General features: G+C 36.8%; 2 protein-coding genes and 2 pseudogenes across 2 annotated transcripts in view; 3 read left to right on the plus strand and 1 right to left on the minus strand.

The window, feature by feature from the left end:
• The first annotated feature begins 13000 nt into the window (after nt 1-13000).
• On the plus strand, nt 13001-33507 carry LOC132666488 (protein LEG1 homolog). The gene is made up of 6 exons (XM_060614533.3): nt 13001-13298; nt 15278-15364; nt 16876-17060; nt 17985-18085; nt 24168-24406; nt 33222-33507. Exons 1-6 carry the CDS (start codon nt 13001-13003, stop codon nt 33347-33349), a joined length of 1038 nt encoding a protein of 345 aa, XP_060470516.2. The 3' UTR covers nt 33350-33507.
• On the plus strand, nt 29532-29996 carry LOC132666489 (ORM1-like protein 1 pseudogene; annotated as a pseudogene).
• A 2754-nt stretch (nt 33508-36261) lies between the features above and the next one.
• LOC132668015 (proteasome assembly chaperone 2 pseudogene) lies at nt 36262-40573 on the plus strand (annotated as a pseudogene).
• A 28917-nt stretch (nt 40574-69490) lies between these two features.
• LOC144616272 (protein LEG1 homolog) overlaps nt 69491-72089 on the minus strand; it is a 12535-nt gene continuing 9936 nt past the window's right edge. The window contains exon 6 of the mRNA XM_078446444.1: nt 69491-69591. Coding sequence (XP_078302570.1) covers nt 69491-69591 — 101 coding nt within the window. The remainder of the gene's footprint in view (nt 69592-72089) is intronic.

Consider the following 72089-nt stretch of genomic DNA (forward strand, 5'->3'; position numbering starts at 1 on the left):
AAAGAGATCTTGAAAAAGGAAACCAAAGCAGGAGGCTTCACAATCCCAGACTTCAAGACGTACCACAAAGCTGTAATCATCAAGACAGTATGGTACTGGCACAAGAACAGACACTCAGATCAATGGAATAGAATAGAGAACCCAGAAATGGACCCACAAATGTATGGCCAACTAATCTTTGACCAGGCAGGAAAGAATATCCAATGGAATAAAGACAGTCTCTTCAGCAAGTGGTGCTGGGAAAACTGGACAGCAACATGCAGAAGAATGAAACTGGGCCACTTTCTTACACCATACACAAAAATAAACTCAAAATGGATGAAAGACCTAAATATAAGATAGGAAGCCTTCAAAATCCTCGAGGAGAAAGCAGGCAAAAACCTCTTTGATCTTGGCCACAACAACTTCTTACTCAACACGTCTCCGGAGGCAAGGGAAACAAAATCAAAAATGAACTACTGCCACATCATCAAAATAAAAATCTTCTGCACAGTGAAGGAAACAATCAGCAAACCTAAAAGGCAACCGAAAGAATGGGAGAAGATATTTGCAAACGACATATCAGATAAAGGGTTAATATTCAAAATCTATAAACAATTTCTCAAACTCAACACCCAAAAAACAAACAATCCAGTGAAGAAACGGGCAAAAGACATGAATAGACACTTCTCCAAAGAAGACATCCAGATGGCCAACCGACACATGAAAAAATGCTCAACATCACTCATAGTCAGGGAAATACAAATCAAAACCACAATGAAATACCACCTGACACCGGTCAGAATGGCTAACATGAACAACTCAGGCAACAACAGATGTTGGCAAGGATGTGGAGAAAGATGATCTCTTTTGCATTGCTGGTGCAGCCACTCTGGAAAACAGTATGGAGATTCCTCCAAAAACTAAAAATAGAACTACCCTACAATCCAGCAATTGCACTACTAGGCATTTATCCAAGGGATACAGGTGTGCTGTTTCGAAGGGACACATGCACCCCCATGTTTATAGCAGCACTATCAACAATAGCCAAAGTATGGAAAGAGCCCAAATGTCCATCGATGGATGAATGGGTAAAGAAGATGTGGTATGTGTGTGTGTGTGTATATATATAATATATATATATATATATATATATATATATATTATATATATACAATGGGGTATTACATATATATATATATATATATATATATATATATATATATACACACACAATGGAGTATTACTCAGCAATCCAAAAGAATGAAATCTTGCCATTTGCAACTACGTGGATGGAACTGGAAGATATTAGGCTAAGTGACATCAGTCAGTCAGAGAAAGACAAAAATCATATGACTTCCCTCATATGAGGACTTTAAGAGACAAAACAGATGAGCATAAGGGAAGGGAAACAAAAATAATATAAAAATAGGGAGGGGGACAAAACAGAAGAGACTCATAAATATAGACAACAAACTGAAGGTTACTGGAGGGGTTGTGGGACGGGGGATGGGCTAAATGGGTAAGGGCATTAAGGAATCTACTCTTGAAATCATTGTTGCACTATAAGCTAATTTGGATATAAATTTTAAAAAATAAAACATAAAACAAGTTAAAAAAAAGAAATTAAAATAAAAGAGAAGAGTAGCAACAGGAAGTCATATGCTGTAATTGTTTTTTCCCCTAACTTTTATGTTTTTGAGATTTGTAAAAACATTTGGATATATCTGAACAACCAAAGAACATCAGAGAGATGTTTTCCTAGCACACTAGGAAAACTCACTGCAGTTCTGGAGGAAATCTTCTAAGGGAGCATTCTGACATGGTATGGAGAGAGGCTAGCAAGACAGGTCTGAGGTGGCACTCTTCCTTCCTACTGGAAAGGCACAGAAATAAGTCATCCATAGCATGAAACTGCATAACTCATAAAGGTCAGGCTGTTACTTGGCAATCACTGATACTGAGAGGAAGGTTTGCTAGCAGAACCTGTAACTATCCCTAGGCAAGCAGGAAGGTGATGAATCCTACTTCTTCCAAGAAAGAAAAGTTTAAACTCAAGTAGTTGGTAACAGTTTATTTCTCTATAAAATAATTTATTTTCTAATTCTTATAGGTGAGTATAGCAATCTCCAAAAATATTTCATGGCTGTAATAATTATAAAATAACTGCATTCTGAGGCTTTATGCACTAAAGAGGCAATTCAGGCAGGATTAGCTGATCTAAGTACAAGATGCAGATGGAGTGATTTGATACTCTGGAGATCTTGGATAATTTGGAACAAATGATACACTATTTTATTGATAAAGAAACTTCCAAAATAATCTTATGTACCTTTCCAGACCTTTACTGGCCACATATGATATTCAGCCATTAAAAATGAGAAAATATACCACAGATTGCAGATGACCTGTTGAACAGAAACAAAGATGGCTCTCTTTTTTTTGCAGATTATCTGTGTGAAACTAAAGCCCTTGAAGTTGAAGAACAAGTGGGGTGAATTAAGAAAAAAAGTCAACACATAAAGGAACAAACATAGAAAAGTATATTTTAAAATGATAGCTTCAATATCAAAGCTGTACTGTCAGCTTATAGTAGAAGTGCTAAGGACATAGTAAATAAGTGAGAAACACAGTACAGCATGTGAAGACACTGATAATCAGAGGTGATGGAGCATGGAGCTCTGAGCATACACGAAGGATGAGGACCTAGACTAACGCAGAGCATCCCTATGTGACCAGCAAAAGACCCAAAAAGTTCATTGCTTAAACAATACTGGTCTGAAAATGAGCTATCCACTGCCTCATGCTTGTGGCATCAGTAAAAGAGCAGAATATATTGCTCTACATAGAATAGTGCCTCATATCAACAGGATATTTCAGGCAGTGAAGGTTATGAAAACAGGAACCGTACCACAGACCATGGAGGCATTTTTCTGTATCACAATGACAAGCCAAGGCAAAATAAACACAATGGAGTTCTATTGCTGGACTGTAAGATGATTGCCAAGTGATGGAACATAATAATGTAAGGTAAAGTTACAATAAATTTAAGCAAGAGAAAAAAACCTACTGTCAACTTGAAGGTCAAGCAGAGAATATTCCCAGTGGACCAACTCATACATATTGCTAAATATGCCCATAGAAAAAGTGGGCAAAAGATGGGATGAGAAAAGGTAATAATAAAGAAATACAAATTGCTAATAAATTTACAAAAACATTTATCATCACAAGAATAACAAATGATTAAAACTTTTTTGATTTATCAGATCAGGAGGAGACATGTAGAGACTATCAGACCAATGCTGGATCTAGAGGGAGAAAATAGACACTATCATTAGCAGCTATATGACACATTACTGCAGATTTTTTCATAGCAATTTGAGTGTATATATCAAAAGCCTTAAAAATGTTCATGTCCTTGGATCCAGAAATTCCAATTATAGGAATTTATTTAAGGGACACAACTGAACCTGAGTGATGATACAGAGTGGCATGTAGGGAAATTGGAGAAAGTTCTAACTAGATTTCAGTTTTGTTTCCTCTACCCACCAAAATGCTGAATTGGGATAATTCCTGTCTCCCTCCTTTAAGATTAATCCATAGATATAAAAAAAAAATCAAGAAAAAAATGGAAGAACATAGAAATCCCTGGGGAGACTGATGGTGGTGGTGGCTTTCACTTGGAGCGGGAAGCAGCGAAGCAGAGAGAAAAAGAACCTACTTCACTTCCTGCTGCTTACTAAGGAAGAAATCAGGGCAGTATACAAGACTCCTGCTTAGGAGTAGCTAAGGAAAACAGGAGGAAACAGATTGACTTCTGGAAATCACATCTTTACATTTCTTCAAGCTACCAGGATTGGTCTACTGTAATCTAAAGAGAACCTCTTCCATAGTCTGCCTCCCTTTATGGAACAAAGAATAAAATCCTCACCTGAAGACTTGTTTCATTGGGTAAGATGTGATTGACTGGGGTTTTCTGTTGGGGTTGGAGTTTTTTACTTAAAGCTGATCTACTTCTCACCTACTGATCTCACTGGGACAAATGCAGTCGACACAATGCAACAAAAAGAGTTAAACTTCCAGGGGACTTTGAGCCTACAAGACAAAATACAATGGGCAGAGATATTTAATTTTTTTTTCTTTTTACAAGCAAAATTTAAAAAAAATTTAATATAATTTATTGTCAAATTGTTTTCCATACAACACCCAGTGCTCATCCCAACAAGTGCCCTCCTCAATGCCCATCACCCATTTTCCCTGAGCCTGTAGCAGGATTCTCACACAGAGAGTCATGACACTGAGGCTTTTCTTTCCAGGAAGCAACTTAATTTGTGCTGACATGGGCTCAGAGGGTTTGTATCCAAAAAACTGAGCTCCAGGCACCACATGGTGTAGCCTTTTATGCATTTTCTACTTCTTCCTCTCCCATATATGGGCAACGTGTAGACATATAGCCTGATTGGGTGGTCTCATGTTACAGGGTTGTGAGGGATGTCACATACACATGTAGCCAGGTTGTCTTCCCTTATATTGAGGTCTTTTGTCACCACATTCCTTAGGGAGGAGACTCTGCGGCAAGCTGAAGTCCAACGTTCAACCAACTGAGCCACCCAAGCGCCCCCAGAATGGATACTCTTGAGGAACAATTTTATGAAATTGGAAACCAGATGACGAAACTCAGTGATGAAAAAAAAAAACAAAGAAAGAAAATGTCAAAATGAAAGCTAAGAAATATGGAGAGACCTAATATCCACAGAGAAATGGGACAGAGAGAGGAAATATTTTAAGATATTTTGATAAAAATGTACATTCCCCAGAATTTTAAAAATTATGAAAAAACAATGTAAAGTGGAAAAGAGGAGGGGGTGAAAAGTGAAACTCACACTTAGATATGTAATAAAAATTTAAGAATATAAAAAATCATGATACACTCTAAGAACTTGCAGAGAAATATCAAGTTACAGGTAATAATCAAACATCTTAGATATTTCACCAGTAACTGCATGCAAAGGGACAATGGAGTAGTGTTTCCATAATACTGAAAGAAAACCCTTAGGTCCTAGGGTTTTATAGCTAATCAAACGGTCAATTAATTTGCCGGACATAACTAAATATTTTTTCCTGAAATCTAAGGCGCTCAAAATTTTGCACAAAGACCAGCATTGAGTGAGTTTTGGATCAAGTATTTTAAACAAGAGAAAGATAAACCCAAGAGATGTTGCAAGAGATCTATGAAGTTCATGTGGTCAGATGAATAAAATTAATCAAACACCTTGGTAAAGTTTCTTAAAAAATTTTGTCTTAGGGGTGCCTGGGTGGCGCAGTCGGTTAAGCGTCCGACTTCAGCCAGGTCACGATCTCGCGGTCCGTGAGTTCGAGTCCCGCGTCAGGCTCTGGGCTGATGGCTCGGAGCCTGGTGCCTGTTTCCGATTCTGTGTCTCCCTCTCTCTCTGCCCCTCCCCCGTTCATGCTCTGTCTCTCTCTGTCCCAAAAATAAAAAAAAAAAAAAAAAAAAAATTTTGTCTTAGAAAAATGTCAAAGATAAATGATGAAAGTATTATGTGTATAATGTATATCATAAATATATAAATATACATATGCACATATTTTATATACCATATACTTATATATAAACATTACTTAAAAATATATATATCCAAAATGAAAATGGTAGAGAGTATCAACATGATGGGGGCTGGAGGGGTTGGAAAATAAGTTTATATATGATTGAGGGAGGCTATATTTTTAAAGTAGAGAGAAGTCTAAAATCCTGGTAAAAGGTGACAAAAATTAAATAAAAAATTAAGATGAGAGAAATAGATAAACAGGAGTGCTCCTATATCTATAATATCAGATAGAATAATCTCTATAGCATAAATTATTGTTAAGATAGAAGACAGTCATTACATTTATATTCAATTAAACTGGACAACTTGATAAAATAGATAAATTCATAGAAAAACACTTACCAGAACTTACTTAAGATGCAGTGTATTTTCAAATTTAAAAAGTAGATAAACATAAGAAACAGATTGTAAAGGCAGGTTTTACAAAAATTTTAAGAAGCATGTAATTCTGACTTTATTTGTGATCTACCATGGGTAATGGAATAAGTGAGAATACTATCAGTTAGAGCTGTGTTTTCCGATACAGTAAGCATTAACCATATGTGACTATTTAGAGTCAAACAAAATTCAAATTCCTTTCCCTAGTTATACCAATCACATTTTTAACTTTTTATTTATTATTTTTAAAAGAGTTATTACTTTTTTTTTTTAATTTGGAAAAGAGAGAGTAAGAAGCAGAGAAGAGGGGTAGAGGGACAGAGAGAGAACCCCAAGCAGTCTTCCTGCTCAGTGGGGCCCAATTCCACCACCCTGGGATCATGAATCAGATGCTCAGCTGACTGAGACACCCAGATGCCTCACCAGTCACATTTTTAAATTGTTAGCTCAATAACTACCTGTGATTACTGGCTATCATACTGGACATCACAGATAACAGAACTTTTCCATCATTACAGAAAGCTCTATCTGGGCAATGCTGTTTTAGAGAGCAGAACCCTAATAACAAAAACAAAAAGAGCCATCATGAGAAAGCAAAATAAAAAACCCATTTTACATATGAATATAGATGCAAATATCCTAAAGAAAACATTATCACATTGAGTCAAATAGGAGTTAAAAAGAGATAAAACACTGTTTTTCTGCCTGTCGCTGTCCAGTTTTCCCAGTACCACTTGTTGAAGAGACTGTCTTTATTCCATTGGATATTCTTTCCTGCTTTGTCAAAGATTAGCTGGCCATACGTTTGTGGGTCCATTTCTGGGTTCTCTATTCTGTTCCATTGATCTGAGTGTTCTTGTGCCAGTACCATACCGTCTTGATGAATTCAGCTTTGTGGTACGTCTTGAAGTCTGGGATTGTGATGCTTCCTGTTTTGGTTTTCTTTTTCCAGATTGCTTTGGCTATTCAAGATCTTTTCTGGTTCCACACAAATTTTAGGATTGTTTGTTTTAGCTCTGTGAAGAATGCTGGTGTTATTTTGATGGGTATTGCATTGAATATGTAGATTGCTTTGGGTAGTATTGACATTTTAACAATATTTGTTCTTCCTATCCAGGAGCATGGAATATTTTCCCATTTTTGGGGGGTTCTTCTTCAGTTTCTTTCATAAGATTTCTATAGTTTTTGGTGTATAGATTTTTCACCTCTTTGGTTAGATTTACTCCTAGGTATTTTATGGTTTTTGGTGCAACTGTAAATGGGATCAATTCCTTGATTTGTCTTTCTCTCACTTCATTATTGGTGTATAGGAATGCAACTGATTTCTGTGCATTGATTTTACATCCTGCCACTTTGCTGCACTCATGGATCAGTTCTAGCTGTTTTTTTGTAGAATCTTTTGGGTTTTCTCAAAAGTATCATGTCATCTGCAAAGAGTGAAAGTTTGATTTCCTCCTGGCCAATTTGGATGCCTTGTGTGTGTGTGTGTGTGTGTGTGTGTGTGTGTGTGTGTGTGTTGTCTGATTGCTGAGGCTAAGACTTCCAATACTATGTTGAATAACAGTGATGAGAGTGGACATCCCTGTCTTTTCCTGACCTTAGGGGGAAAGCTCTCAATTTTTCCCCATTGACGATGATATTAGCGGTGGGTCGTTCATATATGGCTTTTATGATCTCGAGGTATTCTCCTTCTATCCCTACTTTCTTGAGGGTTTTAATCAAGAAAAGATGCTGTGTTTTGTCAAATGCCTTCTCTGCATCTATTGAGAGGATCATATGGTTCTTGTCCTTTCTTTTATTGATGTGATGAATCACATTGATTGTTTTGCAGATATTGAATCAGCCCTGCATCCCACGTATCAATCCCACTTGGTAGTGGTGAATAATTCTTACACCATACACAAAAATAAACTCAAAATGGATGAAAGACCTAAATATAAGATAGGAAGGCTTTGAAATCCTGGAGGAGAAAGCAAGCAAAAACCTCTTTGATCTTGGCCGCAGCAACTTCTTACTCAACACGTCTCCGGAGGCAAGGGAAACAAAATCAAAAATGAACTACTGCCACATCATCAAAATAAAAATCTTCTGCACAGTGAAGGAAACAATCAGCAAACCTAAAAGGCAACCGAAAGAATGGGAGAAGATATTTGCAAACGACATATCAGATAAAGGGTTAATATTCAAAATCTATAAACAATTTCTCAAACTCAACACCCAAAAAACAAACAATCCAGTGAAGAAACGGGCAAAAGACATGAATAGACACTTCTCCAAAGAAGACATCCAGATGGCCAACCGACACATGAAAAAATGCTCAACATCACTCATCATCAGGGAAATACAAATCAAGACCACAATGAGATACCACCTCACACCTGTCAGAATGGCTAATATTAACAACTCAGGCAACAACAGATGTTGGCGAGGATGCAGAGAAAGAGGAGGTCTTTTGCACTGCTGGTGGGAATGCAAGCTGGTGCAGCCACTCTGGGAAACAGTATGTAGGTTCTTCAGAAAATTAAAAATAGAACTACCCTACAACCCAGCAATTGCACTGCTGGTATTTATTCAATGGATATAGGTATGCTGTTTCAAAGGGATACATGCACCCCAATGTTTAGTCAAAGTATGGAAAGAGCCCAAATGTCCATTGCTGGATGAATGGATAAAGAAGATGTGGTATACACACACACACACACACACACACACACACACAATGGCGTATTACTTGGTAATCAAAAAGAATGAAATCTTGCCATTTGCAACTACGTGGATGGAAGTAGAGGGTATTATGCTAAGTGGAATTAGTCAGCAAAAGACAAATATCATATGACTTCACTCATATGAGGACCTTAAGGAACAGAACAGGTGAACATAAAGGAAGGGAAACAATAATAATATAAAAACAGGGAGGGGAACAAAACATAAGAGACTCTTAAACATGGAGAACACACAGAGGGTTACTAAAGGGGTTGTGAGAGGTGGGGGTGGGTTAAATGGGTAAGGTGTATTAAGGAATCTATTCCCAAAATCATTGTTGCACTATATGATAACTAACTTAAATGTAAATTAAAAAAAATAAATTAAATTTCAAAAATAAAAAAACAAAGAAAAAAGAGACAAAACACAACTCAGGTGTAACTAAAAATGCAAGGATTAATTAATATTAGAAAATTTCACACCTGCAATTTATCATAATAATAGATTAAATGAAATGTAGTTATCCAAAGAAAGGCACAAATAAGATATGATAAAATTCAACATCTATTCATGATTAAAAGAAAAATTCATGCTTAGTAACTGAGAATATAAAGGCACTACTTTTAACACTGATAAAATGCATCAACTAAAGTTTAAACACTATCATCTATCCGTGTTAGAAAAATTGGTACTGGATTTCTCTTCTCTTTGTAAACAACTGAAAAACTAAACAAAATAAACAGCAAACATGGTTTGGGACACAGTACCGGGAAACACAGGATTGCTATCCCTGAGAAAAGCAGAATATACAGGGTGAGCTCTCAAGGTGCCTAGGCTTCCTGCAAGGAGGCACTTTCCTGACCACAGGGTAGATAAGAGGAACCCAGGCAGAGCATGGCGATCAAGTTGAGTGCAGGAGGTGGAGAACAGTTTAGGGAGGCCAGGCAGCTGGCACTTGCACCAGAGAGAATCAGAGAGGACTCCAGAAATCTGCATAGAGTCCTCTGGAGACTACGCTCTGATACAACCGAGGCAAGCATAAAATGAAGAGACATCAAAAGGCTAGACAATAACAGCTCCAGAAGGCTGATGCTTAATAATACCCAAGAAGAAAGGGCGCTGGATATGGCATTCATGCAGAAAATATGGAAGACATTTTTCCTCATTAAAAAAACCTTAAAAGTATAAGTGACTGTTTAAAGTAAAAATAATAATTAGCTGGTAGGCATGGTTTATAACACATGTAGAAATAAAATGCATGACCAAAGTAGTACAAAGGCTTGGTGAGGATGGGCCTCTCCTGCCAGGGTCCCAGTCTTGCCATGGCTGGGTAGGAAGGAGGCACAGATCCAACCCATGACCTGAAGTTTAGGGCATGCTGGGACTAGGAGGCTCATTTGTTTCCCTAGCTCCACACATGACCTGAAGTCTCTACTTCCCTGCATATCATGCATGGAGCAGGTGCAGAGGGAGGGGGAAGACATGACCAAGTTAGTATAAGAGAGGTCAATGCTTCTCAGCAAGTAGCAAGCCATAGACAGTCCTTTGTGTTGAATTGAGAAAGTTCTGGTTACTGTGAACCATGGATAAATTAGCCAAGCTGAACTGTCCAGTATATATCAGTATTTTCATGCCTTAAAAATTAAGACATTATTTATCTCTCTTCAGCACAAAGAGGCCTTCAACTTCAATTGTACCTCAAATTACTACTCATTATACACTTCATTCTCAGTATAAAGATAAGCGATGGACAATGAACATGGAGAGGTTTGTAGAAGTGCATGTAGTATTATAATAAAAGCCTTACAGCCTCTGCAGCTGTTCCTCTAAAGCATTGGCTACTAAGCATGAAAAGGACATCTGCATGTGTCTAGCAGAGAAAACTGCTCAGCAGAACTCAAACCTTCTCAGGAGCTTGCCTTGATTCATGTGTTTTTAAAGAACTGTTCCCAGACCAGAAGGAAAAAGGGACTCAACATTTCTATAACAAGAAGACAGATTTGGTATCTTAACAGAGAAATACAGAATTCCTAGGCCATATCTCCCAGGTCTTTCAATGAATAATCATGGCATTGTTTTTACACTTGGGACATTTAGTGAGCTGGGTGGAGGAACAAACAGAAGTTCTTAGCATTAAGGTACACGTGGTTATGCTGCTGCTGAGGTACTTTTCAGTGCACTCGGCACTGAAGGAACATACGTTCTTTTCAAGTGCCATTGAAGTATTCTCTGAGATAGACCATATGGTCATCAAAAAAAAAAATCAAGTCTTGATATATAGAAGGACTTAAAGTATGTAATATATTTTATTTACAATAACTCATTCAGGGGCTACAGAACTAAATTAAAAATCAATGAAAAAAGATACCTGGAATATCGTCCCAAATATTAAAAAATTTAAAACACGCTTTTGAATATCTCATGAGCTAAAGAAGCAAGCATAATGTAAATTAGAAAGGATTTTTATTCAATGAAAATAAGCATAACACATCAAGATTGCAAGTAAATCAACGCTTAGAAGGAAGTATATACACTTAAATAAAAATTCCTAAAAGTTTTTACTTAAAAATTAAAAAAAAAATTAAAAGTTAGGGTTCCTGGGTGCTCAGTCAGTTAAGCGTCCGACTTTTGAACTCAGCTCAGGTCATGATCTCACACTTTGGTTTGTGAGATTATGGACTTGCATTATCAAAGGAGGGAGAATGTCAAAGCTATTAAGGAAAATATTCCTGTTTCTACTGGAGTACTTAATTCTGAGTTTTGATTCTATTAACATAGTGAATAATTCTAAGAATGAATTGGTGTTTCATTCTAATAAAAATGGCTTTGTGATTTTGTTTTTCATGGTTTTATACTCATTCTTTTTGTCTGTGTCTTCTCATCTAAGTTTCCCAATGACTGTGCAGAAACAGAGAATGGTTTTATTATTCTTGTTTTGCAGAAAAAAAATTAGATTAAGAGTCTCCGAGTTCACACTGCTAGTGCAAGGTTGAAATGAGGATACATGTCTTCTGGCTTTAATTTTCTGGCAGTTTTCACAACCATTTGTCATTTAACACTTTCTTTTCTTTAAATTTTTAAAAACTATTTTTATTTATTTTTGAGAGAGAGAGACAGAATATGAGTGGGGAAGGCGCAGAAAGAGGGAGACACAGAGTCTGAAGCAGGCTCCAGGCTCTGAGCGGTCAGTACAGAGCTGAACGCAGGGCTCGAACTCGTGAACCACAAGATCATGACCGGAGCCAAAGTCAGACACTTAACCGATCAAGCCATCTGGGCACCCCTCTACCTTCGATCAGCATTATAGGCAAAGAATCCTGACAAATGCCTTGACATGAATAAAATGCTGAGTTGTTTAAACACAATCTCTTTCCTAAATAAATACTTTTTTTTTCTATAATACTATTTGCATTATTATTTTGTGGCATGGTATAGCATAGCCTACAAAATCCTTGGCTTTAACCTCAGGCACACCTGGGATCAGGTTTTTCCATCTGCATCCCGTGACTTTGGGTCAGTGCCTTGAACCTGATCAGCCTCGGTGTCCATATTATAAATTAGGATGTTAGCACTCATCTCATATTGATCTTTTGGAATTTGTATTATTGCATGTATGCATGTGCCTCAAACACAAACATACACTGAATTGCTTTAGTGTTTGTGCTTCAAATTCAAATACAAAATTTCTTCTCAATAATCTTATCCAAATTTTCTCTTACACAAACTGCAAACAACTCGAAACAGTGATAATTAGTGGATTTAGGAGTATGTAACACTATTTCTACAGTACTGTTAAGGAAGGAAAATGAGGAAGAGAGATACCAAAAGACATAATTAGAGTGTCAGTTCAGATTAGGTTCTCCAGGTAGCAACAAATCCTGCCAAAAAAGAATTGTCTTGTAGAAGATAAAATTCCATTTTTACTTTAGCAAAAGTAGTCAGAAAGTAGGTAGTCTAGAGCTCTGTGAATGTCAGAGACCTAGGTTCTTCTATGTTATTGTTCTGCCACCCTTCTTGCTACTTCATAATCTAAGAGGGTTTGTCAGCATCAAGTTATCCCAGCCAGCAGAAGGAAGAAAGAACAAATAAGAAAGGACAAACTGTCATTTAAGTAGGTTTCCTGAAAGTTGCAACATCACATTTTGGCTTCCTATCAATTGGACAGAACTTAGTCACACAGCATACCTTGCCATAAATGAGAGAGAATAACATAGCTTTTATTCCAGGAAGACTGTCCTGCACTAAAAAAAAAAATCATTCCTCCATTTCCCTATAAAAGTCTTGCCACAATCTCAATCTGCAGCTTTGGAGCAATGGCTTTCCTTCCTCCTTGGGCCGGGGTACTAGTTTATTTCTTTTGTGTTTCTTTAGCAGGATCTGACTTCTCAGATCTGTATCCCCCCCTGTGGTTGAAGAGTCCTGGTCAGTTCAGTGACTACAGGGTAGAGAATGGAAAGTACATTATCGATCCCTGGGTATACTCTGAGAGAATGGGGATGTATAAAATCCTAGTGAACAAGACAGCCAGTTATTTTGAAAACTTTGTACCAGACAATGAACAAAATATTTTATGGGGATTACCTCTCCAGAATGGCTGGCAATTTAGAACAGGTAAGAATGACTCTTGTTTTCATCCTAATGATCTACCAATATAACCATGTGGGAAATAGGACTCCGTATATACCATACCATGTTTTTGAAAATTGATTCTTTTCTCTTTCCTCTGTCCCCCTCATAATCATATTTCTCTACTTCTTCTTCTCCATAAATCCTTCTTTTATGTGTTTTCTGTTTTGACTAGAAACCACAGTGAAGAATAAGGTATAGTTGCAGATTAAAAAAAAAAAAGACTTCATATCAAATCTATTGAATATTCTACAAGTATTTATTGAAATTCCACGAGGTGCCAGATACCATCCTAAGCACGTAGATGAACAAAGCAGCCAAAAGGCTATACATTAAAAACAGAAGGCGAGATAAAAAAAAAAAAAAAAAAAAGGGGGTTGGATAAAAAAATAAAAAAAAAACAAAACAGAAGGCGAGGTCAAATTAACTTGCATTTTTTAAAGTTCCAATTGTGATTACCTCTACATGAAGAAAGGACATATAGACAGGGTGTGATGTCTCATTCATGAGGATATTTCTCTGCAAATTATTGATTCCTCCTGAAGATACATTCTCGTGTTTAATTAGGAGATATGTTGTGGGCCAAGGGTTCACAAATTAAAAAGACATTTTTGTTGTGGCTGAAAGAAGAAGCTCATAAAAGAGAGTGGTGTCTCCTGCCTGCTCCATACAGTTAACAGCACCAATAAAGAAATTTGTTTTATTCCGATGGGAAAAAATACAGGGAGATAACAGTTTACCTTAGGTCTTAGCAGTGGTCATATTCAGGAGTCACTGAGGTTGGTAAATCATCCATTTTTGTCAGGAAATGTCCTGAGACCCAAAGCTACTCCTGTTCATCTAGCTTTCCTTGGGGTCAAAGCAACCCTGGCCCAGGAGACATCACTAAAATAACGTCTACTATGGGAGGCAGGCCAGCCTCAGGGGAGAAAAGTCTAAACGGGCTGGTAGTTTAATGCCCTTTTTATTCTTTCAGTGCATTCGCACCTCAGGACCAAGCCTGACTAAACTCATCCATTGATGAGTTTGTAAGTATCCAGTATTTGCTACAACGGTGGGAAGGTGGGGTGTGAATAAGTACTTTCAGACAATTCACAACACAACTGAAACAGGAAAAGATAGTAGAAATTAAATGGAAAACAATGAACAACAGCTTTTGTTCTCAATATTTAAGAGTCTCTTATGGTTTGCCTCTTTCCCTCTCTGTAATTTTTTTTCCCTCCTTCCCCTCCCCCATGGTCTTCTGTTAGGTTTCTCAGGATCCACATATGAGTGAAAACGTATGGTATCTGTCTTTCTCTGCCTGACTTATTTCACTTAGCATAATACCCTTCGGTTCCATCCACGTTGCTACAAATGGCCAGATTTCATTCTTTCTCATTGCCAAATAGTATTCCATTATATATATAAACCACATTTTCTTTATCCATTTGTCAGTTGATGGACACTTAGGCTCTTTCCATAATGAACAACAGCTTTTGGATAAAAGTTAAAAGTGCAAAACAAGGGGCATTGTGGAGTCAGCTGGAGTAATCAGGAAAAAATGAATTTAAACAGACTTGAAATCTGGATGAAATTTTACTGCAGAAATAGAAATGAAATCTACTAGGAAATAAAAGAATGAGCTAATGAAGTGTTTCTCAGGCTTGGTTGCATATTGAAAATAAATGCCCAGTTAAAAAAAATTCCAATGTTTAGTTAGGTCCATTCTATTCTAATATTAAGCCAAAGGACAGACCTGGAAACAGCTTGGTGTAGGAACATGTGATTGAGTGTAGGGTGTGTGTGTGTGTGTGTGTGTTTAAGAAAGGGACAGGAAAAGGAAAGGAATGTGGGAGTGAGCAGGAGAGAGTCGTTGAAGATCAATGAAAAAGAAAGAGACAAAATGAAAGCAAAATATTTATTGATATTCAAGAATTAACACTAGCATATAATAAATAATCCCTGCACCCTCTCTTTTCTAGGAAGATTAGCTGATCCTAGACGAAGGAAAGACTGTGGCTATGAATCTGGAGATCTTCTGTGTATCTCTGTGGACAGTTGGTGGGCTGGTAGGTTCATTTAAATGGCAAAACAGGTAATAACCTTCCCCCAAGGAAAGTATTCAACCTAAAATCTTAGGGACAGAGACCAAACAATACTATTCTTTTGTAAGAAGGAATCTATTTCATCATGTACCTTGTGGCCCTTAGGCCACATTCTAGAATTTAACAGCCATAATGTCAATAATGATTCCTTAAGACATGTTCACCTTTAATAGAAGGACTAAAACAAGGATCTGCAAAGGACCACAGCTCCTGAAAGTCCAGCACTGGCAAGTGAGGTGGGAGATCCCATGAGTGAGAGGGAGTCTCCAGAATGAGGAAGGATGAGAAATGAGGGAAGAAGGAAATAAGGCTTTTTCTCATTTTGCTCAAACCAAATGTGTTTAACTTTTAAACCATAAACATGTCAGAGTGATCTACCACAAATCAATTTATCAAATGAGAAATCTAAGGCTTCAACCAGATAATTATTTATTTATTATGAATATAATTCCAACCAGATATTTAATAGTAAAATAATTAGAAGGTATTTTCTAATTCTTTCATTCTATTTTATGCTTTAGTAATACAATTAATTTATACACAATTCCTTAGATGTATTTCCCAATAACTAGAAACAAGAATATATTAAGTTTCACTTTCTTAGAGTGACACACATCACATACACCTTTACATATTTTTCTAATACAGCACCGACTTGTTCTTTGCAAAGACACACAAGTAGTTGTGGCCCCAGCACTAGATTTCAGGCTTCTTTATTCTTAGATTGATTTAGTAGTTTGGAGTATCAGCTGCTCCACTGGGGCAGAGAACTACATTCATTAATGAGTGTCTATGATAAAAAATGTTCTGCATCACCAGTGAGAATCAGTGTAAGCTTTATAGCCATCCAAATTATAATGTCTGAATCTGCTGGAGTAGGTTACATTTAGAAAGAAATAAAAAAAAACCTCCATTCATTTGTCAATTTAATTATCCAAAGATTCATTGTCAACACTTATCCAAGATGTTTGCTTTAAGACCTAAAAACAAAGACTTTGTGATACCATGGTTGCACATTAAACTTGGCTAAATACAAAGCAAAAAATGTCAACACTATACTCACATTAAAATGTTTTAGAAAAAAATTACATTTTATGATAAAACCTCAGTTAGAGGTGTATCATTCTGTGCACAAGTAGATAACTTTCTTCCTTTTTTTACCTAATGTTTTGAAAAAAGAGAATATTGAATAGTATTAAATTAATATTAAATATTAAGATTAATTTTATTTAAAATATTAAAGGCAACTGCATGAGTCTCTGTTTATTTATGATTGTAGGGTTATTAACAAAAACATGTTTAATTATGTAGGTGATCCTTAGGGGGATTTTCAATTTTTTTTCTTTTTGCTAGTGATTAACTTTTAGCTTTCTGGATCTGTGAAGTTTTGCTTATTCGTTTGCAGATTACTTAAAAATATTGTCTATCACCTTTTGTTAGTGCTTGTGGTAATAATAAGTATTTTGCTCCTATAGATATGAATTATTTTCTATGTGCATTACCCTTCCTTGCTGCGGTTGATTCTGGCATAATGGGGATATCATCAGACGAAGTCATCCTTTTGCCACCACCCAAGGATCAGACAAATTTCTGTCTTAATGTTTCTAGTTGTCAGTCATCCTTTCCTGAAATAATGAGCAAGTGGAATGCCTTTTACCAGGTTGCTGTTTTAAATTTTATAATTTCTTTTCTTAGGAGGTGGTAAGAGAATGTCCTTTTTTGTATAATGCTTTTTGTCTAGGTTTATTTGTGTGCATTATATAATATTTTCTTAGGTATAAAAATGTAAATTATTATGCAAGTTATATTATAATATTGCAACAGGGCACTACAGGTCATTAATACCCTCCGAACCAATACAGTATTAACACAAAGTCTATCCACACGTTTCAAATAAATTATACATAAATGTGAGAGCACAAAAGATATCCTACTGAATGAAAAGATGATTCTGGTTAACTGAAACTTCATGTCAATCAAGGGTTAACCCTTGGGAGAAATACAATTATGGAGTTGGTTTTCAGAGCCGTCAATTAACTTATTTCAACGGAATTAACAAATGATCATATATTGGTAGAACTAAGTAATTATGTGGCAATCAAAACCAAATATTCAATGAGCAAAATACAAACCGATTAAACATAGATGTAGGCTTAGATCCACAATGAAAAGATAAATTTACTAGTTCTATAGATTATTAGTTCACCTTTTTAGATATGATTGAATTAAATATTCTAATAAAAATTTCCCCTTTTTCTTAATCTTAAAATTTTGTGGTAATTTCTACTGTGATAGCAGAAAAACAAATAACAACCCAAAAACAAAATCCTCTTGACCAGTATAAAATACTGACTCTCAGGAAAATTGTTGTAGTTCATTTCTTATAGATGCATTCAATATTACTATTTGTAATAGATATTTATTATACTCTATGGAGTATTAGTCACTGAAATCTTCCAAAATTCTTAGAAACAAAATTCCTCATGTAGAATATTTCTAAGTTATATATGGGAGTAAGATGAAATTGTAGGGAGAAGAATTGTTATATTTTCTTAAATACGAAAAAGTTTCTCCTCTGCTACAGCATTTACAGTATCCTTCTAGTAGCTTCGAAGACCTATTGAAGTACTTGTGGGCTGCACATGCCTCAACCCTGGAAAATGCTGGCAAAATATTTGAAGATAGGTAAGAATGGATCCCAAATCATTTCTATTTAATATGGCGAATGATTTTTTGCTTTATGCCTTTTTACTCTTCTAAAGTGGTTGTCAATCTTCTTATTAAACAATTTTAGCCATTGGGTACTTTAATGATGAGGCCTAAATATTTTAGAGTGATTAGACTAAAAAATGTTTTATGAAGAAAGGGGCAAAATTTTGAGAAAAAAAATCTTGCACTAATCAACCAATAACTAATGAAACAACTAGCCAATTAAACAAAATAAAACATACAACCAATTTCTCTACATAAAAAAAGAAAATAAATTATCTTCATTATTTTGACCACAGACACATAATATGGTAGGTACATAATTAGGGAACAAGATCAACTACCATCAGGGTTAGCGCACAAGATAGCTTAAAAGATTATTAAGCCACTGCACATATACATCTAGAAGTTATTATACACCTAGATGTGAAAGTGTAAGAATGATTTCTGTTTACTTGTGAATGATTCCCAGTTCAAGTTCAAAGATTGACAGCGGCTATAGAACCAGAAGGAGCCTATGTTCCCCTTTAAAGGCCATCAGCCAGAAGAATTCTCTTTTACTCTAGGGAAGGTCAATGTTTTGTTCTATTCATGCCTTCAGCTGATTGGATGAGGCCTATTCACATTATGAAGGGAAATATGTTTTACTTTGTCAACTGATTTCAAAATGGAAGTTTCAAAAACACTTTCACAGAAACACCCCAAAGTGGACACTATCTGGGAGTGAAATCAACCACTTTGAGTGAGATAGCGGGGAGAAATCTGGATATGGTAAAAAACAGGAACAAAAAAATCAGGGTCCTTGGTATTGTGTAAGTAGACTGGTTAATCCAGGAAGGAATGTGTGAGGACCTCTTATTTCATGGTTGTCTCTCCCACTGATTCCATCAGGCAGTAAAGGTAAATGAATCACCTAAGTAGCAGATTTCGTCCTTTACCTATTGGTATGGCTTCAAAAACTGGGTATTAAATTGGGCAGTGGGATTTTCTCCCTTGGCATTATCAGTGATAGGATTTCAGGCTGCAGCCACCACAAAAGTTGTAACTCAACTGCTTTTCTATTCTGATGACAGGAAATAGGAATGAGATGATCAGACAAGGATTTCAGGCGGGGATTGCCAACCTCAAGATGTGACTGATAGCAAAAGTCATCTTTCTAGATTACTTTTTAAATTTATAGATGTTTCAGTTCATATACAAGGATAAATCACTATAGAATGCAACTTTGTGCCTATTGAAACATAAAAGGACTTTAGTTAAAATTCAAGATCATAGGAATTTTTTTCTTATAGGTATATTTCCTGTCTCTTGTGGTCTCAGACATTTTAACTTATTGTATTTATTGCTGTTTACGTAATGGAGCTACATTTGAAAGAATATCATATTTTTAACAGGCCAACTTTATTTAAAAGCTGCTTCAAGATCATAGATCATATGAATTTTTTGGTGAATAATTTGAATAACTTTAAATATTTATATGAGTATTTTGATCACAAGCATATTACCTGAATTTTTTTGGATAGTGTTAGAAGCACTTTCCTCATTAATTATACTAAGAAAATTGTTTTCATTAACTCTTTTTATTCTCTAAAATTCTCTCCTTCTTACTTGACCTTCTATTTAGATGTCAACAAATGACTCTCTTAAATCAATTTTTTTAGTAGTTACTATTTCTCAAGTACAATAAGTAAAAGAAATTTCACTAAGTATCTTAACATAATATCTCACTTCAAAATAGCTCCTTTTTCTGGATCATGAGTATATGGTTGAGCTGTTTAGTAACTTGCTTAAAATCTTACAGCTAGTGAATGGCAGAGCTAGTATTTAAATTTCTTGTGACTCCATAGCTCATCCTCTTATGTGTAAACTATACTGCCTGCAACGTATGTGGCCTAGTTTTACAAGATCAGTAACTACCAAAGTGCTTCTTCCCTTCTGAAAAGATATTAAAAGCTATTAAACAAGAAAAAATATGCTTCCACCTTTTCAATGTATAATGAAGCAGAAATAAAATATAATATTTACTTCTTTTATGAAGAATCTTTAAATCCTTGGGAGACATGAGTCATACAGGGGAACAACTAAGTGAACAAAATATCATTCATGCCTTTTCTCCATTCCTCTTAGGTAGGTTAGCAGGAAGGTGTGTATGATCAGCACCTCCCTATCCTAGGAGTTAGAGCAGTGGATAATCCTTAGAGTTTTCCTGCAGCTGCTGCTAAGGTTACTTCTGGAATTTGTCAGACATTCTCTCTCCCTCCCTCCCTCCCTCCCTTCCTCCCTTCCTTCCTTCCTTCCTTCCTTCCTTCCTTCCTTCCTTCCTTCTTTCCTTCCTTCCTTCCTTCCTTCCTTCCTTCCTTCTTTATTTTATATATTGAATTCAGCTGTTCTTATTTTTTGTTTTGGATTATTTTTAGTTTGTATATTATCCACTTCTTATATGTCAATGATTTAAGGAGTCAATTGGTTTTATGAAGTTTTGTCATCTTGCCCACCAAAAATACATACAGAAATGAAACAGCTGTATCTAGGGAGAATACCACCATAACCACTGGTTACTTTGGTATTTGGTACTATATTTCTAAAAATGAAAAGTTCTAAAACATTTCCTGATTTGAAGATTTAGGTATTATCCTTTTACTCATGACCATAGAAAATTACCACCTCATTCCCCTTACCCTCACTCCACAAAAATTCTTCCTACTTCTCACTTTCTCTGTACAATTGTTTAGTGATTTGGGTTAGGTCTGTGTTCGATGGTTACATTATTTTGACTATTAATTACTATTCACATCACATGTACTTAACTGATAGTATTTATTTTTTCTTGTTATCTTATTCCCTTTAGAGTTGATCCTTTTTTCTATTGTACCCAACACTAATTACTTCAAATTGCCAAACCAAGGAAATTTCTTCTCAAAATGTTCAAAAGCATCCAGGATTATATCAATTTCTTCTTCTTGAAGAGGTTTCCTTCAGAACTGTTGACTTGCTCTACTCTGCCTAGGTGGTCAGATATGATTCTTAGGTCTCTGATAACTGTACTGGATTCCTTTTATCTCGTGTGTGTGTGTGTGTGTGTGTGTGTGTGTGTGTGTTGAATCACCCATTTCCAGTTTCCCACATCTATTTCCTGGATTACTTTGTTAGGACTTATACACCAATCAATTCAGAACTGTTGTTGTATGAGAAATGATTTGCATTCTTAAAATACTCTTATTCTATCATGAGTTTTGACTGAGGCTTAGGGCAATTACAGAGATCTAGGCTGGTAATACTTAAGATTTTTGAAAACATATCTCCATTAAATTTTAGCTTCACTTTTGCTGTTGAAAGTCTACAGTTTACTAGGTGTGTTGTCCTATATTTCGTTTAGTTTTTTTCTACAAGAATGTAGCACAGTTGATAACTATTAAACCTCAATGTCATATAGCAGTGTTTATTCTTCACATGTTTGAGATTCAGCTGGCAGGTCTGCTGACTTTTTCTGGGCTCAAATCATATTATTAGATTTTGATCAGCATCACAGGGATGAATGGAGAAGCTCTGCTCTGCTCCACGTGTCTCTCGTTCTCCAGCAGGCAAACTTGAGTGTTTCCCATAGTGATGGCAGAATGGCAAAAGAGAGAAACCAAATTGCGAAAACATATTGCAAAACTTATACTGTCAAGTTGATTAATATCTTATTGGCCAAATCAAATCCTTTGACTGAGCTGGAGTCAGAGAGTGATGCTTCTTTCCTTCCCACCTCCTCCCAATGTAGCAGAGAAGGAGCACTGGAAAAATATACCAAAAAACAGAGATGAAGAGTTTTGAAAAATTGGGGCCATGTTCACAATCTATTATACACTGGGGCACTTCCTTCAAATCTCATGTGTTACTTTTTTAGGCAAAAGAATATATTAGGGTTTTTATATACATGAAAGAATACTGACCTCTGTATTGTCTACATATACTCAAAACTCTGTGGTCTTGAATCCTAAGATTGGCTGGTGCGTGCATATCTGTATTTTAAATGAAAATGGGCCTTTTAAGGTGTATTTTAATTTTTTTACTTCACTACATCTTAACTGACTTCTTAGATAAATTGTCCAATAACACATTCAATTATATCATTTGAAAGGCTTCCACTTAATTTCACTTCTGCTTATATGCCTCTGTGTCTTGAATTGGTACCCTCACCTCCTTCCTAGTGTTTCTGACTCCTGTGCAGTTTATTTAATCCACTGTTCCTAGGGCCTTGTGGCCACTGCTCAAAATCCTTATGAATTTACACTTGTTTTTATCCTTATTTCACAGTCAGGTATCATGTGAGTAAAAGTAGTCACCTGCAAATCCAAACCAAGATCTTCTTTCACCAAGGATGCACTGAACCCACTCTTCTACTTTTGGGTGTTGGAGACAGAGAGGAGCCCATGAGCATGGGAGCCACATACAGGAAGTTTTCTCCTCTGGGTTATGTTATGGTTTACTGAACATTGACAAACATAATGCAAGCATTATCTATTTAATGATCCTTACATATGTGCTGTGGAAACAGAGAAATTAGAAAATAGTTTAATGGGAAAATAGCTTTCAAATAAATGAATGAAATGGTGCTTTGGGACTACACAGGAGGAGGAAACTTTGTGAAGGAGGTGAAATCTAATGTGATTTGAAAGAGAATGTAGGTGTAGACAGGTGTAGACAACAAAGCAAGGAATAGACAGGGGGAATGATTCTGTTAAAAGAACAAAGTTCAAGTTGTTCACTATACTTAGACAGCTATTGAGGACGGGAGACTTGAGTTAAAACTATTTACTACCCTCTTAACTTTTCTACTGTAATAATGTGTTCCCCAATTAGGTGAGAGCTTTTGGCTTCCTAGCATACTTTCTCCAGTAGGAGAAAAATCCATGTATTTAGAAAATCAGACGTCACCTTTTCTAGGATGCTCAATGTTTCAGGGGCCTCCTCATTTCAGGAAATCAATAGTGTTGCAAAAGAATCTCAGTCTAGCAAACTTTTTATTTTTATCTGCACATTTCTAAAGAGTATTACTTAGTCATGATCTAACATCTATCTGATCATTATATGGTATTCAATTATAAGTGTAAAGTGTGGTTAAAAGAGATAAAAATTCCAAATAAAATATAAACAATTGATGAAATGGTCCTTTGCAAGTTCAAAATTTTAATTACCTATATTCATATCTTCAAAGGTAGCAGCTCAAAACATCACATTCTAAATTTTTTATGTTTATTTATATGAGAGAGAGAGAGAGAGAGAGAGAGAGAGAGAGAAAACGAGCAGGGGAGGGGCAGAGAGAGACAGAGACAGACTCTGAAGCAGGCTCCAGGCTTTGAGCTGTCAGTACAGAGTCTGATGTGGGGCTCGAACTCACAAGCCGTGAGATCATGACCTGAACTGAAGTTGGATGCTTAACTAACTGAGCCACCCAGGTGCCCCAAGTCATCACATTCTAAAACTAAGAACTACATTATCAGTTTATTGGCAGAAGATGATCTTTAGTCAAATTATGGAAAGAGCACTGACTGATTAATGGATAAAGAAGATGTGGCATGCACACACACACACATACAATGGAATATTAGTCATAAAAAAGAATGAAATCTTGCCACTTACAAAAACACGGATGGAGCTACAACATATTATGCTAAACAAAATAAGTCAGTCAAAGAAAGACAAATACCATATGATTTCACTCATGTGTGGAGTTTAAGAAACAAAACAGGTGAACATAGGGGAAGGGGAAAAAAAGAGAGGGAAGCAAACCATAAGAGACTCCTAAGTATGGAGAACAAACTGAGGGTTGCTGGAGAAGAGGTGGGTGGGAGCTGGGCTAAATGGATGATGGGTATTAAGGGCGGCACTTGTGATGAGCACTGGGTGTTATATGTGAGTGATGAATCACTAAATTCTACTCCTGAAACCAATATTACACTATATGTTAACTAATCAGAATTTAGATAAAAACTTAAAACCAGAAAAAAAAACAATGAAGCTGAAATTCTGAGTGGACTAATTATAATTGTACATGTTTCCACTTGTCTCTTAGGCTGGAGTATTATTCTAAACCAGAAGCAGACTTTGGCAGAAATTGGTGTGTGGCTGTGGAATACTTGGCCGCATCCCTCTTTCCTACAACTTTGATTATTACACATGAATTCCAGAAAGGCCTGCCACCACGGATGCTTGTTAACGGGGATAGAGCCCCTTTCATCAGCGACTTTACTGACTTTCAAAACGCTGTCCTGCTTGTTCTAAGTTTTCTTCCCAGATTGGATAACTCTTCAGGTAAGGCCCTTAAAAACAAAAGCTTGAAGAAAACTACTATTTTCATTGAATAAAGGAAGATATAATGATTTTATCAGATATAAAGGTCGTTATAACACATACTCTTAAAGAAAGTCACGATTACCTATGGGTGTCCATTCCACACTTTTTGGTCCTTCCAATCAAGGACTGTCTTTTCTTACGCATCTTTATTGACTCATAAGGCCACCAGGCTACTTCAAGTCCACTTTTCATCTACAAACCGAGATACATTCCTTTGCTGCTGTTGTGATAGTATTCCCTTTTTAAAACCCTTATATGTTGGTCTTTTTTATTTTTATTTTTAATTTTTTTAATGTTCATTTATTTTTGAGAGAGAGAGACAGAGAGACAGAGCACGAGCCGGGGGGGGGGGGCACAAAGAGAGGGAGACACAGAATATGAAGCAGACTCTAGGCTCTGAGCTGTCAGCACAGAGCCTGTCACGGGGCTCGAACTCACAAGCCATGAGATCATGACTTGAGTCATGTCCTAAGTCGGACACTTAACCGACTGAGCCAAGTCGGATGCTTAACCAATTTAGTCACCCAGGCGCCCCTGGTCTTTTCTTTCTTTCTTTCTTTCTTCCTTCCTTCCTTCCTTCCTTCCTTTCTTTCTTTTGAAATATTTTTAAAAGTTTATTTATTTTACTTTTGAGAGAGAGAGAGAGAGAGAGAACGAGAACAAACGGGGGAGGGACAAGGAGAGAGGGAGACACAGAATGCGAAGCAGGCTCCAGGCTCTGAGCTGTCAGCACAGAGCCCAATGCAGGGCTGCAACCCACCAGCCATGAGATCATGACCTGAGCTGAAGTCAGACTCCCAACCCACTGAGCCACCCAGGTGCCTCTGTTGCTCTTAAATTCAGAAAAATAAACAAATCTCAAAAGAAAATCTTCAATGATTTAATGGGGAAAACTAGCAAATTGACTTATGTGAGCTCTCTTCATCTGGCCTTACCAGTCACGGATGAGGTATTCTGCTGCAGCTCCTCAGCTATAGGGTCTCCTATCAAAGCAAAAAATAGAAAGAATCCATAATTACACATTTGAATAACCACATCATCTCAATTTTCCAGATATGCTCTTATGCAGTGAACCAAGCTTAAAACATAATTAAAATATTACTAGCTTTAAATCCCTTCAATGAATCTGAAAGATATAAAAGCAGAGTAAACATAAATACATGAAATGTATGTTTTTGAAAACTTACTTGCATTAGAGTAAAAAATAAACCCAAACATTTAAGGAAGGCCTTCATGCAATTGCAGTTTCTTCTTGCTGCAGTAATGTTTCCTGCAATATTCTCAGCAATGGTAGTTTCCCTTTACACAATCAGTAGAGGACTAAGGCTCCTTCCATCTGTGGTTGTTCCAATCCCCGCCTTCTATGTTATTTACACCCCACCAGTAGCAACATGCTATAGTGTTTGGAGAAGCAAGTGGGATAGGGAATTAAACTGTTGTCCAAGAACTAAGCACCATGAAAGGAGGAGCATGAATTTTGGTAGTCACTTGCCCATCTCTGCGAAAGTATCAGACGGTAAAATTGCATTGTAGACCTGGGTTGTATAAACTGGATCTCTCCTCTTAAGATGTACAAGGCAAAGAACTGAGTGGGGGAGTTGGTAGTTATTTAATTTAAAGCTTGAAAGTACCACACTACAAGATTTTATTCCAAGATTCGGTTTTACTGAAATTTGGCTTTGGATAGATCAGGCAGTTTTGAATTGCTTTCACAAGAAAGAAATGTTAAAAACTACTGGTGAAAAATTGGTGAGCCTTCATAGTATAATTGCATAGATGTTGTATAACAAGGCATTCACTATCATCTAGTTGTCCTTCTTGCTCTCCATGCTCCCAGTGACCCTCAGAATTCAATCACAGTATCAAAGGTCTTGGAGTTTTCAAATAAGCAGAGGATGGGGAAAGCAGATGTACTGAAAACAAAGCATTAGTGAAAAACAAATTCAACAATAAGCATTTTAAATTCATCTTCAATAGAAATATATGTATACATTTGCAATAAAGTTTCAAAGTGTCATTTAGCTACTTTTTAGTCTCCAGAAGTGTTTGCTACAGGAAACCTTAGCTAAATTCATTAATATTTTTTAAGTTTATTTATTTATTTTGAGAAAGACAGAGTGCGCGCATAGGCATGTCTGCGCATGCACATGAGCTGGGGAGTGACAGAGACAGAGAGGGAGACAGAGAACCCCAAGCAGGCTCTGCACTGTCGCAGCAGAGTCAGACATGGGACTTGATCTCACAAACTGAACGATGAGATCGTGACCTGAGCTGAAATTAAGAGCCAGATGCTTAACTGACTAAACCACCCAGGTCGCCTCATTAAATTTAATCTACAAAATAAAATTAACCTTTTCAGACTTCAATTTAGCTATTTTTAACACTTTTGCTCATGGTAAGAATTGGCATGGAGTTTTTCATTTTTAATTATGTAAAACTCTGAACCATCTCTTCGTCTATAGTGGCATAAGTTTTAATCCTTGACTATACATATTCTAAGAGTAAAGCTCATATTAAAGTTGAAAATATTATTAGGTATAAATTAGTAAGAAAAAAAAGCTTGCCTAGATTTTATTACTTTTCCCCCATGGGTGATGTTTAAAATAAGGAATGAAGACTGAATGAAGATTCAAAACTGTCAAACGCTGATGATTCATGTTAATATAATTTAAAATGTTTTAAAAACTTATTAAATTTTAAGATTCAAGGCTGAGGCCAGCCACCCCTTTGGCTGCCTCCAACCTGACCAAGAAGGTCGTTACTCCCCACTCTTCTGCTGCAGTGGTCACTACCTCCTGCTTTCTTCAAATGAGGACAATTGGTGGCTGAAGTATGATGTACAAAGAGGGGAAAGAAATGAGCTTGGGCATCTCTGAAGCTTCAGTGCAGATGATGACATAGGAGGCTCCTGAACTTACCTCCTGTCATGGATACACCCAATCTACAACTACATACAGAACAATTCACCTGACAGAAATCCAGAAGCTAGCTAAGTGACTCTTACCCTTTGAAAAAATGAGAGAAAAATCCACAATGAAGCAAGAGAGGCTGAGACACAATTTTGCCATGAACCCCAGCCTTGGTGAGGTGACACACAATCGGGAGGGATCTCACAACTCCCAGCTTCTCCTTAAGGAGTGCTGGGTTTGGAATCCCACATCTAGCACATCAATGTCTAAGACTTCCATGTGAGAGAGATGGGTGCCCAAAGCATCTAGCTTTGAAAGCCAACAGGGCTTGTATCCACAAGACCCAGGAGGCTATAGCCAAGTAAGAGACAGTTCTTAAAGGGCTTGTGCAGACTCACTGTGGCAAATTCCCAAGGGTGCAGAGCAGATGAAGAAAACTGAAACATATCCAATCTTTTCATGAAAGAGGCCCATTTATTCATTTTAATAGCTATGAACTGAGGGGCAGTCTTCTAATTTAATACTACAATACTCTCTAGAAACCGAGGGCATGGTAGGTGCACTGTTGTCACTCTCTCTCTGTCTCATTTCAAGGTGGAGATATCTCCTGGAAAGAAATTGTGCACACCTATGGTGTCATGTTTTCTTCAGTTGTCCTCCAGAGGGTACCCCTTGATGTGTGGCTCTGATGGCCGATAGGGCTTAAATTCATGGGTTCTGTAGGACTGTAACAAACAAAAGCTGCTACCTGAGGATCTAGTTTAAAATCATCTGGCATCTAGGTGCTGACTGAGTTCTGCCTCTTTGGGACACTGACAGGTCTTGGCACACCTTCAACTACTAGGGACCATTGAGAACAAAGAAAGCTGTTTGGACAATCACAAAGGATTGAGAGACAACCAAGAGTGAGGGCAGAGTTGAATAAGATTTATCTTTTACACAGAGTCCACTTTTTCAAAACTGGAAGAGGTGACTATTTTATCTAATCCACAGAAACCATCACAGAAAGGCAAGGAAAATGAAGAAACAGAGGAGTATGTTCCAAACAAAATAACAACATAAAACTTCATAACGAGACTTTAATAAAATGGAGATAAGTGATTTTCCTGGTAAAGAGTTCAAAATAATGGTCATAAAGATGCTCTCTGGTGTCAGGAAAAGAATTCATGAACAAAATAAAAATTTCAACAAGGAAATATAAAATATAAGAAAGTACCAAACTGACATCATTGACCTGGAAAATATAATAACAGAGCTAAAAAATTAATAGAGAGATTCAACTGCAGTCTGGATGAACTGGAAGACAGAATCAGGAACTTGAGTACAAGGCAGTGGATTTTATCCAATGAGAAGAGCAAAAAGAAAGAAGAATGAAAAGTGATGAAGATAGCTTAAAGATATTTATGGCACAACATCAAGTTGACCAATCTTTGTGTTACAAGGTCTGAGAAAATAGAAGATAGAGAGAAAGGGAAGAAAACTTATCTGCATAGCCAAAGCAATCTTGTAAAAGAAGAATAAACGTGAAGGCATATCCCGTACAGAATTCAAGCTATATTATAAAGCTGTAGTTAGCAAAACAGAAGAGTACTGGTATAAAGACCGACATATAGATCAATGGAGCAGAATAGAGAGCCCAGAAATAAACCCATACATATATGATCAGTTAATTTACAACAAAGGAGCCAAGAATATGTAATAGTGAAAGGACATTCTCTTAAACAAATGGCTGAGAAAACTGGACAGCCACCTGCAAAAGAATGAAATTGGACAATTATCTTACACCATATGCAAATGAATGAAAAATTAATTATGTTGTACACCCACAACTAATACAATGTTATATGCCAATTATATCTCAATTTTAAAAACTTACTAAACTTCAAATCTGATAATCTATTGCATTAAACTAAAAGTACACAATGGGTGTGATATAAAGTTAAGAGGTTAACATGTAGAAAGGAACTCCTATGTATTAAATACCCACCATGTGCCTGAAATTGTGTCAGGTGTTTTTTTTTATTACCATATATAAATATCACTACAATACTTTCACAAAAATATTGTTGCCAAGACTGGGGTTGAGCACTGGCATTCGTCCTTGAAGAGACCCTGTTGCTATGGACCTGGTCCTGCTCCCAGCCAGCGGCCCAGAGTGGAGCAGAGGGACAAACATGAATGTTGGAGTTGCCCACAGTGAGGTGGATGCAAGTACCCGTATAATGAACAGCCAGGGCATGTGGCCGACTTACGCATCGGGAGCTGGCTTGCTTCACATTGTCGTCCTCAGTATTCCCTTCTTCATTGTTTCTGTTGTTTGCACCTTAACAAATATTATACATACTCTCAGGATGTATGGGTTTTTTGGATGCAGTAAAAAGAGTGCCTTTTGAAACTCCCGACAAAGGTAAAAGCAAGGTGTTTCCTGATTCGTTGGAAACACCTGGACTGTGGAGTGCAATTTAAACCTTCACAGAAGTTTCGCACAGTTTTTTCAATAATTCTATATTATCTGGCAAGTCTCTGTCAATGTATGATCCAACTCACTTCATCCTAAACACAGCCTCTCTCCTGAGTTGCTGATTCCAAGAATGCCAAAGTTACACGGTGTTTGGATCTTTGGAATTAATGAGTATTGAAAAGTTTTGAAACAGAACAAAAATTTTTAGAGCTACTGAGTTTTCTGTAAGGAAGGAATGGTTAGTAAATTGCACTGTTTCTGTGATAATGTGAAATCGAAGATTTTTATATTGTAGGGCTGGTTGGTGTTCTTTCGTGTACTGTTATAAAGTGCAGATTTTTACTGGAAGAGGCCTCTGTTTAATCCATCTGGGATCTTTCTGAAGAGAAGCTTTATAGTCAGGCTGGGCAGGCCCAGCTTATAAATTAAATGGCTATAAAGTGAGGGTGTACTAGATAAATTCAAGGAAATGTGAGATTTATAAGAAACTAAGACCAACTTAGTTTATAATGAATGGGATTATGTTAGAAGAAGAAAATTTCCAATCATTTACACATGGGCAATTTAGGTAAGCTTACATGTAAACCAGAATCATCCTTTTACAAGTTTATTATAGATTGATTTCATTACCATACATATTCCCCTTTTAGTATCTAAGAGGAAATGTATTCCCTTGTTTTATGCAATCCCTACCTTTGTTGGTTTTGCTGGCTCAACATTGTATTGATAGAGGAGGTCATTTTTACATTTATTAAGTTACCGAGTTCATGAAGATCACTTCCGTGACTGGCATTAGAAGACACCAGGCATCTTATGAACAGCCTCCAAAACCACCTTCTAATTTTGGAGCAAAGTGGATTTTGCTGCTTTTCCAGACACAAGGTTGATAACCAGGTAGGAAAACAATTTATTTCATTCAGTTAAAGTATATGGTAATTTAAAGGCCTCTGCTTATTTGGTTGATCAATTGAATTGTTAAAGTCTGCCATTTTTTTAGAAAAGGAAATAAAATGAACAACTATGTAGCAGACTGTGGTCTGGCAGAAACCATTGCTTCAGAAACAGCACCAAAGTAAATAATTGGAGTCTTTTATAGCAGGTCCCCAGTAAAAGAAAACATCTCTTCTTAGTCCTTCCTGCTTTCAACCCCTGTATTTTTCCTATTATTTGCCGTTCCCCATATGGGTCTTGGTGTAGGTAAGCCAAAGTGGTAATCTTTCCAAAAGCTGCAATCATATTGTAGCTGCAATCATATTGAATTCTTCACTTAGAGAAGCTTCTCATAGTCGTTGACATTAACTCTAAGAAATAACTACATATTTTGACAAGTAAATATTTATTTACTTAGAGAAGTAAATATGTCAAAAAAACAAATTCTGATCTGAGATGAAACGGAAAAACCTAGTAACATTTGTAAACAAACACCGAAGAGAGTTTATAGACCAACTTAAAAATCTGTTTCAATAGGCTGACTTTTGGGGGTAATCATCATTGTTTGGTATTTCAAAAGTATTGAGTTTAGAAACCAGTTGTATGATAATGCCTTTGTATCTTTGTCTTTCCCATGCATTTTTAAGTAACTGGAATCTATATTTTAACAACATTTTTCTGTGGTGCCAAAAAACGTTATTGCCAATATTTTGCCAGTAAAGAAACAGAGGTTTTGTAAGTTTAAATAATTCACTAGCTGGTAAAGGAGACAGTAAATTTGCATTCTGGCACATTATTTTAAAGCCTGTGCTTTCTCCTTAATACATCATCCTCCTATATACTGAAATCTATACTCTAGATAAGTCTGAAATCTAGCGTCAGCCCTTTGCTTTCTTGTTGGGTGTGTTGACTGACTCAATATTAATCAACACTGAAGATTTCAAAGTAGCCCAATTTCCTCACTAGTTTAAATAGAAAAAAAAAGAAAAAAGCTATCCCTGGGTCTTGAGACTTTATAATAGGTTAGCTCTAGCCAGCTGAGAAACATGAACCAAATGCTCTCACCCACCAATCAAGTAACATGCTCCATCTCCGTGGAAACGAGAAAAAGATGTTTCTGAGAATAGCTCTTCACGGAAATTAAGCATTATCCTCCCTCCCATCCCCAAAGAGTGTAGGAAGAAAATAGAGGTAGACCTGGGACCAAGTACTCGGAACACTTTCAAACTACTACCTCTCATATGTTAACAGATATAAGTTGAAATATTTCTTCTCTTCAAAAATTGTGTTTAAAATGCTAACTTATTTTTTCTCTATTTAAAAAGCATTTTAATTGCTGTGACTTTTACTAATTTATTTTAAAGTATGTACAATATATTTAAACTTAAAAAGTCTAAGTGTATCAACACATTAAATAAAAATAAAAGTCATCTTTTTCACCACTTCATTTATATCTCTTGGCCCTTTGCCCAATTTTCAGAGGTGGTGCAAATTTCTGGAATTCATTTATATATAAAACAATATGAATAAATAAAACTTGTGTTGTTTGCACAAATGAAATCAAACTGCTCTGCCCTACCCTTTTTTTTTTTAAGTTTTTTAAGAGACAGAGAGAGAGAGTGGGAAAGGCAGCAAAAGAGGGGGAGGGAGAGGGAGGGAGGGAGAGAGAGAGAGAGAGAGAGAGAGAGAGAGAGAGAATCCCAAGCAGGCTCCTCGCTGTCTGTACAGAGCCCCATGAGGGGCTCGAACTCAAGAGCCCTGAGATTATGACCTGAGCCAAAATCAAGGGTCGGAAGCTTAACTGAATGAGCCACCCAGGTGCCCCTGCACTATATTTTTTTACTTAAAAATTTTCTTGAAGCTCTTTTGATATCAGGACATATTGATCCAAACATTCTGTTTAAATGATATGTAATGTTTCATTTAATTAATTAACTATAATTCTAGGCTTTATTTTCTGTTATAAGCTATTGACAATAAGGCAACCATGGCATGATACGTATATTTTTCTTGGTATAATTTATGATTTTACCAATAAATTTGTAGAGAGAAAATGAACTAAAATCAATGAGTCATATATTGTTCAGTGGCACTTAAAATAATTTTCAGGAGTTTACATTTTTGTCACAAAACTGAATAACATTTCTTGTTTTCTCTAACCCATTGTCTTATAGCAATTTCTATAACTTATGTTAGCTTGTTATGTAGAAAATGCTACTTCACTGTTGCAAAGTTCAACTCTTAACATGTTTGTGTACTTTTCCTACTTTTCTGATTATTTACATTTCTTATTGATTTTTATATGAAGAGTTGGTCAATAAATTATAAATTTGAAAACTTCATGTGTGTGTTTATCATATAATGAGCATATAATTTTTATATGAAAAAATACATAGAATTTTCCTTAAAATAAACATTTCAATAATTGGGCATAAACTTAAATTTACAAGTAATAATTTTATATATTTTCCAGGTTTGTTGTCATTGACTGGATGGAAATTTTTAATGAAGACACAGGATGCAAGAAAGGAAGTTCTAGAGCTTTTTGAAATAATTCTTGAAATCTTTAATCGAAAATTTCGGTATATTCCTAATATTTAATTAATGAACTAAAAATGAACAATTCTAATTTGTTGAGAAACAGTAATTTCAAAATTTTAATGTGATCATAACCATACAGTTTTCTTATTTCTGATATTTTTGATTTGTGCTCTTTTGTTAGGATTTTATCTATGAATTCTAATTTTAAATGTAAATTAATGCAGGGCACTTGGGTAGCTCAGTCGGTTAAGCGTCTGACTTCGGCTCAGGTCATGATCTCACGGTCTGTGAGTTCGAGCCCCGCGTCGGGCTTTGTGCTGACAGCTCAGAGCCTGGAGCCTGTTTCAGATTCTGTCTCCCTCTCTCTCTGCCACTCCCCCACTTGCGCTCTGTCTCCCTCTGTCTCAAAAATAAATCAACATTAAAAATAAATAAAATAATTTAAATTAATGCTATGACGATTGTGCTCAATTAATAATTCTTGATTTTTAAATTTATCAATACTTAAAATATTTTGGCTGTAAAGAAAATTATATTAAGGAATCATAAATCACTGTGAATCAATAAACAGACATTAAATTTATATGCCTCTTTTGTTTTTATCCTATGTAACCCAATTTCATGAAATTTAGAGCAATATGTCTTGCTGATTTATGACCAAAATCCAGAATATTTTAAAATTAAATACCGACAGTCAGCTAAAATTTTTAAAACTCATTAAACGGAACTGGCAGAATATGTACCCGGTTTGTCATTTTTGTGTGTGTGTTTTCACTTACTACAATTTCATGGCAATTACACATTAAGTTTCCCCTCCTTTGATCCTCACTTGATAATGATTGCTTAAGGGTCAAGTTTGTCCCTGTTGCTCTCTTCTAGGAGAGACACTACTCTGGTCGGGAGGCGGTGACTTCCGGTGGCTTCCAGGGCTATACGGAAGCTTGCATGTGCAGGTTTCCTAGGGCCTCATCCACACACTAAATCCACCCTCTGCGGCAAATAGAAACGCTTATTACCTTTGCTCTCTTTCTGATGTAAGTAATGTCCACATCATGACTGGAGGGATCTTTTCCATTATAAGTCAGATCATGTTTCTCCTCTGCTCAAGCTTGAAATTGCTTGCTGCCTCTCCCAGAGCAAAACCCACATGTGGCTCACACAGCCCAGCCGGCAGGATCTGGATTCCTCACTCCCTCTGCTCAGCTCTCCTTCCACTCTCCCTTTTCATACCTGCCTCCTTGCTCTTCCTCAGACGCTACAAGCACACCCATGACTTATGATTTTTGGAGCATTGTTTCCCTTCTGTAAAGAACGTTCTTCCCCCAAATCACTGCCTGCTTCACCTCTACACTTCCTGCTGGTCTTTTTCCGATGTTAGAATAGTCTCAGACTTCTTTGTATAAATTTATGCCCACTCAACAATCTCTATTTTTTTTTAATCCTGCTTAATTTTTTTCTTCCTATCACTCATCTCCACCCATCAAATGTTGTATTAGTTTCTTTGTTTCTTGTCTGCCTTCCTATGCTGGTGTGGGAGCTCCATGATAGTAGAGCTTTATTTTCTATACTGCTGCATCCCTGGGACCCAGGAGAGCAGTTTTAGTAAGCACTCAAATATAGTCTGATTTGGATGAATAAATGAAAAAAAAATAATGGTTTAAAAAATAAGAAGGAATTGGTGGAGGTTTCAAGTGCCAAAACAGAGTTTTGTTTTAATATGAAAGCCACAGGCGTATACTATGGATACTTGAAGGAAAGGGTAGAAATTACCTGACAGTCAAAGAGCATAATAAATTTCAGGAAGACAAAATCAGAATAAGCCAGGAACTGCTGCTATCCAATCTGATCACTGGGACGTAGTTTAGGAAAATAGTTATGAAAATAAAGAAAAAGTAGTAAAACCAAATGTGACAAAAAGTAAATTGGCTGCATTAACATGGGTGGAGGAACGTAGCATTTCATAGACACTCTTAATACTGTGATCTTTTGAGAAGTAGAAGGCATTGCGGCCATTCCCACAGAGGGAGAAGTTAGGAAGTCAAGCTTTTTTGCATTAAGTGACACTGCTGTTTGGGGGGGGGGGTGTGTGTGGGGAGGGTCATGTCTCCAGGGTAAGCAGGGTTGCGATATTCTTGGATTGGGGACACCAGGGGAAACCTGCAGACCTGCAATAGCCCCCACAATAGGTGAATGAATAGAAAATTTTTCAGTAATAAAAAAGTGTCCTTTCCAAACCATGTTTTTATTTTTTATGTTCTATATTGTTCCTACACATATCAACTAGCTGTAATTTGATCTGTATACTGATAAGTAAAGGAATGATTCCATACTGTTCCAAATTAGCTTAGGGTATGTTTCTTCTGTGTCTAAAGGTGGCATAAAACTAATAAATGAGTCCCCAGTTTCTGTCTGGCCCTATGCCCCAGTCATGTCCCCATTTTAGGATTCTGCTTTGATAGGCAACACATTGGTATAGTGAAATCTCAAGATCCTACATTATGTCCATTGAGACAAAAGAAGGAGGGAGAGAGGGAGAACCACAGGAAGAGATCTTCTGAATTGGGTTATTGCTCTAGGATTTCGTACTAGAACCAAGGGTCCTGAAATCCCTTTAGTCTTGAATTTCTGAGTGTACATATCTGGGCAATGTTATGTTTAATTAATTGGTGTTCAGGGATTGAATCAGGACCTTTATAAATTAATAAAGTGAAGTCATACCACTCACCTAATGTCTAAAACTAATGAAATTACAGGTGGCAGAATATTTGGAGTGCTTAGCCTTGCAGGTTTAGGAATGAAATGACACACCCATTTGTAAAGTGCTTGGCATTTCTGGGGGTCGTGTATCCCTTCAACGATCAAACTCGTCCTAACGAACCATAAGCTTTGACCATATTAAGTCCTTGTTTTATCTTCTGGGTTGTCTTTTGCTATTACACCCACATACTGTGAGGATTAAACCCGAACAGATTATGGGGTAACGACTTAAACTTCTTGGCTACGCTTAGGACAGAACGAGTGACCATCTGGATTAGTAAGGATTCCTTTGGTTAAAGTGACAAAATTCCAAATCAAACAAGCCGGGGCAAAAAGCGAGCTTCGTGGAGGGACACCTTGTTGTCAAATGTGATTAAAGAAATGTTGTTAATCAATTCTTGGGACAGAAACACTGCCAGGACTCCCTGTCCTAGCCTCTTGTTTCTTCTTCTCTGTTTTTCAGTTTCATTTTTTGTTTCCGATTAGAGACTCTGGCTTCTTGCTCTGCTTGCTGTTGCTGCCCCTTCTCCCAGGAGGTGCTGGCTGGCTTTTCCTAATTCTAATTTGAAAAAAAGCCCAAGGAAGGACACTGAGTTACTCTTTTTAGGTCATGGGCCTACCCTTGGTGTATTCAGCCAAGGCAAAGAGGCCACCATACTATGACTGACCCAGCCTGAGGCTGGAGCCTAATCCTGAATGAGTTAATATCACAGGAAGTGGGGGGGGGGGGCTTGGGGATCGGATGTGAAATAACATAACCACTCCCATTCAAACCATGTGGCCTAATTGGAAAGGGAGGCAGCTCTATCAAGGAGGAGAATGTTGACAATAAAGTGCTGGCAAATGAACTATGTGACTACAGCCTGTATGTGGAGACATTTCAAGGAAAATGAGAAGGCCTTACTCTTTCTCTAAAATTGATGTCCTTCCTATATGTTTGGCTTTTTGAGATTCCATACTAGGGATCCATGTATTTCTTTGATTAAAGGCAGTGTCCATATTAAAAACAAACAAACAAACAAACAAACAACTATTCTTGGAGGAATGTGCAGCTACTCATAGTGTCCTGCCTAAGAGTTATCCTCTTCCACCCATTTTCCTCACAGACAGAACTGGCCTCTCTCCATAGGAACTGAAGACGTCCCTGAATCTATCACCATTTTGGTACATGGTAGGCACTTAATAAATGTGAATGGAGACTGAATGCATAAAGAGCCCCAGCACAGCACACTGAGAAGCTGTGGACCTGGAGGTTAATGTCATGCAGATAGTAGTTCAAGTCTCGGTTCTGATCTTGGGAAAGTTAAAATGTAGAAAATATACACATATACTCACATTTTATATATAAGTATCTGGTAGAGTGTCTGGAAAATAATAATAACTAACCTACAAAGTGTCAAGCACTTTTCTAAATGCTGACATCTATTTGCTCACCTAAACATAGCAACAACTCTTCTGAGCTAGGTAGGTACACTAATTATTTGCATTTCACAGATGAGAAAACTGAGGACAGGGAGGGTAAGTGACTTGTCTAAGGTCACTCAGCTAATAGGACACCATTTGACCAGTGTTTATGGAAGTGATTAAATAAATATTGATTTGACTTGAAATCATTAAGATGCCATTTGTACAGAACCTAAAACAGTGAACAGAAAAAAAGAGAGAGAATATATTATATTAAGGTTATATTGTGCCATCTAGTAATAATCAAGAGAATGTTATTGTACATATTTCATCCTATGTAATAACTAAGGATGTTTTATTTTGCTTCATGCAGTCTTTAAACAGGCCTCATAAATTGGCAATATATTTATAATTACAAATTTACATATTTTATGGGACCGGTAAGAAAATAGCCCACATTTAAAGGGTCATTCCAATTAATATTGAAAAAACCAGGTTTTCAGTGCTGATGTTGATAATAACTTTAAAATTTAACAAATACTGGTACACATTCTCTTGCAGAAAATAGGCATTCTATTCTCAGATGCAGTATAAAATGAGCCAGATTTCAAGGTCTGCAACAGTTTTGTTGGTCTGTGAGCCTTCTTTCTGGGAAATAAATAGTTGCTACTAAGGATAAAGTAAAAAGAAGATAAGTGGTTGGTGCCCTTCCCGAGGATGTGCCCACATATCCCACAGCACACTAGAACTGCTCTGCAGTTTGCATGCAGCTAGATTAAGAGAGAGGGAGCTAGAGGGCACAGAGCTGGCCAGTCAACCTGGTTCTGAATCCATCTGTCCACTCTGGTCCCACCAAACATTTGGTGCGGCCCTACTGTTCTCTTTTGTAATTGTGTAATTTCTAACAGCAGGATAATAGCATTTATCATTTCTACACAGTGCAGCACAATTTTAATGTGATATCAGACAGCTTCATATAAAAAATGTTTGATTTGAGTATTTTTATTTATTTGTTTATTTATTTTATTTTTTATTTTTTTTAATTTACATCCAAATTAGTTAGCATATAGTGCAACAATGATTTCAGGAGTAGATTCCTTAGTGCCCCTTACCCATTTAACCCACCTGCCCTCCCACAACCCCTCCAGTAACGCTCAGTTTGTTCCCCATATTTGTGAGTCTCTTCTGTTTTGTCCCCCTCCCTGTTTTTATATTATTTTTGTTTCCCTTCCCTTATGTTCATCTGTTTTGTCTCTTAAAGTCCTCATATGAGGGAAGTCATATGATTTTTGTCTTTCTCTGACTGACTAATTTCACTTAGAATAATACCCTCCACTTCCATCCACGTAGTTGCAAACGGCAAGATTTCATTCTTTTTGATTGCTGAGTAATACTCCATTGTGTATATATATATACCACATCTTCTTTATCCATTCATCCATCAATGGGCATTTGGGCTCTTTCCATACTTTGGCTATTGTTGATAGTGCTGCTATAAACATGGGGATGCATGTGTCCCTTCAAAACAGCACACCTGTATCCCTTGGATAAATGCCTAGTAGTGCAATTGCTGGGTCATAGGGTAGTTCTATTTTTAGTTTTTTGAGGAACCTCCATACTGTTTTCCAGAGTGGCTGCACCAGTTTGCATTCCCATGACTTGAGTATTTTTAAACATTATATCTAGCTCAACACCGTAGGATGATTTTTAGTAGCAACTTACATTTATATTGCAGAAATAATATTTCATAATGTATGTGATCAATAAATTTGTCCCTGGAGCCATAGACATTTTCCCAGAGCTTTTACATCTAGAGAATTCATCATACCATGCTGCAGAAGCCTGGAATCTATCTAATATTCATACATTTCCAGTTATTTGATGAGGTCTTTCAAATCTTGATATTGTTAGTAGGGAGAAAAAGAAAACATGAGAAAGCCAATGCCTTGTACATAATGTTCTTTCTCCTTGAGATAATGATACTTTATGATATGTGGACATATAATTTTATCCTGCCACAGGTGAAAAAGAGGTGCTACTAGCTTGTTCAAAGTAGTCTAATTATCAATTTCTGTATTAAATACCTGCACAGGTAAACTAAGAGCTAATGAATGCAACTGATTGAGTGGCAACATTTAAAAGTTGAGACATTTTGAATATCAATCTCATTTTTGTCCAAGGAAAGTTGAGTTTTTTTGCAAAGAGGCTTTAAAGTTCTGGGGCCTTGGGACAGAGCCGCCCTCTTTCTCCCCATCAGCCCTTCCACTTACTTCAGTGCGACCATGTTTTGCTGTAGAGAGTCGGTCTCTGACCCCGGGGGGTTTCACCATCCTAATGCCAGCAGTGCCTGTTGGAAATGTTGGCCAGCTTGTAATAGATTGGATTATTTCTACGCTGCATATGTGTAAGATTGGTTACTTCTACACCACTTCTCTTGGGCAGATGGTTGGAAACTGTCCATATGCAACTGCAGAAGTAAATTCAATAGAACTCAGTACAGATGCTGAAGTATATTCATTGCCTTCAAAAAAGCTAGTGGCTCTTCAGTTAAGATCCATTTTTATTAAGTACAAATTAAAGCCATTCTGTGAAAAAGCTGCTTTCCTGGGTGAAAAGTAGTAACTGTGCCAAAGTTATTGTTCTTTCAAGCAGTCATTCATATCACTGTAATGATCTACATTTCACATTGGCAAGACTCCCTTCTGATACCTGCTTACATCTTTGGTGCAAAAAAACTGTTCAAAAAAAAATAGAGAGCCTTAACTGGGAAGAAATGGAAAAAAGCCCATGCATTCCTGAAATAGATGATTTTGAGTTTTGTATCTATATTCCTGGAGGAAGTATCACAAAAAACTCTATACTGAAGGTTGTTTTAAAGAAATCCCAGATGCGGTTCTGTTGAAATTTGTTTCAGAAGAAGACAATATCCTAGATGCATTAATTCTTCAGTGTCTTAGTGAATGGCTTCACATAATCAAACCACGTTTAGAGTGTGATGACCCTGCAGCATCTATCCTGTGGTGGAAAATGCCAAGTTCGTGGAGATTTCTCTTTAGAAGTGGTCTTCACCCTAGCTTTTCTGATCTGTTTTCAATTGTATACCTACTGTTCCAAGACACTTAATATCAACACAACACAACATATAGTTACACAACTATATAGAAAGTTATATTCTCGAAGGATGTGTTAGGAAGTAAATCTTTACTTTTCACAGAAACTCTCAAAGAAAATGGATTAACAAAAGGTTGTTTTGCCATGCCCCTATATACAACAAATGTAAGTTTTTGTACAATAAAATATTTCCTAAGTAAGAAAAAGGAGGGGGCCTTAAAATAGAAAATATATACATGTATGACCGATATGTTTTTGACTTGATATAATGTGTGGATGATAATGTCTTTTATTAAATAAATCTGTAATATCGCAGAATCACCCGGTATACTTGTGGTTGCTTAAAAATGTACCATCTTTTTTTTTTTAGAAAGAGAGAGAACGTGAGTGGAGAAGAAGGGTAGAGGGAGAGAGAAACAGAGAAAGAGACAGACAGAGAGAGAGAAAGAAAGAATCTTTTTTTTTTTTTTTTTCAACGTTTTTTATTTATTTTTTTTGGGACAGAGAGAGACAGAGCATGAACGGGGGAGGGGCAGAGAGAGAGGGAGACACAGAATCGGAAACAGGCTCCAGGCTCCGAGCCATCAGCCCAGAGCCTGACGCGGGGCTCGAACTCACGGACCGCGAGATCGTGACCTGGCTGAAGTCGGACGCTTAACCGACTGCGCCACCCAGGCGCCCCAGAAAGAAAGAATCTTAAGCAGGCTCCACGCGCAATGCTGAATCTGATGTGGGACTCCATCCCTTGACCCCAGGATCATGACTTGAGCCAAAATCAAGAGTTGGACATCAACTGACCGAGCCACCAGGTGCCCCTAAAAATGTACCATCTTAATAAAAATTTTAAAAATATTTCCTTGAGATATAAAAAGTAGCAGCTCCTGTAATATCTTCATTTCTACCCAGTTACCTCCTTGAACAGAAATTTGGAGGTGACCAAGAAATCATCTGAGATTTATCAGAAATCAATATTCATACATACACACTCAGTCAGGGCTCAACATCTTCAAAAGCCCAAAAGAGTGGCATTTGGTCATATTCTTCTGATTGGGGAAAATACACTGGAGAGCTTTTCTGTATCCAAGCAAGATGTAAGATTCATGATCATCCCCTGGGAATGGTCCATATCCTTACACACTAAAATGAAGTGAGCACCATTATTTATGAATACTTCATGGCAAGACATGATTTAGCCTGCTCTTGGCAGTGACCAGGAACAGTTCTGAAATTATTTAGGAACACTAGAGACAAGTCAGTTCAGCTGTGGCTGTGTAGGAGCTAAGCAGGTGTATTCAAGGGCTCAGGAGTGTCTGGTCATGTCTACCATACTGTTGGGGTTTTCCTCCACACTCTGTTACAAAGGAATTGTCCTTGCCTGGGTCAGCTGTGCCTGGCCATGTCTCTTACCTGAGCTTAAGATTTAGAAACACAACTGCCTCTGACTCCTCCCCATGAAGACCAATATTTGAAAGGAAAGATTGATTGGGTCTATTGACGACACTGATGAGACCTGGGGCTTTAGCTGAGTTGGGTTTATGATAGAAACCACATAGGCTACTTTCCCCAGAGTGTCTGTAGGATTATTTGAAGCAGGGAGTTGGGGCAGGGAGAAGATGTGTTCTATTACATCTTAATGTTATCTTAATGCACATCTTACATGCAGTGTGGTGTTGGTGTCACCTCTGTGTAAGACCATCCCAAATGAGTAGACTTTCCTGGTGGGTGCCTTTAGGTGAGGGTCCTGATACTAATGAAAGATCCCCTGTGGCTCTTTGAATGGGAAACATCACATAACTGCCTTGTTTTCCACATCCATTTCCCACATTTTCCTCAATACTATGTTTCCTATTGGAAGCCCACAGGACTTCCACCTTCAGGAAAACTTGGAAACTATACTTTTGTAAACATCTGCCGTAATTCCTGCAGGCACAAACATTTCTATCCCACCTTAGTCTGACCTGGGTCTTTTCTTCCACATTAAGTTCCTGGAATCCTTTCTAACTCTGTCTTCTACCAAGATGTGAAAGATTCTTCCTTGTGTACAATAAAGAGACCAGTCTATCAGCTAAATTGTGGTTCTCATTCCCAGAGCCTACAATTAGGGCTTTTGCAACAGGCTGTGGTCCATTTTTCTTACACCTAACTTTTTTCTGGGAACAAGTGTAGGACTAATCTGGGATAAAAAGTTAGCCTTAGGAAATACAATTTAAATCAGAGATAAAGACAGAGATAATTTTAGCATAACAACCCTCAGGAATTTTACTAGAAAGAGGTCCTTTTTGGTCCCTACTTGCTCCCCCACTGCTCCACTCATAACTTTAGGTCCTTGGAAATGGATAAAATGGAACACGTGACAGTCTGTACCAGGGCAGGCTGAGGGGAAGAGGCATGCAGAGGAAGCAGAAGAATCAAGGACATATGGAATTATGGCCAGTGGATCCAGAGAGGAGGTTCTCTGATTCTGTAATAATTACGGTGATAGCGTCCATGTTGAGTAGCCTTAAGACCCAAAGTCACAAACCCTTTGGGACCGGGCATGGTTTGTACAGAGTAGAAAAGCACTTCAGATACTCTATCCTTTGTGAAATATATTGATGTTGAAAGTATGCTTCAAACCTGAATCTGAGGATTGTTTTACACATTCCTCTAGACTCCTAGTGTGTGATAAAGAAACAGATTGTTCAATATGGGAGTCTATCTCCCCTCTCTTCCGCAGGTAGTGCATAGACATTATACATACACTTTTATATGACACTCTATCAGTAATGTACCATCCGTCTCCTCTTGGGCGCTTCCTATGCATGCCATGAAGAAGAAAGTTGGATAACTATGTTTCTAACAGGTTTTCTTCAGCCTTACTGCTATGCCACGAGAGACAGCTAATAAGTTTCTCCGATCCTCTGCTAAACCAGCTCTGGAGCACCTTTGTCTTTATGAAGCCAGACCTCTGGGGAATGCATAATCATATTAATATCCAAGAGATAAATAAATAGAAACATACTTTTAGAAATTTATGAACAACACAAGTTCCTGGAGATACCTTTTGTGTGGTAGTTTCTTCTGACAGCTGACAAACTAGATCTGGCATGATCTTCATAGCGACCAAAAAATCATTGTGTACCTAAATAATATATTCTATTAGGCTTCCGTACATGGTCCCTGGACCAAGTGTTTTGGGAAGATTATAGCAGCACCATTTTCTAGAACTGCTCCCTTCCTTTGAATCACCTACAGAACACCGAACTCTTAATTCACTTGCAATAAAAAGAGCCTCGACATACTAAGAACAGTCGATAAATCCTGGATATCAATTGGTTTCCACATCACTTTCCAACTTTACTGCCGTGTTTCACTATTTTTTTTTTTTTTTGAGAGAGAGAGAGAGAGAGAGAGAGAGGATGTGCCAGCAGAGGAGAGGCAGGTGGAGAGACAGAATCTTAAGCAGGCTGCATGCTCAGTACGGAGCCCAGACTGACACAGGGTCGATCCGACAATGCTGGGTTCATGACCTGAGCTGAAATCAAGAGTCCAATGTTCATCCAACTGAGCCACCCAGGTGCCCCAGTTTCACTTTTTTTTTAATAAAAAAAGAATCTTGACCAGATCATAATAGTTTTCTATCTTTGGTGACATTAATTTCAAAGGGTCTCTATACTTAGAATTGTTCACCGGTATTTATTCTAATATTTCTAGGATTATATATTTTTCAAATTCTCTGAATCATCAAAAATTTGTTTTTTTGAATTGATACATGATTAATGTTGCTGACATAGTGATCTACTGTGATTTTTCGTCATTTAGTCCAACATATTATTGAAAGATCAAACTGATTTGAAACACCACTTTTATCCTATGCCGAATTGTTTCACATTTTTGGGTCAATTTCTGATCTTTTTCTTTTCCACTTATCTGTTCTTTCACCACTGCTACGTTTTTGTTTAGTTTTCTGGGTTTTTTTTTCCCTTGGGTTTGTGGGGTTTTTCCCCTCAAATATAGGAAAGCCTTGAATTTTCTATTTTAATTCTAGGAAAGAGGGGCTATTTTAAACTCCCTCATCTGTGCTAATGGTTCTTTTATTATCTTAGACTTCCCAGGTAACTGATCTTATCATTTGTAAAGAATCATAAATTTCATTCTTTTCCATATCTATACCCTATTGAATTCCTTCCTTCTTTCCTTCCTTCCTTCCTTCCTTCCTTCCTTCCTTCCTTCCTTTGGCTAAAACTTCCTAAACAATGCTGAATAACAGCAGGCAGTGATGTAATCTTATCTTGTTTATATTGTATTCTTCACAGTTTAAATGTATACAGTTAGGGTTTTTTTTGCTTTTGTTTCTTCCTTTAAGTAAATATTTGCTATTGGTTTCATTTACTCATATACTTTCTGGGCCAAATGCAAGATAGAAATGATAGCCCATGAACTGTATATCAGCATCTATGCACTTCATTACAATGTGGGTAGGGTGAGCTTGAGAACTCCTTTTCCCTTCTTCCCTTGGGGTAGGTTCCTGCCCTAAAGAAAAGAATAACAACAACAACAACCAAAAACCCCTCAAGGTAACCTAGCTATGCCATATGTGACAACATCCCTCATGACCTTGTAACATGAGACCACTTAATCAGATTGCATGTTTGTGTGTGTTACCATATATGGGGGACAAAGAAGTAAAAAATGTATAAAAAAAACTACCCCACGTGGCGTTCGGGGCTCAGTTCTCAGGTATGAACCCAACTGAGCCTTGTTGGCAGGAATAAAGTTGCTTCCTGGAAAGAAAAGCCTCAGTGCCATGACTCTGTGAGAATCCTACTACACCCTACATCACCTGCCTAGCTTCAGGCTAGCCTTGTCTGCATTCTCTACACCTTGGAGCTTCATTGTGTTTCATTCTGAAAACCGGCCATTGACTCTCTAGGTGGGTTGGTGAACTGCTGGGTGGTTTGCCATTCACCATGTTAAAATCATCAATACCATGTGTTCTAGACATCGCTAGAAGTCATCTTTCTCTGATTTCCCTAATTTTTTTTTTTCCTTTAGCATTTCAATGAGAATTTAGTGGAAAAGTCTGTTCAACCAACCTCTTGGACCAAAGTTTCTTTTAAACATAAGATATATTCAGGGCGCCTGGGTAGCTCAATCGGTTGTGTCCGACTCCTGGTTTTGGCTCAGGCCATGATCTCGTGGTTGCATGGGTCCGAGCCCCGCATCTGGCTCTGTGCTGCCAGTGCTAAGCCTGTTTGCGATTCTCTGCCTCCCTCTCTCTGCCCTTCCCCCTCTCACGTTGTTTCTGTCTCTCTCAAAATAAATAAACTCAAAATAAAAAAAATTAAAAATATACATATTCAACTCTCTAGTGTAAAAGCATAAATGAATCTTCTCTTAAGTAATAGAGACAGATGGAAACGATGCATTGAAACTTGCTTCCTGCCACACATCAATAATGATAACTCCTTTGTAATTGTTACCCTGTTTAGCTTAATTAACCTTAGTTAGGAGCTTTGGTTCCAGAGTGAAAATATGTATATGAATAGGTTGTCTCTTTCCAAAAGAAGTGAAAACTAAGCACTGATGTTGAAGGAGTGCTTTTCATTCCATTTATTCTATAAATTATTTTTCCCCCTTATGTTGGCAAAGAACCTTCTTAGGAAACAGTGTTGGGTTTTGGATCAACACTGTATACTAATTAGAAAAAAAAAGAACCCCTCTTATTATTCTTTGTGAAAAACAACAGGACCACTTGAGGTTTGTGAGTGTCAATGCCTGATTTTTCTTAAGACTCAATGCTCTGATCAACATTTTGCCTCACTAGGTCTGATTGTCTTTCACAGTGAAATGTCATCATTGTTTGAATCACATTTTTGGCAGGATGGTGTTCTGTTACATTCCCTAGGAATCAACAGAGGCTGACAGAGAAGAGAGATGGCTCCTCTTATCTATGAAGCTGTCAACCAGAAAATGAAGAGCCACAATGAGAGGCAAGAGAGTGTTTATTTGGGATTAAAGATCTGCAATTTGGGGAGCACAGATTCCCACAGTAACCAGAAGAGTGTCCTGCCTGTGGGGTGAAAACAAGGAGTTTTTATGAAAAGAAGGAAAGGGGCAACTACATGCTTTGGATAAAAGAGCATGGTAGGGAAAAACAGGATAAAATAGGCAGAGAGGAAAAGGTTAGGACCTGAGGTCTCTAGGTGGGGAAAAACACGTATTTTGAAACAATGCTGGGAGCATCTGACCACAACAAACTCCCTCAAGCTTCCTCTTAAGAATGTAACAGACACCATCTCCACCCCCTCAGGTTTCCCTCAGGAATTTGACAAAAGACCTGACTAAAAATAAGTAGTAGACCATAAAACATATGACACACAGGGAACGGTATGGCCATAGACCACCCCTGATACAATGGAAATGAGCCACTCAACAAGGAAAGACTAGGCATTTAGAGTTACCTAGCCAATAAGGGTAGAACCTGAGAAGGAACAAGGGAGAAGGAAGTGGGGGGGGGGGGGCGGGGGGCGGGGAGGCTGCGACCAAAACTTTATAAAACAAAGTCCCTTGCTTATAGTCCGTGGGCATTCACTTTCGAATGTCCCCTCTCTGCAAAGAGAGCTTTCATACTATTCTTACTTTCTAATCTTATTGTCTAATAAATTTTGCCGGCTGCTCATTTTATTCTGTGTCCACCTCTTCATTCTTCCAAGCAGCCAGACAATGGATCCCAAATATTGAGCTAAAGAATCCTGCAACATTAACAGGCTGAGCTGCTTTGGGTTACATACAGATTGACCATTCTGTTGGTGTTAACAAATGAAACTTTATCAGGTCTGCATTATTTAAGTACCCTATCTTCAGAAATTCCACAACCAAAAGATTTATGATTAAGGATGCCCAATGTCCTGTCAATCTCACGCAAGGGCCTAAAACAATTGCCTTTTTGCCCAGTCCAAAGGTTTTGGCCCAGTTCAAATGAAGATGAGTAAGGCAGTTTCTCTACGGTGGCCTCTCCAACTCTATTTTAAAATGGCTCCAGTCATGCCTTTTTTTTTTTTTTTTTTTTTTTTTTTACAAATTTTATGTTCAGAATCTCTCTTGGTTTTTCTTTCTCTTTTTCTTTTGTTATTGAAGTATATTTGACATGCAACATTACATTTATTTTGAGTGTGCAACATACTCTCCTGAGTTTTCTTTATTTCACTCAACTAGTTCTCTGATTTCTATGGTCCAGGTCCCTGATTTCCTAAGTAAAATCTGACTGATCTGTCAAACTACCTTTAAGTCTAGCCATAGACTCTTTTTACTCTGCTCTATAATCTCACATTATTATGACTTTTTGTTAGTAACGTGACAGTATGAGGGGCGTATGTCATTTTTCAGGGACTGAATACTTTGTTTGATAGGACTCTGCCCTGAATAGCCTGGACATTTACACTGACTCCCATATTTTCAATCATACTGAGGTTGATATATAACTAAGGTGTGTTATTTAAAAAAAAAAAGAGAGAGAGTTTTGGGAAGATGGCGGCTTAGGAGAACACTGGGCTCACTGCGCATCCTGCTGATCACTTAGATTCCACCTACACCTGCCTAACTAACCCAGAAAACCACCAGAAACTAGCAGAACGGAGTCTCCAGAGCCAAGCACAGACGAGAGGCCCACGGAAGAGGGCCAGAAAGGATTGGCACGAGATCTTCAATGTATTGAACAGAAAAAATATGCAGCTGAGAATCCTTTATCCAGCAAGTCTGTCATTTAGAATAGAAGGAGAGATAAAGGTCTTCCCAAACTAACAAAAACTGAAGGAATTTGTCACCACTAAACCAGCCCTACAAGAGATCCTAAGGGGGATCCTGTGAGACAAAGTACCAGAGACATCACTGCAAGCATAAAACATACAGACATCACAATGACTCTAAACCCATATCTTTCTTTTTTTTTTTTAATTTTTTTTTAACATTTATTTATTTTTGAGACAGAGAGAGTCAGAGCATGAACAGGGGAGGGTCAGAGAGAGAGGGAGACACAGAATCCGAAACAGGCTCCAGGCTCTGAGCTGTCAGCACAGAGCCCGATGCGGGGCTTGAACTCACGGAGTGCGAGATCATGACCTGAGCTGAAGTCGGACACTTAACCGACTGAGCCACCCAGGCGCCCCTAAACCTGTATCTTTCTATAATAACACTGAATGTAAATGGATTAAATGCGCCAACCAAAAGACATAGGGTATCAGAATGGATAAAAAAACAAGACCCATCTATTTGCTGTCTACAAGAGACTCATTTTAGACCTGAGGACACCTTTAGATTGAGAGTGAGGGGATGGAGAACTATTTATCATGCTACTGGAAGCCAAAAGAAAGCTGGAGTAACCATACTTATATCAGACAAACTAGACTTTAAATTAAAGGCTGTAACAAGAGATGAAGAAGGGCATTATATAATAATTACAGGGTCTATCCATCAGGAAGAGCTAACAATTAGAAATGTCTATGCGCCGAATACCGGAGCCCCCAAATATATAAAACAATTACTCATAAACATAAGCAACCTTATTGATAAGAATGTGGTCATTGCAGGGGACTTTAACACTCCACTTACAGAAATGGATAGATCATCTAGACACATGGTCAATAAAGAAACAAGGGCCCTGAATGACACATTGGATCAGATGGACTTGACAGATATATTTAGAACTCTGCATCCCAAAGCAACAGAATATACTTTCTTCTCGAGTGCACATGGAACATTCTCCAAGATAGATCATATACTGGGTCACAAAACAGCCCTTCATAAGTTTACAAGAATTGAAATCATACCATGCATACTTTCAGACCACAATGCTATGAAGCTTGAAATCAACCACAGGAAAAAGTCTGGAAAACCTCCAAAAGCATGGAGGTTAAAGAACACCCTACTAAAGAATGAGTGGGTCAACCAGGCAATTAGAGAAGAAATTTAAAAATATATGGAAACAAACGAAAATGAAAATACAACAATCCAAACGCTTTGGGACGCAGCGAAGGCAGTCCTGAGAGGAAAATACATTGCAATCCAGGCCTATCTCAAGAAACAAGAAAAATCCCAAATACAAAATCTAACAGCACACCTAAAGGAAATAGAAGCAGAACAGCAAAGGCAGCCTAAACCCAGCAGAAGAAGAGAAATAATAAAGATCAGAGCAGAAATAAACAATATAGAATCTAAAAAAACTGTAGGGCAGATCAACGAAACCAAGAGTTGGTTTTTTGAAAAAATAAACAAAATTGACAAACCTCTAGCCAGGCTTCTCAAAAAGAAAAGGGAGATGACCCAAATAGATAAAATCATGAATGAAAATGGAATGATTACAACCAATCCCTCAGAGATACAAACAATTATCAGGGAATACTATGAAAAATTATATGCCAACAAATTGGACAACCTGGAAGAAATGGACAAATTCCTAAACACCCACACTCTTCCAAAACTCAATCAGGAGGAAATAGAAAGCTTGAACAGACCCATAACCAGCGAAGAAATTGAATCGGTTATCAAAACTCTCCCAACAAATAAGAGTCCAGGACCAGATGGCTTCCCAGGGGAGTTCTACCAGACGTTTAAAGCAGAGATCATACCTATCCTTCTCAAGCTATTCCAAGAAATAGAAAGGGAAGGAAAACTTCCAGACTCATTCTATGAAGCCAGTATTACTTTGATTCGTAAACCAGACAGAGACCCAGTAAAAAAAGAGAACTACAGGCCAATATCCCTGATGAATATGGATGCAAAAATTCTCAATAAGATACTAGCAAATCGAATTCAACAGCATATAAAAAGAATTATTCACCATGATCAAGTGGGATTCATTCCTGGGATGCAGGGCTGGTTCAACATTCGCAAATCGATCAACGTGATACATCACATTAATAAAAGAAAAGATAAGAACCATATGATCCTGTCAATCGATGCAGAAAAGGCCTTTGACAAAATCCAGCACCCTTTCTTAATAAAAACGCTTGAGAAAGTCGGGATAGAAGGAACATACTTAAAGATCATAAAAGCCATTTATGAAAAGCCCACAGCTAACATCATCCTCAATGGGGAAAAACTGAGAGCTTTCTCCCTGAGATCAGGAACACGACAGGGATGCCCACTCTCACCGCTGTTGTTTAACATAGTGTTGGAAGTTCTAGCATCAGCAATCAGACAACAAAAGGAAATCAAAGGCATCCAAATTGGCAAAGATGAAGTCAAGCTTTCGCTTTTTGCAGATGACATGATATTATACATGGAAAATCCGATAGACTCCACCAAAAGTCTGCTAGAACTGATACATGAATTCAGCAAAGTTGCAGGATACAAAATCAATGTACAGAAATCCGTTGCATTCTTATACACTAACAATGAAGCAACAGAAAGACAAATCAAGAAACTGATCCCATTCACAATTGCACCAAGAAGCATAAAATACCTAGGAATAAATCTTACCAAAGATGTAAAAGATCTGTATGCTGAAAACTATAGAAAGCTTAGAAGGTAATTGAAGAAGATATAAAGAAATGGAAAGACATTCCCTGCTCATGGATTGGAAGAATAAATATTGTCAAAATGTCAATACTACCCAAAGCTATCTACACATTCAATGTAATCCCAATCAAAATTGCACCAGCATTCTTCTCGAAACTAGAACAAGCAATTCTAAAATTCATATGGAACCACAAAAGGCCCCGAATAGCCAAAGTAATTTTGAAGAAGAAGACCAAAGCAGGAGGCATCATAATCCCAGACTTTAGCCTCTACTACAAAGCTGTAATCAGCAAGACAGCATGGTATTGGCACAAAAACAGACACATAGACCAATGGAATAGAATAGAAACCCCAGAACTAGACCCACAAACGTGTGGCCAACTCATCTTTGACAAAGCAGGAAAGAACATCTAATGGAAAAATGACAGTCTCTTTAACAAATGGTGCTGGGAGAACTGGACAGCAACATGCAGAAGGTTGAAACTAGACCACTTTCTCACACCATTCACAAAAATAAACTCAAAATGGATAAAGGACCTGAATGTGAGACAGGAAACTATCAAAACCCTAGAGGAGAAAGCAGGAAAAGGCCTCTCTGATCTCAGCCGTAGCAATCTCTTACTCAACACATCCCCAAAGGCAAGGGAATTAAAAGCAAAAATGAACTATTGGGACCTTATGAAGATAAAAAGCTTCTGCACAGCAAAGGAAACAACCAACAAAACTAAAAGGCAACCAACGGAATGGGAAAAGGTATTTGCAAATGACATATCGGACAAAGGGCTAGTATCCAAAATCTATAAAGAGCTCACCAAACTCCACACCCGAAAAACAAAGAACCCAGTGAAGAAATGGGCAGAAAGCATGAATAGACACTTCTCTAAAGAAGACATCCGGATGGTCAACAGGCATATGAAAAGATGCTCAACGTCGCTCCTCATCAGGGAAATACAAATCAAAACCACACTCAGATATCACCTCACGCCAGTCAGAGTGGCCAAAATGAACAAATCAGGAGACAATAGATGCTGGCGAGGATGTGGAGAAACGGGAACCCTCTTGCACTGTTGGTGGGAATGCAAACTGGTGCAGCCACTCTGGAAAGCAGTGTGGAGGTTCCTCAGAAAATTAAAAATAGACCTACCCTATGACCCAGCAATAGCACTGCTAGGAATTTATCCAAGGGATACAGGAGTACTGATGCATAGGGGCACTTGTACCCCAGTGTTTATAGCAGCAGTCTCAACAATAGCCAAATTGTGGAAAGAGCCTAAATGTCCATCAACTGATGAATGGATAAAGAAATTGTGGTTTATATACACAATGGAGTACTATGTGGCAATGAGAAAGAACGAAATATGGCCCTTTGTAGCAATGTGGATGGAACTGGAGAGTGTGATGCTAAGTGAAATAAGCCATACAGAGAAAGACAGATACCATATGTTTTCACTCTTATGTGGATCCTGAGAAACTTAACAGAAACCCATGGGGGAGGGGAAGGAAAAAAAAAAAAGAGGTTAGAGTGGGAGAGAGCCAAAGCATAAGAGAGTCTTAAAAACTGAGAACAAACTGAGGGTTGATGGGGGGTGGGAGGGAGGGGAGGGTGGGTGATGGGTACTGAGGAGGGCACCTTTTGGGATGAGCACTGAGTGTTGTATGGAAACCAATTTGACAATAAATTTCATATATTGAAAAAAAAATAAAAATAAAAATAAATAAAAAAAAAGAGAGAGGCTGCAAGGGTTATCTCCTTCTTATACAACTTCAAATTGAAACAACTTAAAATCTTAAAATTCTAAAAGGTCCCCAAACAAGTAGTTTTACTGACAAAGACTGTGTTTGTTAGTGTTTATGATTTTGCTTATTCCTCAGGCTGATGGAGATTTTTTTTCCATGTAGGCAGCTGTGTGCCCTCTGCTGGCAGGTGGCCTCTCTGGTCTGGCCACACTGCTGGTGGAAAGGCCCATCTGTTCTCTAGAACCGTTTCTTGGTCCACACGGCCAGAACCATCTGTAGCTTGCTCTCCTGATTCATCCATAGCTTCAGCCTTTTAAATGTAGGGTATGTCTCTTGCAAACAAAAGTGCCAGATAAAAGAACTGTACTATCTGGGTTCTAGGCCTGGTTATATTCCTGACTCAATATGTGATTTGGGGCGAATCAAATATGTCTTTGAACTAGACCTCAGTTTCTTAAGACATAGAATGAGTGTTCTGGATTTTATTTTATTTCATGCCACTTTCTGTTTTAAAGTTTAAAATTCTCACACATCTCAAGGTCCCTTCTCTATTCATTTATGACTTATTTTCATGGTCCATTGGCTGCTGGCAGAGGGTACCTGTTAACTCGCAAATTTCCAAATTGCTAGGATATTAAATATGAGCTCATATATGTCTTTTAGTTTTCTCTTCTAGATGACATAACTTAATATCCACCTGAGAATTAAAACTTGAAATAGCAACCCATACATGGAGAGTAAGGGGATTTTATTACATCAAACTCAAATGATAAAATTCCTTGAGGAAATGATACACAGAATAGGCCATGTTTCCTAACAGTTCCAGATAATGGCAACTGGATGATCCTCTTCCACTGGTCCTTGTGGGAATGATAGGGTCTGGGGTTTACCTATTTGGCTAGAAAGCCAGAAAGGAATTGAAAAAAATCTATGGTCCGGAAAGCAATAGAAAGAACTTTTTCCTTCACATGACTTGGAATTATTCTTTCTTTCTTTTAAACGGAGGTATAATGTCCAATAACATTATACTAGTTTCAGGTATACAATGTAACAGTTCAATGTTGGTGTATATTGTGAACTGATCGCAGTAAGTCTAGTTAACATCCATCATCATACATAGTTACAAAACATCTTCTTTTCTTATAAAAATTTTTAAGATTTACTCTATTAGTGGGATGCCTGGGTGGCTCAGTGAATTAAGTATCTGACTTCGGCACAGGTCATGATCTGATTGTTGTGGGATTGGGCTCGTGGAACAACACAGAGCCTGCTTGGGATTCTCTCTCTCTCCCTCTCTCTCTGCCCCTCCCTAGCTTGCACTTTCTCTCTCTCTCAAAATAAATAAATAAACTTAATCAGTATCATTAATTAGTTCTACTTCTAGAACTCAACTGGAATTAGTAACTCCGCAGTCTGCCTTCCCCTCAGCCACTGAAAACCATCATTCCCCTTTTAGATTCTGTGAATTTAACCATTTTAGATAACTTACAATTGAAATCATGCAGTATTTGTCTTTCTGTAACTAGTTTATTTCACTTCACATAATGTCCACAAAGCTCATCCATGTTGTCGCATATCACAGAATTCCTTTCTTTTAAAGGTGAAATAGTATCCGTTGTATACGAATGTGACATTTTATTTATCCATTCATCTCTCAATGGACATTTAGCTTATTTTCATATCTTGGCTACTGTGAATAGTGCTGTAATGAACATGGAAGTGCTAATATCTCTTGAGATCTTGATTTCAATTCTTTTGTACACATAGTTAGAAGTGGGATTTCTGGGTAACATGGCAGTTCTATTTTTGTTATTTTGAAGAATGTCCATACTGTTTTCCATAGTGACCACCTCAGTTTGCATTCTCACTCAGTGAGTATTCCAATTTCTCCACATCCTCGCCAGTACTTGTTGTCTTTTTTTTTTTTTTTTTTGATAATATCCATTCTGACAGGAGTGAGACGATATCTCATTATGGTTTTAATTCCCATTTCCCTGATGATTAGTGACATTGAACATCTTTCAAATTAAAGTATTCAGATATAATAACAAAATTTTAATAAACTAGAGACTAATTTATAAAAGTACAGTTGCTTAAAGCTGCCCTTTTGGCTTTTTATTTTGTTATACATAATCAGAAGCATTTAATTAAAGGGGTGATAAATAAATTCCAAAATCTTTCCAAAAGGTTTCTTGCAACTTGGAACCTCATTAAAGCTTCTGTATAGCCAAGGACAATGCTCCTAGAAATATAGTAAAGACATTAAAAAGGTATAGGTCAAAATTTAATTTTCCTCTTCAGATGTTGAAAGTTTGAAAACAAAGTTCAATTGTACTAATGTTATTAGTTCAAAATTAATATAAGTTCATGTACTTTTTAAAATAAAAAGTTAATATTGATGTTTAAAATTAAGTTTTATGCTTCTTTATTCAAACTTATAAGAAACTTAAGCAGGTAATATGAATGCTGCTCTCTATACACAACGACAATTGCAGAAATGAAAATCCGTAAAACATTGAAATACACTTTCTCACACAACAGACTGACAAAAATTTAAGTTTACTGATACTCATTGTTAGTGCCTATGGGGAAACAATAATCTTAATAAACACTTCATTTTTGGCAGGAAAAAAAAACTACAACAAATTATTTTGATTTCTATTTTTCAAAACACAAACCATTGATTTTTTTCCACTAATTAACTTTATTAGTAGTCCCATAAATGAAGCTAATAAAATACACATGCAAAGTCACTTTTGCATTGTCTGCAAGAGCATAAAACTTGAAATAATGGAAACCCATTTGATGAGAAACTATGTGTTCTTTTAAGAGAATGATATACGTCAATAAAGAGCAATATAAAGAACATAATCCCATTTTTGTAAACAACAGAGGCTTTATTTGTTTACATTCACTGGATATTCATTGTATGTATTTCATTTCATTTGCAGAAGTGAGCACCAAATTTTGTTTGAAAAATACTGGATGGGGAACCAAGCTACACAGGTGAAAAAGTGGTGTTAGAAAGGGTAACACAAGTCTACAGAACTTGTAGACTTTGAACTTTAAAAAGAAAAAGCATTAAATATACTATAAAATAAATTATAACAGTTTATAAAATCAATAAGTAAGAACAAAAAACATTAATAGCGCATCTAGAGAATGTTATGCTTTCTTTTATGAGCAGTGTTGATGTGAAGTTGTGAAACCTGAAGTTTCTTTAAAATATTCTAATATTATATATATTTTGGTAAATTAAAATTTAGATTTTAAAAACAGGTTTAATTTGTTAACATTGTTAAACAGATTTTTCTAATGTCCTATGGTTTCAAAACTTTTTTTTTTTTTTTGCATTACAAGTTACTGCCAACAATATCTTCAAAATTAGGTAATATGATAAATAAAATAGCTACCAAAAATTCAAAATATTCAGAAGTTTGGGGGAAATAGGTCTCTTTAAATAAATGAAATAGATTTCATTTTTCTCTCATTGGGATTCTATTCTAGGTTGAATAGATATCTTATAAGAAGGTCATCAGTTTGATGTTTACTGTTACAATGAACTGACTGGTCAACCAGCTGTCCACAGATATGCAAAGATGATCCCAGATTTGTGACCAGTCTGTCTTTTGGGGGGGATCAGCTAATCTGCCTAAACAAGAGACGATGTAAAGTATAGAATTGGGTTTTTTAAAGATGCATTTCTAATTTACATGTTATTAAAATTCCATTATGTTTGCATGAATGTACAGACTATTTATTCCTTAAATTAATTGTGCTGATCTTTCTCACTAATGTCTTTCAGTTTATAACTCCTCTCCCTGCCAGTCTCCCATATGAATTTACTTTCTTTCTTTAAAACCACTAAAGTGATCTACTCTCTCTCCTAGCTGTCTTTCTCTCTCTCTTTTTTTTTTTTTTATTAAAAAAAAAACCTCTGTAATGCCTGTCTCTTCTACTTACTAGCTCTTTATTCTTTGCTTTTAAAGTTAAGGAGTCAATATTCATGCATAATAAAGAAGATCTACACTCAACTTGCCTGAAATAAAATCCCTTTCCATCACTTTCACTCTGTGAGACCCTGGATAAATAACTTCTGTAAGCCTCAGTTTTTTTGTTTAATTCTGTAAAACTGGGGATACTAGTTTTAACCTCCTCATTGAGTTTTCGGAAGTGTTAATAAAAGATGGCCATAGAGGTGCTCAGTGTAATAAGCATGTGCTCCATAAATATTAGCTATCTTTTCAGCATTTTCCCGTTTGTTTTTCCACATTCTTCTTTCTATGTCCTAAACTGTTCACCCTTACCACATTCCATTTTTGTGTCTGCTGTTCCTCCTACTTTATTCCCTGCATATACCTTTTGTCATTTTCTGATTCTATGCCCCCTTCAACCCCCTTCAACCATTGTTTCCTGTACATTTCCATACCTGGCTTATTCTCACTACACTTGCTAACTCTTCTTATTTCCAGCTCCCACCTAAGCAGTGCCGTGACTCCTCACTTCCTCCAGCAGCTTCTCTCGCTTTCCAGTCCTTACTCACTACTCCAGTGCATCTCCCCTTTGCTCAGTATTTTTTTTTTCCACAACCCCTTTTCTTTCTCAGTCCCTTCCTCTACATTCACTAGGTCTTTCCTCTACCAAGTTCTACATCACTGCTTCCCACAACGTGTTTTTTTTCCTCCTGTTGATCTGCTTATCCTCACCTTGTCAATAATAATTTTAAAAATTTGATTAGATCTGTTAATGCATGCAAACCTCCCCAAATGATTTTTCCTTATATTAATCTGGAATATTGCAGAATGTTGTTAAGTCTTGGTCTCATTGATCTCTCTCTTTTTCTTCATTTGTTTGTCTCTCATAGCAATTCAAATAAGTCACATGTTTTTACCTAAGGTACTGAAACTTTCCTCTCCTGGTTTTTAAATTTTTTTTTTTTCAACGTTTTTTATTTATTTTTGGGACAGAGAGAGACAGAGCATGAACGGGGGAGGGGCAGAGAGAGAGGGAGACACAGAATCAGAAACAGGCTCCAGGCTCCGAGCCATCAGCCCAGAGCCTGACGCGGGGCTCGAACTCACGGACCGCGAGATCGTGACCTGGCTGAAGTCGGACGCTTAACCGACTGCGCCACCCAGGCGCCCCCTCTCCTGGTTTTTATTATGTATCTTTTGGGGACTGTTTAGAATCTTGTTTCCAATACTTTATTTTCTTGTTTCATTAATGTATCCAAATCATACCCACTTTTCACAGTTCACTTCAAATCTCATTTCCTTCCCGGATCTTTCCTCAAGAAACTTTGTCTTTTTTAAGTCTTATTGCACGTTTATCCAGTATCTTTGTTTTGGCCTTTATTCTTCACTGTTTTCACTTCTACAATTATTCTTTTTTTTTAATATGAAATTTATTGTTAAATTGGTTTCCAGTGCTCATCCCAACATGGTATGGGTGCTTAATGTCATGGGACATATGAAGGACACGCTGAAAAGCATCTTAGAACTTTTGGCTTTGAGATATAGAAGTGAGAGGCCTTTATCCATCTGCTCTCATCATCCATTGTTCCAGTTGTATTAACTATCCTTTTTCTTTTCTGTATATTATGATGTTTTGACATTCTTTGGGGCTTTACACACGTGGAGAGAGATTGCCCCTCTCAGGCAGGCTAATTCCTGGGTGTGGTGGACAACTTGCCTGAAACCTGACTTTAATGTATAGACTGATGGACCCAAGACTGTGCCCTCACCCACATTCTCATCACTCACACACCAAGCCAATATTACCTCTGTCATAAATCATTCCAGAGCCACATACTAGGCAACCAGAGGTCATTCCTATGGTGAAAAGCCAATCCTGGACTGTTTACTCTGCCCTGTCTTGTCTTTGCTAAGGAAATCCCAATAAAGATCAAACCATGCCTTCCCCTACTCCTGTCATTTGCCTCCTCACCATCCTGGTGTTTCCTATGAGTCCCAGTATGGCTTAGCATGTTCTCTTCTTTCTGGGAATATAGATAATAAATTCTTCTTTCAATTACATTGGCCTCTCCATGTTTTTTCTCAGTCATACCTCCATCAACTAAATCCCAGGTATAATTTTTTAACACAAGGGTGGTCCAACAGGTAATAACTCCTGCCATTCTGGTTACACAAGTCTGAGTACCAAACAGGTTCTTCCAGATGTTCCAGGTTGCAACGGAGGCACAGAAACCCAGGGCACTAGGTACAAGATACAAAGTGTAACTAAAATTAGCCTGCAGGTTGCACATGCACAAAGCCAGTCAGGGTGCACGTGAACTGGTCCGAGCAGTGGTGGTTGCATTCAGAATAGAGGCCACAGGGATTCAGCAGTAAGGCTCGGGAATCATTGATTCAGAACACCTGCACTGTGACCTGAATCATAGGCCATACTTAGCAATATGCAGGCTGTGGGCTCATGCAGGCCCAACCCTTCTCTACATGCATGTGTTGTGCGTTTATTATAAGCACAGCGAGCTGACAGGGAACTCTGAAAACTGTTCCTAGGCCTCAGACTTTATTTGGCAGCTATTTATTGAGCAGTAACCTCATTTTTGATGCTGCATCAGCAGTGGTCTGCCATGGTGAGCAAAGTAGAAAAGACGCTTATCTTTGAGATGTTGAACAAAGGATTACTGTAAAAAATTAATCTTTAATAAGCACATAATTTGAATATGTTGTACAAAAATTTTACTTTCTTTCACCTCACCCTCTGACCTTCCCTTCAGTGCAAAGGTGGGGTTTCTCTTTCTCTCTGTTGCATATGTGAGCATAGAGAATGGGCTGATATGCCAGCTCCTCTGTATCAGTTCCAAGTCTTATTATTTCACCATTGCTTTGCTGTGGTGCAACCTCACTGTATGCCAAAGGGAACACCTGGACCCCATTACATCACCCCATGGCAGCTGGGGCATGAGGAGCTGGCACCAAGCTGTTGTAGAAGTAATCGGCAATCTGATCCAGAGGCATCTCATTTCCTGTCAAAAACAGGAATACATGGAATAATGAAATACACAATTATTTACATTATATATACATTAAATATATATACATATTTATTATATCTTATATAATATAGAATATATATTTATATATAAATACATAAATGGAATAATGGAATACACAATTATTTATTTATATTATGTATTATATATATAATAAATATATAATATATATTATATATAATGTAATGAATACTTATGTATACATATATACATGAAATAATTCTTGGATATAAGGAAGAGATTCTGTAAAGGACAGAGAGTTGAAGGGAATAGTCACCCCCTTGCCACTTCCTGCTTCCCAGACTCCCAAGTATGAGGTAACACAGTCTCTTGGAAGGGTATTGGATCCCTTGATGTGCTGAATTGAACTGATAACAGATCAGTTCATAGGAAACATGAACTGGGATTAGTACATGGGATTAGGCCTAAGGGCCATACTCATATGGTTTTACCTTTTTTTTTAACTGCAAAATTTACTTAAACCCATTGGTTATATTCAGCATTTCAAAGAATGCAGTCACAGCTGCAAGGAGTTTGTGAATTTTGTGTAACTATACAAAACTGTGTACGTTCATCCTTCTCTAAATCACTGCAATAAAGGACTATGTTTCCAAACTCAATTGTAAAAAAATGTCAGTAAATCAGAGCCTCCACCCCCTCTCCTCCATACTCAGCAGCATCATCTTTCCTAAGCAAGCTCTAATCTGCCAATTTCTCCCTCACTGTCCCAGCACTTTCTACTTCTCTAGAGGAATGTCTATGAAGTGTCACTTTCCTGTGCCCATGACAGTCAGTTCCTCTGATTCACTTTTTCTCCCATTTAAATTCACTGCTTTTTGTTCATTGCCATAATTATTTCACCAGGCCAGCTATTTGGTAGAATGTTCCATGACTTGGGTTGTCTGATGTTTATTCATAATTAGATTTAAGTTATGCCTCTCTGGTAGAAATATCACCTAATTTGATACTGTGTTCTTTCCATGCATCAGGTAAGATAGAACACAATTTTAATTTGTCTCATTATTGATGATGGATTTTGTTCATTTGTTTAAAGCTGTGTCTGCCAGGTTTCTCTGATGAAATCACACTCTTTTTTTCTTTGTATTTATTATGTATGTATATGCATATTAATATTTTATTTTGTTATTTGTTGTTGCTTATGTTTCATGTTTGTTACTTATATTTGTTACATTTCTTTCATTTATTTATGTTTATATGTTATATATGTATATATTGTATATACTATATATTGCACTTATGTATTATATGTGCATATATAACTATATGTATACATATATATACATTCTTTACACATATATTTTTTATACATATATATTTGGAAGGTCCTTTGAATGCATGTAAATATCCTGTTTAAATGTACTCAATGTTTATTTATAGCTCTATATATTCTTGCTTTGTTATTTTATCAATGGGTTTTAATACTGTATTATTTATTTTAACATTCCATTGTCTTAGTATTGGCCAGTGGAAGCCCCTTTTGGGAATATTTCCATTTATTTTTGAATACTTCATTGTTTTCTGGCATAATAAATTATTCCAAGCTTATATTTTCCTTTACCTGCCTGGCTACTATAATCAGCAATTTCTCTAAGGCATCCTATTCCATTTATTGAAAAATGATATTTTGAAGTCAAGATCTGAATGGTAGATATGTTCATCATTTTGGGAATGTCTCTACTCACAAGACACCTCATCTATCTCATCTAATCTATGTATATTGAAACCATGAGTTCATCCCAATACCTTCAATTCTAACCCCACAGCATAGGGGTTATTTTAGTTCTACTTTTCACATTTGTAATTTCCTCTCTAATAGTGTAAAAACTTTGTTTCCATTAGCCTTAAATATGTGTTTACTTAATTAATTTTTCTTTCATAAATCAATCTGTCATCTATGCCACACCTTTGTCCTCTGTATGGATGCCCTCTTCACCCTATACGGGCTCCAATATCCCATTCTACATAGCCTTTATTAATGAATTCCCTCCTCATACTACTTGAACTGTGACAGGGCCTCTCCTCTCTGGAAATGCCTCTCTAGCCGGGTTTAGACTCTTTTCCTACACCGAGCCTCCTCTTTGTGGGTATACCTTCTTCACTTTTTTTAGGTTCTTGATCTTCATGCTGAGTCAATGACTCTCCTTTTCCTACACCCAGTTCCCATCTTGCTTTGTTTCCCTAACTGATTTTGCACTGAATTGTTTAGGGAAAAAAAGGGGAAGGGAAGGGAAAGAAGAGCTTGGAATCATTTATAACATCTTTCTTCCCTTTATACTTCACACTCAATATATTAAAAAATCATGTTGGCACTATATTCAAAGTATATCCAGAATATGATCACTTATTACCCTTGCTGTTATGGTCCAAGATAATAGCATATTTCTTCTGGATGATCACAATAGCATCCTTATTATTTTCCCATTACTTCTATAGTTTAGTTTCAACTAGAGAAGCTAGTTTGGTCACTCACCTGCTCAAAATTCTTCTTTTTGTTCTCCATTCGATTGTAAGTTAAAAAAATACTCTTTACAATGAACTACAAGAAGCAACATAAATGGCCCTTATACCCAAGTCCTAACCCATGGCCTCCCAAATGCATTATTGCTCTAATTCTACCTCCTACTTTTTTTCATCTTGTTTAATGGTCTTTTTCTGCTCTTCCAAAAGTGTACAAGACTGCTCCCAGCTTCCAATTTTTGTGCTTGCTTTTCCTCTGTGCCTGGGATAGTCTTACCCTAGATATCCTCAAGGCTCATTTGCTTTCTCCTTCATATCTTTGTTGAAATACCTCGTCCTTAGCAAGACCTCACTGATGAACCTTCTTAAATTTAATATGCTTAATGTATTTTAGCACTCCTTATTACTTTTCTCTAAGTTATTGGTTTTTTCTTTGCACTAATATTTACTAAGACTGTGAGGCTTGCTTATTATTCAATTCACTACTGAGAATACAATCTCGATGGGGTCACAGATTTCTATTTCTTCTGTTACTATATAACTCCTACCAAGGACAATGCCTCTCATATAGCAAGTGAAAATAAGTATTTTTTGAATGAACTAATTTTTGTGTGTAATAAATGAAATAAACTTTTTGATGCATAAAATATATTAAAAAGACAAACTATCTTGTATCTAACGTTTTTTCTTCATTAAATCATAAACCATTCCAGGTAAGGATAATATATTATTTATTCCTTTCCCTCCCAAACACATCATAATTAGAACAACAGTGTACCATTCAGTAAGCATTTATTTCAATCTATTAAATTCCTGATCTATTGAAACATTGTCTCTTAAATTCTGTAACATTTGGTAAGATTGCATGGCTGTGTTTACTTCCTTAGTCCTTCCCTCCCTGACAGATTGTGGTATCAGGGAGGGTCCAAGAATTTCTCTGTAACTGCCAATTAATAATGGTTTCACTGATACAAGAAAGACTTATCATTTTGTCTTCTTCCTTGGTTACTTTTTCTCTCCCTTGTTTATTTCACTCCTTTTGTCAGATTCTTTTCTTATAGTAAGTGATGTGATTTTAAGTAGATCCTAGTGTCAGAAAAATCAGAAAATTTTCCATTAAAAAACATTCTTAGATGAATCCTGTTTTGCTAAGGAATAGAGTAGGCTAAGATGTTTTTATTCAACCATCCTGAAAAATGGAAACTTTCCACTTTAAAAATATAATTTAACATTGTTAAATTCTAAAAATATTTTGAGTTGTGTCTTCTGGAGTTACATACTGAGATGGAGTTTGGGGTACAACATATTTGTAGAGATCAACAATTTGGAAGGGGCAAGAGAAGGAAGTAGAACTGGACAGAGGTACAAGTCAAACTGTAGTGCAGGTCCTACAAAGCCAACAGGGATCTTGGGAAAGAATACTGCTGAGTAGGGGCTAGCATAAAAGAATAGGATCCATGGGAGTCTCAGATTTAAAGGCATTTCTTACTCAATAGAATGTTCTTCTCCATGGGTCTTCCTGGGTATTTCCTAGAGTTTGAGGACAGAGCAGGAACTGAAAAAGACTCCTTCTTGGTGTGTGCCTAGAAGAAACGATGCTCCACTCAGAGCTTTCCCCCCTTCTCTACTCAATGGTACAAAATCTTTAAATCCTTAAATCTACTAGTAGAAAACCTGCAAGACCAATTGCCTTATTGCAGCTGGGATAAGGGTACAGAAAAAAAAAATCCTAACCCCACTGGAGATGCAGAGAATCAACTTGAATTTCGATCACTGAAATCCTTACCTTCAGCAGGACATACAGTCGCTGATAAAGAGTTAGCTTGGAGACCCAGTGATGCAGGGCCTGATTGAGACCCAGCATGAACCAGGACAATGGAGAATGACCCTATCTACCTATTTGAGGCTAAAATACATCAAATAATAACAAACTTCTAACCCTGGAGGAAGAGGAAAAGCATAGAGAGACCCTCATTGTGGCACAGGTTGATACAGAAAAAATTCTAAAGCTGAGGGTAGAAGAGAATCATGGAGAAGACTTCTCCAGCAGTCCTGTTTACACCCTAACTGCAAAAGTGATACACTGAGAGTCATGATAGCAACAACAAAACAAACCAGCTCAAACCTTGACTAGATTTGATCACATTCTCCCTCTTTGCTTCTGAGCATAAACACTCTTCACTCTAGTTTCTATGGTCCTACACATGGGTTAGGCTTTCAACCAAAAATATTAAGTCGCACAAAAAAGTAAGAAGCACACTGGGGCGCCTGGGTGGTTCAGTCGGTTAAACGTCCGACTTGCGCTCAGGTCATGAGCTTGTGGTTCCTGAGTTCAAGACCCACCTTGGGTTCTGTGCTGACAGCTTGGAGCCTGCAACCTGCTTCAGATTCTGTCTCCCTCTCTCTCTGCCCCTTCCCCACTCACTCTCTGTCTCTGTCTCTCTCTCTCAAAAATAAGTAAACATTAAAAAACATTTTTTAAAAAAGTAAGAGGCACAGGAAGCAGCAGAACCAGTCATATGTGACTCAGATGTTGAAACTAACCAGCAGGGAATTTAAATTAGCTATAATTAAGATATTAAATGTTTTAGGGAAAAGATAGACAGTTGCTTGAACAAATAGGTAATTTCAGCAGAGAGAATGCAACTATACAAAGGGAAATATTAGAAATTTTTAAAAATTACATGGTACTAAGGGTGAAAATTCCCTTAAAGTGCTCATCAGCAGAATCCATATAGCCAAGGAAAAATTAGTAAACTCAAAGGTGAGTCAACAGAGATCAATCAAAATGAAACTGAAGAGAAAAAGAGAAGAAAACCAGAGCAGAGAATAAAGGAGTTTTGTGATTAAACTATCTAACATCGGTATACTTGGAATCTCAGAAGGAGGAAGGAGAGAAAATGGTATGGTGATATTTGAAGAGATATTGGTGGAAATTTTTTCAAAAATAATGAAAGATATCAAGATGTTCCCCTAGAGCTAAAAAAAATCTTGGAGAACACTGAGCAGAATTAATACTTCCCCAGAACACGCCTGGACGCATCTTACTTGCACCGAAGGAACCCAAAGATAGAATATATTAAAGGATGCCAGGGAAAGAGGCAAATCACATACAGAAGAATAAATGTAAGGATTCCAACAGACATCCCTTCAGAAACTACACAAGTCACTAGACTCTTAACGTGAAATCTATGCACCAAAAAAATGGACTGAGAAATAAAGACATGTTCAGTGAAATAAATGAAAGTTAACATGACTACTGCTCCATTTCCATTTTCGCCACTACCACCAAAATGGAATCCATCATCTGAAGAGGTTGAAAGAAGTTCTTCAGACTGAAGGAATTTAATACGAGAGAGAAACTTAAAAAAAAAAAAGCTGCTTTATATGATAAAAAATATAAAATGTATGTACTGATTAGTAGTTTCTCTAAAAGACAATTGACATTTGAAGAAAAATTATGGCAGTCTGTTCATCCCATATGTATAAGTAAAATTTATGACAGCTCAAAGAAAAGGACAAAATGAGAATACTCTAGCACTACACTGAAGTAACACAATTTCTGATGACAGACTAATTACAGTTGTGTGCCATCATCCGAAACACAACCAATTTTTATTTTTAAAAATTGTATTTCTAAAGTGGCATGAATAATAACAAGCAAATACTAGAGATAAAATGAAATCATAAAAAATTCTCACTGCCAAAAAAAAAAGCAAAAAGAGACAGATATGATAACAAAGGGACATACTTCTTAGCTGTGGATAATCTAAACACTTAAAATTAACGAACTGATGTACAGTAATCAATGGCCTAATCTTAAAAGTTAAAGACAGTAGTTGTTTGGATAGAAAAATCAAGACCCAGGGGAGCTCCTGGCTGGCTCAGCCAGTTGAACATGTGACTCATGATTTCAGGACCATGAGTTCAAGCCCCACATTGGGTGTGGAGCCTACTTAAAAATAAAATTTAAAAATTATAAAAAGAGAAAAAAAGAAAAATCAAGACCCAATTACATAAGGTATAAACATAAGATAAAAATAATGACAAAATTAACATGGCAAAAACTCTAGTCTCTAAATTTTCTACTTAAAAGTTTGATTTTCTTACAGCAATAGTGCAAATAAGAGAACATAAAAAATATGCATTTTTGTTCATCTTTCATACATTTTTAAAGAAGATATATACATATAGATATATCTCCTAAATTTTCTTTTTTTAAGATGCTTATTTTTGAGAGAGAGAGAGAGAGAGAGAGAGAGAGAGCAAGCGGGGGAAGGGCAGAGAGAGAAGGAGACACAGAATCTGAAGCAGGTTGCAGGCTCTGAGCTGTCAGCACAGAGCCTGACGTGGGGCTTGAACCTATGAACTGTGAGATCATGACCTGAGCCAAAGTGGGATGCTTAACCGACTGAGCCACCCAGGTGCCCCAGTATAGGTATATCTTCTAAATATATCCTGTATATATCTATATATCTCCTGTAAGTTTTTCATGATTTGATCTGAATCTCAGGTGTAAGTGAGCATCTGTGAAGAGTTTGTACATAATTGTTGAGTGTGTATGTTCCTTTGCAAAAACCGCCCACTCACTCTCTGCATAAAATGGACCATTATTGCCAGTTATTTTTACTCTGTGACTGCATTAGTCTTTGTTCACAGCTCATTGGAGCCACTGTGCATAACTAACAGGGAAACCAATACAGAGAGTACATTCCACCAAACAAAATCTATCTCCAGGGAATCTGTAAGTTGACAAGAAGATGGGCTCACAGCCATAACTTGTAAACTGATGTAGACTCTAGAGCTTTAGGCAGAAATGATAAGTCAGGTACAGAGGGAGAAAGGGAAGCAGTCTGTGTATAGCAAGAGAAGAAGAAATATAATGCATGGAGAGAAAAGGACATGAGTATTCATAAAGCTAGATATGTACAGACTACTTTATTGGGTTTCTGATGACTTTTTGGCTCTTGTTCTAATAGCCAATGAAAACCATTTGTTCTTGCATCTCACTGTTTCCATGCAGTATTCATGTACTCTTCAAGTAAATCTTTTTCCTTTTTCATGTAATTTGTTTTGGAAATTTCACTCCATGAAATTAAATTACTCTAATTTTTAATTCATAATATTATTACTAATTAAGATACTGGCAGCCACCATTTCTGACATAGAATAGATTAATCCCTGCTGTATTATAGCCGTCAGTAGAAAACATGTATATTACTTTGTAATGATATACTCAGAAATTTATTGTTTATTGCTCTGTAACTATTAATGGGTCATTTTGTTATATATATGTTCTTGAATGCATACAGTACAGTGATAATATCATGAATAATGTGTTATCAGACATAATGGCCCCCAAAAGATGTCCACATGTGAATCCCTGGACACATGAATATGTTAATTTAGATGGCAGAAGGGATTTTGCAGATGTTATTAAATTAGTGTCTTGAGATGGGGGGTTATCCTGGATAATTTGGGAGAGCTGATTAAAATCATCATGGTCCTTATAAATTAAAAAAGGGAGGCAGAAAGTTCAGAATCAAAGAGATTTTTGAAGATACTGCACTACCGGCTTTGAAGATGAAGGAAGAGTCCATGAGCGGAAGAATGAGGGCAGCTTCTAGAAGCTGCAAAAGACAAGAGAACTAATTCTCTCCTGGAGCCTCCAGAAGAAACTAGTCTCTATCAACACGTTGATTTTTCTATAGTGAAATCCATTTTTGACATGTCATCTCCAGAACTGTAATATAACATATTTGTTATTTTAAAGCCTCCAAGTCTGTCGTAGTTTGTTACAGTAGCAAAAGGGAACTAAATAAAAATGGTTAAGGGGTCCCCGGGTGGCTCAGTCCGTTGAGCGTCCAGCTCTTGACGTCAGCTCAGGTCATGATCTCATGGTTTGTGGGTTTGAGTCCCGAGTCGGACTCTGAGCTGGGAGTGGGGAGCCTGCTTGAGATTCTCTCTCTCCCTCTCTTTCTGCCCCTCCCCTGCTCACATGCTCTGTCTCTCTCTCAAAACAATACCACAAAAAATGCTTAAAAGTTATTAGCAAATGAATATGATTTGTAGGAATGGTAGAGTTGCTGTAATTCAGTATGAGTATGTTTCATGGTTTGGGCTTCCTGGAGTTTTGATGCAAGTTATCTTATTGGTAACTTGTTTATCAAATCTGTATTCTATACTATAGTTACTGGGTTATAGGTATTATACTGGATACTCATTGCCTTTTGTTTATTAAACCAGCCAATTTTTATAACCCAAATCTGTGTACTCTTCAATTATTTCCATTTTTCCCCATCATTTTCATTTTTTCAGTAAGTATATTGAGGTACAGGGGAATTTGATAAATTGTTTACGATTGACCAGCTGACATTGGTTAGAAAATGGCAGAGCTTACATGTAAACTCAGATCTTTCTGATATCAGTGCCTGTGTTATTTTACCATACTATCTACCTTTTGACTCAATTTATTCATTTTTTTTCCCAAATAGTTTGGAATACTGTGGTTGCAAGCCTCTGTAAAACCTGTCAGCAAACTTCATACAAGCTATGGAAGGAAAGTCACCAAGGGGGCAAGCAGGAGGGAGGACTGCCTTCCTGTCAGTGCACATTGTCTCTTCTTAAAGGAAAGAAATTTTGCCCCCTGTGACCCTGATGTACTCCATAATAAGTATGAGCTTAAAAAAAAAAAAAAAAGAAAGAAAGAAAGAAAGAAAGAAAGAAAGAAATGTTCAGAACATAATTTTTCTAACTTTCAGAGAACTCCAAAGACACGATGGATCAAATGATACATCCTAAACTAATAGTTCATTTTTAAATGTTTTAAAAATCCATAGTCATCATCCAAATTTTATTGTAAATCTTCTGCCTCTTGACTATTGATCATAAAAATATATTCCTCCAAATACATAAAATTAATTTGGATTGAATAAAATCCAAAATTCTAATCAGGTTTTATGAACTTTATTAATTTATCAGCATTTGTCAGTTATTCAACTGAATCTACATTAAAAAGTAAACATTTTCATTATTGATACCAATTTAAATTAAGGAAATTAATGGCAATATATTAACTCAAACTTTAAGATATACACAGTGACAAAATTATGCAAACATGCAAGGACTAATCTTGAGAATACTGTTCCTCGAGAAATTATCATCGTGGATTTTTATTTTATACACATTTCCAGAAGCATTTAATTGAAAGAATGAAGGATGAATTCCAAAATCTCTAGAAACAGTTTCCTTGCAACTGTTGACTTCATTAAAGTTTTCCATAAAACAAAAGATAATGTACCTAGAAAATAGTAAAGATATTTAGGAGTTTTAGGTAAAATTTAATTTTAATCCCAAATGTTGAAATTATCTAAAACAAAATTCAATTAGTATGAAAGTAGCATGTTTTCATATGCATTTTTAATAAAACAATATTTTGCTTTTTAAAATTATGTTATGCCCTCATATTCAAACATCTAAGATACATAAGTAACTAAAGAGAACAATGGATACAGCAACTATTAAAGAAATGAAAATCCATAAAAAATCAGACTCTTGAAAATTAGTAAGTTTGCTAATACTCATTTTCAGTGCCTATGCAGAAACATAACTCTAAAAAAAACAATTTGTGTTGTTTCTGTTTTTGTTTTGACAAGAATGTAATCTATACTATACTTTTTAATTGCCACTTGGCAATACCTGATCCATGAATTCATTTCTAGTAATTTAATCTGTCACCATCCCAACAAGTTAAGCTAATAATAGTACACACTCAATGCTGCTTTTACATTACCTAAAACTAAAAAGCATATAAATCCATTCAATGAAAAGTTATATATTACTTACAGAATAATGTGTCAATATTTGCTGACTTGCTAATTTCTCAAGTGTATATGGCTAGTGAGAAATTAATAGGACAGAACTGTGCCATATGTATAACCTCTTTTAAGCAAACAGCACAGTTTTTAGTCAAATTATTGACTTATTTATTTATTTATTTATTTATTTATATTTTATTTTTATTTATTTATTTTTTAAATATGAAATTTATTGTCAAATTGGTTTCCATACAACACCCAGTGCTCATCCCAACAGGTGCCCTCCTCAATGCCCATCACCCACCCCCCCATCAACCCTCAGTTCATTCTCAGTTTTTAGGAGTCTCTTATGAAGAAACAGACTCTTAACTATAGAGAACAAACTGATGGTTACCAAAGGGGAGGTGGGTGGGGGAATGGGTGAAATAGGTGATGAGGACTAAGGAGTGCACCTGTCATAATGAGCACCAGGTGTTGCATGGAGGTATTGAATCACTACATTTTACACATGACACTAATACAACACTGTATGTTAACTAACTCGAATTTATTTATTTTTTCAATATATGAAATTTATTGGCAAATTGGTTTCCATACAACACCCAGTGCTCATCCCAACAGGTGCCATCCCTAATACCCATCACCCACCCTCCCCCACCCCTCATCAACCCTCAGTTTGTCCTCAGTTTTTAAGAGTCTCTTATGTTTTGGCTCCCTCCCTCTCTAATCTTTTTTTTTTTTTCCTTCCCCTCCCCCCATGATCTTCTGTTAAATTTCTCAGGATCCACATAAGAGTGAAAATGTATGGTATCTGTCTTTCTCTGTATGACTTATTTCACTTAGCATAACACTCTCCAGTTCCATCTATTACTTTTTATTTATTTATTTATTTATTTATTTATTTATTTATGTATAGTCACTAGTTCATACAAATATTTTTTGTAGGAATAGGACCAAAAGTTAAAAAATATATATCAGACAAGGAATTAAGGTAAGAAATTAAGGAAAGAGGATGGATAGAAGGTAAGTTTTATGTGTAATTAATAACTTTCTGTAGTGTTTTAATTTTTAATAAGAGGCATATATTGAATATATTTTTAAAATAAGTATAAAAGAAATTATAGCCATAAAAATGAGATATTATTAAGAAATGAAGAAAAGTATTTAGTAATTGTATCCTATTTTTTTTCTATAACTCAAATTAGTTAAAAATATCTGCCAAGGCTTTAAGCACAATTTTTGAATTCTGCGTATGAGTGGATGCATGCAATTAGTATACAGGAAACATGATAGCTAGTTTAACTACATTCTAATTTGTCTTTTTTTTTTCTTTTTATTGTAGCCTATAGAGTAAATTCAAAATTCCTTAACAAATCCAAGCTAATTTTAATACAACTGGAACTTACAAAAATCTAAACATCTGTTGTATACAATCTTTAAATGTAATCAAGTCTATCTATTCAGTCCCTCTGTATACTAGGCCAATAGAGTTTGTTCATATCATCTAAGACTAGATTGTACTTTCCATATCTGACAGTGTGGTAATCAATACGTTTTTATGATTCTCCTAACAGTGGGGTTCAGACAAGAGTTAATTTTCCCAAGTCCCTCCTACCCCTCATCTAGTTGAGCTGTATGACTATTCTTACCAAAGGTATGTGAGATATAGTTAAGTTTGTCACTTCTAGTAGGCTTTTCAAAGACGAGCCCCCTTAAGCCCTTAATTCCTTTGAATTACTTTATAGGGAGGATACAGTGATGAAGCAGTGAATGTTGATGGAGCCAAAGTTGGAAACATCCTAGATCTCTTAATTACCATGGAAGAAAGCCTCTTACCAATTGAGTATCTCAATTCATCATGTGAGACAGAAATAGAATCCTTCGAGTTTTGCCATTACAATCTGAAGGTTTATTTATTAAAACAACAATGTTACCCTTGGTAATACATAAACAAGTTTTACTTTTTATTTTATTTATTTAT

This window comes from Panthera onca, chromosome B2 (assembly GCF_046562875.1).
Source record: "Panthera onca isolate mPanOnc1 chromosome B2, mPanOnc1 haplotype 2, whole genome shotgun sequence".
Classification (NCBI taxonomy): Eukaryota; Metazoa; Chordata; class Mammalia; order Carnivora; family Felidae; genus Panthera; species Panthera onca.

What these genes read in the sequence shown, in the direction of transcription:
- LOC132666488 (XM_060614533.3), top strand. Translation starts at nt 13,001, where the DNA reads ATGGCTTTCCTTCCTCCTTGGGCCGGGGTACTAGTTTATTTCTTTTGT. An exon ending in TGGCTGGCAATTTAGAACAG is followed by an intron (nt 13,299 to 15,277) that starts GTAAGAATGACT and finishes TCTCTTTTCTAG; the next exon opens with GAAGATTAGCTGATCCTAGA. An exon ending in CAGATTGGATAACTCTTCAG is followed by an intron (nt 24,407 to 33,221) that starts GTAAGGCCCTTA and finishes TATATTTTCCAG; the next exon opens with GTTTGTTGTCATTGACTGGA.